General features: G+C 42.4%; 1 protein-coding gene and 2 long non-coding RNA genes across 9 annotated transcripts; 1 reads left to right on the top strand and 2 right to left on the bottom strand.

Moving 5' to 3' along the window:
- The first annotated feature begins 15,771 nt into the window (after positions 1 to 15,771).
- On the top strand, positions 15,772 to 52,537 carry GPR19 (G protein-coupled receptor 19). 7 transcript variants are annotated; one of them, XM_032347352.1, is made up of 5 exons: positions 15,825 to 16,096; positions 16,542 to 16,596; positions 29,873 to 30,029; positions 50,772 to 50,904; positions 51,206 to 52,537. In XM_032347352.1, the coding sequence occupies exon 5, from the start codon at positions 51,228 to 51,230 to the stop codon at positions 52,473 to 52,475; it is 1,248 nt and encodes a 415-aa protein (XP_032203243.1). In that variant the 5' UTR covers positions 15,825 to 16,096; positions 16,542 to 16,596; positions 29,873 to 30,029; positions 50,772 to 50,904; positions 51,206 to 51,227; the 3' UTR covers positions 52,476 to 52,537. The 7 variants fall into 7 exon arrangements, with proteins under 7 accessions (XP_032203242.1, XP_032203243.1, XP_032203240.1 ...); XM_032347351.1 differs by lacking the exons at positions 15,825 to 16,096; positions 50,772 to 50,904 and adding an exon at positions 15,772 to 15,789; XM_032347349.1 differs by lacking the exon at positions 50,772 to 50,904.
- LOC116593298 lies at positions 39,663 to 53,533 on the bottom strand. Its single transcript, XR_004286857.1, has 3 exons — positions 52,953 to 53,533; positions 48,488 to 48,581; positions 39,663 to 40,462 (listed from the first exon to the last, which is right to left on the bottom strand). It is a non-coding gene; the product is annotated as an uncharacterized LOC116593298 (long non-coding RNA).
- A 520-nt stretch (positions 53,534 to 54,053) lies between these two features.
- LOC116593297 lies at positions 54,054 to 56,556 on the bottom strand. Its single transcript, XR_004286856.1, has 3 exons — positions 55,824 to 56,556; positions 55,417 to 55,489; positions 54,054 to 54,388 (listed from the first exon to the last, which is right to left on the bottom strand). It is a non-coding gene; the product is annotated as an uncharacterized LOC116593297 (long non-coding RNA).
- Positions 56,557 to 59,390: the final 2,834 nt, after the last annotated feature.

Here is a 59,390-nt window from a genome sequence, read left to right as displayed (position 1 = left end):
GAAAGCGTTCGGCTGCGAATGAGTAAGCCACCGCGAAACGCTCAGAAAAACAGCACGAAGGCGGAGCTTGGGTAGAATGCAAAAAGTTCCACTCGCACTGCTCTAAAATGGGCTCTGCTTCCCCAGGACCCAGAATCTTGTCCTGAGCGGTGTTTTTGCAAGTCGTTTTCACTCCGGATAGTTTTCTCCTTAGAACGGAGCAGTGTCATGTAAGCCAGCCCAGATTTCCGTGTCCTTCACACACCGAGGGAGGCAGACCCCAAAATAACTTCAGACACCTGTGTGGTGGTTAAGTGTCCAAATGCGGAGGTAGGGCGAGCCCGCCTCCCAGATGCGGTCCTCTCAGTGAGGGGAAGGCCTGCAGCACCCCCATCCCCCGTATTTCTGAGAAGGTACTAGTTTCCTGGCCCAGCAGCCCCTCACACCACAAGTAACCCAGTTTTAATCCTTCCTCAAGGATGTTTATAATGAGGCAGCTTTTGCTCAATTTCGCTGTTCTCCGAAACCCACATACTTTCAGAGTTTGAGAAAATTTCACAGTCCACTGTTTCTGACATTTTCATTCAGTGGAACAAATATTTATTAGGCACCTTCTACTAATTTGCTTATCCTTTTTCTCTTTCGACAAATATTTACTGCCCGCCTTGGATATATCAGGCATTATCTTAGGCGCTGCGGATAGAGCAGTAAACAGATTTAGAGGAGGATGAAACTTACGTTCTAGGAGGAGGGGAGACAAAATAAACACAAAAATACAGGAGGGAAGGATAGACTATGTAAGGAAGTGATACGTGCTCTAGGGAAAGAATGAGCAGGGGCAAGGAAAAGAGAGGGCCGTGAGGTCCTAAAGGGACCAGAGTGGCCGGGAAAGGCCTCACCGAGGAAGTGGCCCTGGGGAGAAACCCTGAGGACTTGAGAAATCAAGCTGTGTGGATAGCTGGGGAAAGGGCTCCCAATAAAGGGAACAGCAAATGCAAACCCTCTGAAGTGAGATCTTGTATGATGTGTTCCAGGAATAGCCAGAGGAGTGATAGCAGGAACTCAGACCACACAAGACCATCTAGGCCTCTGTGGAGTTTTGTGTGTGTGTGTGTGTGTGTGTGTGGTTTTTGTTGTTGTTGTTGTTTGTTTTTGTATGGTTTTTGTTTTTTATTTTTTTGACACGGGTGGGGGGGTACTGGTAAAAGCTGGGGGAGCAGCAAGGTGAGGGAGAAGCAGGCTTCCTGCTGAGCAGAGAGCAGGAGGTGGGGCTCTATCCCAGGACTCTGGGACCATGACCTGAGCGGAAGACAGAGGCTTAACCTACGGAGCCACCCAGGTGCCCTGCCTCTCTGGAGTTTTTATCGTGGACTGAGTGATATGGGAAGCCACTGGGACATTAGGAGGTTTTAAGCAGCTGAATGATGTGCTCTTACCATATGTGAGGTATTCCCCACAGAGTTGTTCTCAGCAGCATGGGGCTTAAAAGGATGACTTAAGTCACGATCCCTGCCTTTAGGAAGTATACATAGGGTGTGTGGGAGGCCACCATGTGCACAAAAAATTGCAGAGGTCGAAAGCGGCACCTGCAAGAACAGGTTACAAAGATGAACTCCAAAGGAGGGAGGAGGAAGAAGCCTTCAAGGAAGTGATATATGAGTATGTCTTCGATCTTGAAGAAGGAGAATAATATCAAGATTCTCAGGATGTATTGGTAAGAGTGGTCATTGGGGGATGGGATCAGACAGTTGGCAGTCCATGGATTGTATACTAAAAAACGAACGAACAAACAAAAACCCCATCTTTACTCAGTAAGCAATGGGAACTCATGGAGCTTTTGGTGACGTGAATAACGTGATCACTGTGCAGGTTTGCCTCTTGAACAAGGGGAAGCCTGGGCTTTGAGAGACAGTGTCCAGGGACAGAGCTAAGTGGAAAGCTAGGTAGACAGTCCCATCACGGTGTTAATCCAAAGGAAGCTGAGGGTTAAGAGGCAAGAGGGTAGAAGCATGGGTCACAAGACCAGGATGAGAGGATTGGGAACAGAGGTTTGGAGGCCATCTGGCACGATCACCTGAGCGACAAAGGCATAGCTCAGATGCTATGGCCTCACCGTAGGAGAGGCTAACTGCTAAGCAGCCCAAACTGTCTTGGACAACCAGATCTTTGTGGTAGGAAGTGGCATCTGACAATAGATGGGTATGAGCCTGAAGAGGCTGACTCAGGGAGGCCATTCAGGTAACTTCAGAGGCTCAAGCAAGGGCTACAAGAGCATGAAGCAGTGCTGGGGAGGAGGGAATGAAAAGCTCAGAACAAACGTAGGATTGCTTAGGTAATTTGAAGAGCAAAGGGGATTGGGGAAAGACAGAGATATGAAGGCTGACTTGAAGGCCTCACTCTTAGGTATTTCAGAGTCATGCATTAACGAAGAGCAGTCACACGGAGGGAGGAGGTAACAGATTGCTAGCTGTCCCCCCAGATCTATTCTTGCTTTGTCCCTTTGTCTCAGAATTATACCTGGGCTTACAGTTGCCCAGCCACACTAAATTTCCCAGTGCGCAGATAGATATGGACTTATGATCGGGTATTTTCCACAGAATGTAAGGAAAAGTGGTATGTGGTCTCCCAAGTCCAGCGCATAAAACCTGTCACATCAGCTTCCTGCTTCTGCCTCTCTCTTTCCCCCTTCCCATGGGCTATAAGGGTGAATACTACTGCAACTTTGGAAGCAACATGTTTTTCATTTTGCTTTTGTTTTAAGTAAGCTTTACACCCAACATGGGGCTTGAACTCACAACCCCAAGACCAAGAGTGCCATGCTCTACTGATGGAGCCAGACAACCGGTGTCCTTGAAGCCACATGTTGAAGGTGATCAACCTCTGTCCCTGACTTGAAAGAAAACATAAAAATTTCTATTTCACTGAACCATTACATTTGGGGTCTATTTGCTCTAGCATCCTGCAGTCAATTCTAATTAGTATAGAGGGGGAAGCTGGAGAGATAAGAAATAGGGAAGATTAAGAATTTGATACAGTCAGCATATACATTGAAACTCAATCCTCAGGAAAAAAAAAGAGAGGCTATGTTTGTTAAGAGGGCTACAGAGATAATATTAGAAACATGAATCTGAAACATAATGTGAAAGGTTGTCTTGGCTGGTGGGGCTCTGTGAGACCTGTCCATATTTACAAATGTGCCATTAGTCATATGGCTACATCAGATACTTAGTAGATTAAAAGTTACAGAAGCATGGGAATGAGGATGTACGAGGTGTTCTCTATCTGTTTATGTTTGTATCACACTGGAGGTATGCAACATTCATTGTTTCTTCACTGTCCCATGCTCTTTTCTCAGAGAGTCTGTTCCCTTAGCCTCTTCTGCTGAGGGCCAGCTGATTACAAGACACTGTTCCCATTCCGTTCCTGAACCTGACCAGATGAGGAAAAAGGAGGCATCCTATCTGACCTAAACGTGGCCAACCAAATTCGCTCTCCTGAAAAGTCTCAGAAACTTCAGTTAATAAATTGTAAGTTAGGGATTATTAAAGTAATGAAGATTTGGAATTGCAAGAGCTGTTTTAAGGGCACCTGGGTGGCTCAGACCGTTAAGCATCTGCCTTCGGCTCAGGTCATGATCCCAGGATCCTGGGATTGAGACCCTGCATCAGACCCCCTGCTCAGCGGAGAACCTGCTTCTCCCTGTCCCTCTGCCTCCTCCTGCTTGTGCTCTCTCTCTGTGTCAAATAAATAAATAAAATCTTTAAAATTTTGTTTTAAAAATGAAAGAGCTGTTTTAAGAAAGGTATCTTTGACCCATATATGATGGATATGCAGATGAAGATCACCTGTAGAGTGTCAGAAGAAAGAAACAGACATGTAAAGAGGGGTAGAGAAGAGAGACCATGGGTTTTAGAAAGACAGACAACCCCTAGCCACCAAAGACTCCCCAGTTTCTGGATCCTGAAGCTCATGAGGTCCATCTCCCTGGACTTAAGTTTTGTGGACAGCCCTGTATTTATAAAACAGTCCCCACCCCCCTTTTTTTCCAAGCTAGTTTGTTAATGGGTTTCTATTAGCAGAACCTAAGATGTTCCTGATGAACACAACAGTTTACATATTTGAAAGCAGTTTTTCTGGTGTCATCACATTTGGCCCTCATAAGAGCACAGTTATGAGACAAATGCTATTATGCTCCTCACAGATGAAGGCCTGAGACAGAAGGCTGAGTGTTCCAAAGCCACGCAAGAGAGCAAAAAAGGCACAAAGACTAGCATGCCTGCTTTTGTGAAGCAGTCCAGAGTCCAAGGTGATGACACTTGTAGAAGATGCAATGACATGGTGGGTTTGTAAATTTTATGACTGAGGAATCATTGCCTAAACTGACCTACAATGCAGTATTCATAAAAGGAGTTTCGACGAAGGGGACACCTGGGTGGCTCAGTCAGTTAAGCCTCCACAACTTGGTTTCAGCTCAGGTCATGATCATGTGAGTCTTGGAATCCAGCCCCAGGCTGGTCCCTGTGTGTTCAGTGACTCAGCGAGGGATTGAGGGGGGCGGTCTGCTTGAAATGCTCTCCTTTTGCCCCTCCCTCACCACACGCGTGCACTCATTCTCTCAAATAAATAAATCTTAAAAAAAAAAAAAAAAGTTTCTGGGGGAAATGACAGTTAAATTCCTGCAAAGAAAAGTAGCAACTTTGAAAGGAACTGGATTCAAATTGATAAGTGGGGTCATGCTTTAAAGAAAAGAAATAACTCAAGCATCTCAACTTAGAGGCAAATTGTCATTTCCAAGTAAAATATAGTAAGCAAATGCAGATTTACTAGTATTGCTTGTTTCATAAGCATGGGAAATAAATAGAAAGAACTGGAATTGTGACTGCATACCTGATTTATGTGATTTATTTACCTAATTTATTCAGTTTCCAAGACTGAAATGTAAGTGGACAACTTCTGGACTAGAACATGGAATTTGAGATAATAAACATGTTCACTACCAATTCACTGTTTTCAGCCACATTCTATTCTTTAAACTGAGAAAACATGAAGGAGAAAACCTCCCTTGATTATGATCTCAGTCTTCAGTTTATGCAGTTACACTTAAAAAGAGAGAGAGAGAGAAGAGAAAGTGCTCATTTTCTACTCCTGACCACTCTCTGAATAACTGTTCACATGAATATTTGTTCATTCCTTCATTCATTAAATTTTTAATGAGCCCTTACCAGATGCCAGGCTTTCTGGGGACACAGTAGAAAACAAAGATAGCCAAAGTCCTGCTTTCATGCAATGGAGCTTATACTCAAGTGTGGAAGGCAGACAATACACAAACAAACAAGCATAGTGTGTCATGTTGTTACAAGTGCTAGAAAGAAAAATAAACTACTCCAGGGTAAGAGAGTAATGACGGCAGATGCTATATTAAAAGGAAAGAATTCATTGATAAAGTGACATTTGAATAGAGACCTCAATGAAATGAGGGCATTGACTATGTAATTTTCTATGTTCTAGGCAGAGGAAATAGCAAATCCCAGCGCCCTGAGGTAGGAATGTGCCTTGAATGGCTGAAGAACAGTAAGGGAACTAGTAAGCCAGAAATAAAGTAGGGATGGGGAGGTAGGAAATGAAATCAGACAGTAGGTAGGGGCCCAGATGAGGTATACTTTATAAGCCATGCTAAAGACTTTGGGTTTTATTCCATTTAAGATAAGCTGTCTTTGAGCAGAGAGTTTTGATGGGACTTTGGCTAACTTTGATCACTTTGCTGAGTGGGAAATACTTCAAAGAAGCAAGAGAGAAGCAGAAAGACCAGGTAGCAGACCACTGCAATAATCCAAAAGGAGGTCATGTTGCCTCAGACCAGGATGGTAGCAGTGTAAGTAGAAAAAGGATAGAATTGATAGAAGTGTTTTTAAAGCCATAGCCTATGGATTACCTGAAGGTTTGGAAATGTGTGTATCAGGGAGAGAAGTCCACAATGACTCCAAAGCTTTTTGGTCTAAGCAGCTGAAGGAAAGTTTGGTCATTTGCTGAAATGAGGTTGGCTGAGAGAGGGACAAATTTCACTGCGAATGCATTAAGCTTGAGATATCCATAAACATCCAAATTGAGATGGTGAGTAAAAGCAGATGTATATGTGAGTCTGGAATTCAGGGGAGAGAAGTTTGTGTTGGAGATACAGATTTGGAAATTTTCAGCATTTAGGTGATGGGAGTAAAAAGCCATGGGACCAGATGAGGTCACCAAGGAGGTAAATTTAGATTGAGAAGAAAAGAGGCCTGAGCAATATGCCTCACTGTATTACAACCTTTTGAAATCAAGAAGGTGAGAAGGATCTAGGCAAAGAAGACTGGAAAGGAGCCACAGACTGGAGTGGAAGAGAGCCTAGAGTGAGGTGACCCAGAGACCAAATTAAAGAATGTGTTTCAGGGAGAGAAAAATCAAATGGTTCAAGTGCTGCTCATAAGAAATACGAAGACTGAAGACCCACCATTGGATTCTGCCATGGAGGGCACTGGTGATCTTCCCCCCCGCCAAGATTTTATTTATTTATTTGACAGACAGAGATCACAAGTAGGCAGAGAGGTGGGGGGTGGGGGAGGGGGAAGCAGGCTCCCTGCTGAGCAGAGAGCCCAATTCGGAGCTCGATCCCAGGACCTGAGCCTAAGGCAGAGGCTTTAACCCACTGAGTTACCCAGGTGCCCTGTCACTGGTGATCTTGATAAGAGTAGTTTTGGTAGACTGGAAGATGTGAAATCTTGACTGCTATATACCCACAAGAATAAAATATGCACACATGTATACCTCATGTAGGCAGAGGGTAGCTAGGTTCTAATATTAGTCAACTAGTCTGGAAGCAGGCCAGGGGTGAGGTCTGAGCATTGGCAGATGGGGAGTAAACACATTATAAAGGTGTCTCCCATTGATTATCCTCTCTACTTGTTTCTTTGTATGGTTTCATGATGCTTCTTTCAATATCTTTTCTGAACCTTCCAAAAAGTTGTCATGTTGACAAACTTTCTTAAACCTCTTTGAAAGGAATCACTTTGGGAGAATGTGCTAAGAGAATTAGCACGGAATTAGCCTTGCTTGTGAGTCTCATATTTCAACTGGCTAATGTTCTGCTTAGAAATTCATTGTAGAACAGCATCTTCTGTTCCCACTATAATACACTGTCTTATTTACCAAAGAAACAGTGTAAGGGTCTATTATAAATTCTTAGTGTATTAAAAGGACAATGAGTTGCATTTTTATTTATTCTTGACAAAAAGCCCTTCCTTACTCTGTCATAATGGTACTCTTCTATAAATCTCAAAAATCTGCTTAGTATCTTCCTATATCAGTGGACCAATTAGATCTCCATTGTCAAATGCAATCTATTGCCTTTTTCCTTAACCCGTAGAATGTTTCAGAGTAGTTTTCCATCTCTCCCTTTACTGAAGAAAACAGGAACATCCAGAACAGTTAGGCCCTCGGTGGCCACAGGAGGACAGAAGAGGGTAAGTAATAAGATAGAATTCCCCCCCAAGAGCATTCATCAGGCAGGAATGCTGCTGACCTGCTGCACTGTTTAACAAGCACAGGAGGGCAGCACAAGGCCAGAGCCATCAGCCCTAATCCTGCAGCTATGGCAAAAGACAACGGTATTTCTAATCTACTTTTTAAAAAGCATACACAGTTTTAATCCCCACCAAATTTAACTGAACGCTGAATTTGCATATATTCCTCCTGTTAAACATTTTCAGATTGTCTTATACATTAATGATACGAACTTACTCATCCTACTGATCTGAATTTAACATTTATTTGATCATAGCGTAGTGTTTTAGTAACTGTGTAGTCAGTCAAGGTAAGTATTATAACCCTTAACAAGCGAGGAAGTAGAAATAAAGATAAAAGGTCACTTGTCTGTGGTCACACACAATGAGGTGTAAGGTCGAGGTAACAACTTAAACCTGATCCTTCTCTACTCAACTTAGCTTTTTCAGAAAGGCAGCCCCTTAACATACACAAACACATATACCCTCCGTGACATATTTGCCTTGACTTCAGATATAAATCTACAACATTTAATCTTTTTTGTATCTCCAACGAGGCCACTTCCAATCCTCTAAACATAATAAATGCAAAGTATGTAGCACCCAATAGTGGCCAATAACACACGTTCTTTATAGCTCAAAGAGATAACTCCCATTGCAGTCTTTTTTTTTTTTTTTAAAGATTTTATTTATTTATTTATTTGAGAGAGAAATAGTAAGAGAAAGCATGATCAGGGAAAGGGGCAGAGGGAGAAGCAGACTCCCTACCCAGCAAGGAGCCTGACATGGGTCTAGATCCCAGGACCATGACCTGAGCCAAAGGCAGATGCTTAACCGCTTAACCAACTGAGCCACCCAGGCACCTCTCTCCCACTGTATTCTATTAGGGGGTCTTAGAAATGGCAGTCATAGAACCCACCAAGTCTGTGGCCCCTCTCCAGAGAAAGTGCCCGATATACAGTCTATGGCATGGGCTCCTGACCAGGAGCTGTGGTTTATGATGGGGCCTGATATGCGATGATAATTAGCAATTCACTCTGACTAAAGATTTAGAACTGGGAAGCATAGTAAGAATCAGAAGGTCATGGTAAAAAGAGACAGACGCAGAGAGAAGACACGCAGGGACCCTGTAGTCACTATGTGTTGGAATGAGAGGCCATGGATTTCCATGGCAAAACATCTAGAACTCTATTATGAACTTTTGATTCCTGCTTACCTGGGACCCTTTCAAGGCCCCATGGCTTGGCTTACTATTTTCTAAGGATTTGGCAGTATGTCTAAGATTCCTATAATACACATGAACACATGTGCACACCTACCCCACACATTACTCAAGGTAACAAATGAGACTGTTCCTTAACAATCATCACCAGTATAAACACACACGAGTATAAACACACAAAACCAGTATAAACACACATTTAAACCCAACCAAGCTCACACAGAACCATATGCTTCTATGATCAAAGCTGTAGTTCTTTTACTCAGTATTTATTAATTACTTATCATATGTCAAGCATTACATGGGTGCTGGGGTTACAGAGACAAATGAGCAACAGTGGTGAATAAGACAAGCTCTCTCTGTACTTGAGGGGCTCCCAGCTCAGCAGGAAAGGCATAGGGAACATTATACAAGAAACAAATTGTACAAAGTTTAGAAAAACTGTATACTGGTTGGCAAATGGTAGATTCTCTTTTGCTTGTAAGTCATTCTGATAGAGTTCTAGTCAACATGAGATGTGTGTCAATATACTATATAACCAAAGTGGAAAGACGAGAGCAGAATTAAATCATCATTCTTGAGTGCCTTGATCACTGGGAGGTAGAATGCTATAATTAGATGGGCAGGGTTAATAATTACTAATTTTTTTTTTTTAAGATTTCATTTGACAGAGAGATCACAAGTAGGCAGAGAGGCAGGCAGAGAAAGAGGAGGAAGCAGGCTCCCCGATGAGCAGAGAGCCCCATGTGGGGCTCGATCCCAGGACCCCAAGATCATGACCTGAGCTGATGGCAGAGGCTTTAACCTACTGAGCCACCCAGGTGCCCCAGTAATTACTCACTTCATCAGGACTATTATTTAATATGAATGCTGTCTTCTCAGAATTTTAAATGTGGTTATGGTATTTTAGATTTAAGAGTTAGACAACCCTTGCTGGTTTCTTATTTTGAGTGATTATCAAATTAGATAAGTAAAGAAAACACAGGGAGTTTAAACAGGAGGAAGGGGAAAAGGCACTGAGGAAAGAGAGAAGAAGGGAGATGAGAAAAGTAGAATCTTTTAAAACATGAGTCATCACTCTATGGATGCGTCCAGATTTATCATAGGTCTATATTTACTGTGGTTTAGTCATATAATTATTTAAAATAATTTAAAAACCCATCAGTACATACTTCAACATGTTTAGTTGGATTTTCTAAAAAAAAAAAAATGCTATTATCCCTATCTAAAATATATACCATTCTATGCAGAGGGTTCTGTTGTACTTTTTCTTAGCACTAGAGATGTGAGTCAAATACCAATTCATACTTTAAGTTTTTAAAATATTCTATTATTTAAATAACCAGAGGATATGACATAATGAAATTCAACAAATACTTAAGGGTGCACAATTTGTATGAATCATAAGGCCAGTCACTAGACGAATTTCAAAAAGTGAATAAAATACAATCATTGTCTTCAAGGGAGAGTTTTATTCTATATCTAAAAATTAAACAAATAGACAATAATATTAATGCAAGGCCAAATATGTATGCTTTAAAAATATAGCACAAAGTGTTACGCAGTTTTTAGAGGGGAGATCAGGGAGGGCTTCAGAGGTTGTTTTTGAAATGGGTCTTAAGGGATGCCTGGGTGACTCCATAGGTTAAGCCACTGCTTTTGGCTCAGATTGTGATCTCAGGGTCCTGGGATGGAGTCCCACATCAGGCTCCTTGCTCATCATCAGGCTTACTGCTCAGCAGGGAGGCTTCTTCTCCCTCTCCTTCTGCCTATTTGTGCTCTCTGTGTGTCAAATGAATAAATAAAAACTTTTTAAAAAATAAAATGGGCCTTGGGGTACCTAGGTGGCTCAGTGGGTTAAAGCCTCTGCCTTCAGCTCAGGTCATGATCTCAGGGTCCTGGGATCGAGCCTCACGTGGGGCTCTCTGCTCAGTGGGGAGCCTGCTTCCTCCTCCTTCTCTGCCTGCCTCTCTGTCTACTTGTGGTCTCTGTCTGTCCAATAAATAAATAAATAAAAATCTCTTAAACAAAATGAAATGGGCCTTAAAAACTCAATGGATTTTTACTGGTTGGGGGGAGTGGTAATTGAGTTAATCGAATGGGACAAATAACTAAATGTTAACTTTGTAACCGGAAGAGTCATCTTGCGAGCACGTGAGTGACTTAGTCGGTTAGGCAGACGTCTGCCTTTGTCTCAGGTCATGATCTGATCTCTGGGTCTCAGGACTAAGCCAGGAGTAGGGCTCCCTGATCAGCAGAGAGTATGCTTCTCCCTCTGTCATTCCCTCTGCTTGTGCTTCCTCTGTCTGTTGGATAAATAAATAAAAACTTTTTTAAAAAGTCATTTATTCCCCTGTTATTATTATTCACTGGCACTGTTCAAGATAGCCCATAATCATATACCAATCCTTTAAAAATACAGGATTGAAATTCTCTCTCCCTTTGCCTACTGGCAGTTCTATTTCCCACCATAAAAGCTTTATGCCAGATATAGTCATTATTAGCACATATGCAATTGGTAAATGGGGGAAATAATGTCAACATAATGCAGAAATTATATTTGTTTGTTCATTATTTTTCCTGGCATACTTGCATTTTGAAGTGATCAGGGAACAAGCCTTTTCACAATTAAGTAAAAAACCTTAGCAATATAAAAACTTTAAGAAAAAAAGCAGACAATTCCTCAGGAACGCCTTTCTTCAGTGCAAGTAGAGGCTTGTTTGGATCTTTAAGAACTTTTAAGATTTTCACAACAATAGTTTATATGATGAAGCTGCACAGTGTAAATGAGTTTCTCCTATGTGTGTGTGTGTGGCGGGGTGGCCACAGATAGAGAAGGCTAAATTTTGGGTCAAATTTTTAATTTTGATGAAACTGCTTCTAATTGGAAGCAAATGCCCTCCAGGACCCATGTGTGTAAGAAGGAAGCCTGTGTTCCAGGGTTAAATGTTCTAAAGCAGTGCTATTCAATAGAAATATGAGACATGTAATACAATTTTAAGTTTTTGAGTAGTCACATTTAAAAAAAAAGATTTTATTTATTTATTTGAGAGAGAGATAGTGAGAGCAGGAACACAAGCAGGGGAAGAGGGGGAGGGATAAGTAGGCTTCTGGAGGAGCAGGGAGCCTTATACAGGGCTCCATCTCAGGACTCTGGGATCACGACCTGAGCCAAAGGCAACCGGTTAAGGACTGAAGTACCCAGGCACCCCTAGTAGCCACATTTTTAAAGAGTAAAAAGAAACAAGTGAAATATTTCAACACGTAACCAATATAAAAACTATTAATGAGCTATTTTACATTCTTTTTTCCTTAATAAATCTTAGAAATCTGTTGTATATTTTACATTTATAGCACATCTCAATTTGGATTAGCATATTTAAATGCCCAAGAGGCACACATGGCTAATGGATACCATATTGAGCGGCATAGATCTAAAGGATAACCGAGAAGTTGAACACAAATGCCAGTGGAGATTTAATTGGTATTATTTTTTATTAGCATAGTAATTTTTATTGTCCTCAAGTAACAATGTTGCATAGGTTTTGAGGGTCTGCTCCTAAGCCTATACGTTTTCTGTAAGTCCTGTTATTTATAGTGCACAATTTTAAAGAATACTTGTTTTTTCCTGTACATGCATTCCTGGCCTTCCTCTCAGCCATGGGTAGTCATATGATATGGTTATGAGCAATGTAAAGGGAAGTCTGTGAAGTCATATGGGAAAATTTTTCACCCTGATAAGAAGAGAAAGGCCACAAGGAAAGAGCTGAGCACCACCCTCCCCCTACCACATCTCTTTCTTTCTGTTTGAAACATTTGATATGAGAACATGATGTTTAGGGGTGTGTGGGTGACTCAGTCAGTTAAGCATCTGTCTTCAGCTCAGGTCGTGATCTCAGGGTCCTGGGATCAAGTCCCACATTGGGCTCCCTGCTCGGTGAGGAGTCTGCTTTTCCCTCTCCCTGTGCTCCTCCCTGTTCCCACTCATGCTCGTTCTCTCTCTCATTCTCTCAAATGAATAATTAAAATATGAGAAAAAGAGAACATACTGTTTGAAGTTATGGCAGCCATCTTGTGACTAGGATAGAAGATTCATTAATATGTTGAGGATGGCAGAATAGAAAGGCATCTTTGCTGATCAGAGATGAAAATGCAATGAGGCAGCTAGCCATGCAAATATGGGGGTGGGAGGGAGGCTGAGACAGAGTTCTCTAGCACAAGGAAGGGTGCTTCAGCAGAGAAGATGTCCTCAATGGGCTTTGCATAATATTCGCAAATGAGGTTCACCCTTTTCTCTCCCCTCCTCCTCCCCCTTGCTAACCGATGACAACATTCTTTCTTTAAGTATGACAGGAGTGCTGGAATTACTCCCAACACTTAAAAGACTGCAGAATTAGAAGCAGCAGCAAAATTTCCTTGAAGTTCCTTATCATTAAGGTTCCATGCACAAACATGCACTTTGGCTGTTATACATGTATTTAATACTTGAAAAAATGTTTGAAGTTATCTATCCTGAAAAATATTTCCACGACTCAGTTAATAAGATTATATTGTGTTGATTCAACCAATTTTGAATAATTGTTAATGCATATTAGATTCATTGTTCAGCAATTTCTTACTTGTCTAGAGGTCACAGTAATTCAGGAACCCAGATTCACATAAATATGTGGATAACAATGGCAGCAGTTTTTGCTTTTTTTTTTTTTTTTTTTTTTACTTCTTTTTAGTGTCAGGGTAATAACAGGACAGTGTGCCCAGAATGCTGCTAAAAAAAATGGTATGGGTCACTTTTTCAGCTACTGATTGTGGAAATTTTGGTAAGTATATTTCCTGCTGAGTCATATGACAGACTAAATGGGTAACCAATCCATTTATGAATTTCTTTTATTCATCAAAGGATTTCTTTTCAGTGAACAAAGATGAAGTTTTATTTGACCACTTACCAGTCTTACACTAACATTTTTATCACATGTAAACAAACCAGGCGGCTCAAAGGATTCACAGTTCTTTATCAACTCTTCATCCGATTCCCATACTTAATTTTCATTAGAGTCATCTCTTCCAATGCAATAAAAGTATTCAGTTTGTTTTACAGTTGTTGATTGTGTTGACGAAGTAAGCCAGCCGTCTTTATGAGTCAGTCTTAATCATTAAGGTGAACAAAGAATCAATTCACCTTATCTACATTTCTTTTCCTTCATGAAGAAAATGTCAATGCAATCCTGGCTTAGAAAACTGGTTATCACCTTCCTCAACCAAATGACTGTACTTCTAGATAGAGCAGGATTTTAAAGTTACTTCTGACTTTGGTACAACTATGTCTTAAAAGGTAAGTAAGTATCCAAACTACCAGATTTACTAAATTTTACTATCATATTGAACATAATAAAAAGCATTCCAGCACCTAATTTATTTATTTGAGAGAGAGTCTGAGATCACACGCACCCATGTGAGCAGGGCCTATGGGGAAGGGAACAGAGGGAGAAGGAGAGAGAGAATCCCAAGCAGACTCCAGTGCCCAGTGCGCAGACCTTCCCTGCCAGACCCCATGATCCCAAGATCACCACCCCAGTCATGCTCAGCCAACTGAGCCATCCAGGTGTCCCTGGGGCTAATTTTTTAAGGTGAAGGCTCCATGTGAACCACACTGCAGATGTCCAAAGCCTTCAAAATTTGGCCCCACCTGCATACGTCCATACATTTTTTTCTACCGAATTTCATGCTACCTAAAAAAAATCTCACCTTCTTCTGTAGAAATTTTCTTCTATCCCAAGTCCAAGTCTTCGCTTAAAACTTAATAAATAGAGTGCAATAAAATTGCCAAATTGCTAACTTCTATGCTTTTATCCAATTCTAAGATAAAGATTCAGGTTTGGCTGAATTTACCAGTTTCGTGTTTATTTCTGAGCACATTAAAGTACATCAGTAGAAACGCCTCCATAAAGACACTTAAAAATCAGCCTTCCTGCCTTTGTGTGTGTTCTCAGATTCATAAATCTACACCACTAAGTTCTACCAGATATTCTCATTTTCCAAGTATCATGGACTTCTAAACCATCTGAAACGGACTCGTAAGGCATCTTAAAACCATCTCTTAAAATTTGCTTGTGCTTTTAATGGCGATTGCTTCTAGAGTTACCTCCCTTTTTAGTTTCAAAATTTGCATGGCTGCGTTTTTGAGTTTGTTTCAAGAGTCAGTCTTAATCATGCAGGTACTGCTAGGGATTTCATCGACTCAGATGGCTTTCCGGCTAGGCTTTTTTGCATCTTTTCCATAACAGGTACCTAAATACTACCTGCGCTTTTAGGTTTACCGTCGCTGCTTGCCACTTCTTACTAATGGTTACAGTGGTGCCCCCTCCTTCGTCACGTACACTATAAAGCCCTCCCATGGCAGGTCTGATAAGGCAAGGATTTCTGAATATTCAGGGTTTTCATTCCCGTTCGTATTTTCACTAGCTTCGGACTTAAGACTTCACACGTCCCGTTCTCAACTTCCAGAAAAGCACGACTTTCACTGTGAATTAACATACACAGCAAGACGCTCGAGTAAGCGCCGGCGCCGGAGCAGCAGGACCAGCGGGCGCCCGAGCTGGTAAACAAACGCCGCGCAGGCGCAGTGGCAGCAGGAGGGTCAACCGCTGGCTTGGCAACCCCTGGAGCATTTTTCGTCAAGTTTAAAGTGAAAAAGCAAAACAAAACGCCGCTTAGGGTGACAAAGTGCTTAGCCTTTTCTATTTTTACTAATTTCTGGCTCCCCCCCCCCGCCACCGAGGAACAGGCGCGGCTTTCGGGGCCTTGCAGAGAAGTCTGCAGAATTCCTCGTCCCCGAACACTTGCCGCTAGCCTGGTGGCTGGTTGTACCAGCCTCGCTTGCTCTCGCCGCCGAGTCTCATTCTCCTTTATTTGTTTACGGCACAAATCCACCCAGCTTGGGGGTGGGGGATGGGGGGAAGATGGGGAAAGGGCGCACCGCGCCCCACAACACTTCCTAGTCTCGGGGCTTCCTCAAACCGCGCGAGATCTCCCGAGCGCACAGAGGCACGTCCGCGGGTACGTGTGCGCATGCGCCCTGAGTAATCCTTGGGAGCGCGAAAAAGTTTTGAAACTTTCCGCGACGTCAATAGTAAACTAAATCTGGCCCTCCAGAAAGCTGTGGCGGGGGTGGGAGGGGGCGGTGTTCAGGCGCACGACACTACGTTCTTTTGAGACTTTGCCGTCACAACTCTGCACTACTGCGTGGTCGTCCCTTCTTTTCGTTATTATATATTGGCCGTGAATTCTGTGTCAGAGCCAGTTTCAGCCAAGCCAGCAGTAAAGGAGTCGGGGTCGAGGAGCGGATCCCAGTCTTAAAATGAGGGTGATGACTTTGATGTGTTTGGAAAGATAACTCGGGGAGCCACTTAAAGGAATAAATCTGAGGGTGCCAAGATTTTTTTTTCCCCTTACTGGAGACTCAGGGAGACTGGCCTGAACTAAGGTAATGCAGTGGGAAGGAGATGATAAATGAAGGCAGTAGCTATACAGCACAAGGGAGAGGTGAGACTAGAAAAGACAACTGTTGTCAGTAGAGAACGTTCCTTAAAGTAGTCATGTTCGTAAACAGAAAGGAATAAAGGATTAGGCCATGATTTTTAATATGAAAATTAGGAAGTCCCTGAGTGAGTAGAACAAGGGGAACTTAAAAGCCATAGTCCTGAACAAGGGCTGAGGTTAGGGTTAGAAAGAACAGTTTAAGGTCACAGGACCGGGGATTTGGGAACTGCCTTGAGTTATCTGCCTGACTAATGTTACCTCTTTTGCAGGATACACGGGACACCTGCACACAAACGTTGGATTTTGTCCTGCATCGTCCGAAAGGTACCACCCAGATACCTGAAGTACTCTCTCCCAGTAACTCCCCTTGTTCCTACCACCTCCCACCCACCCTATCCCTCAGCCAGAATGAAATGTGAATTTTGTGAAATGGTGGAATTTCGTCCCTTAGATATACCACTGGTGCATTACAAAAATACATACTTCTAGTTCCAGCTTTCCAATTCGCTAGGTATTGGAGTCCATTTTGATACTGGCAGCAATGTTAGGCAGCTTAGCCACTCTATGTTGATTTTTTTGTGTCTTGTATGGTGTACAGGGCAGAGGAGGGACAGAGTACATAATTTTACTAGCCCACCAAAGCAGTGGTGTGTAGGTAGGTAGTATAGCTTCATCTGTAATAGAGAAAGCTTCAGGATTTAAGTCAGCAATGATGGACAAAGGATCCAGGTATGAATTTTAAAATGGAAGTACTTCAATAAAGACCCAGTAACTACCCTACATGGTAGTTCCCTAAAAAGTTTTCCCTTGGAGCACTTCATTCCATTTTAGCAGCCTAAAGTACAACCTGGTAGCAGGGCTCTATGTGTGCCATTCGTGGGGAAATGTTCCAGGAAAAAAATTCATGGATGCAGTAGAATAGGATTTCTGGGATAAAGGTTAGGTGTCTTGTTTTAGGAAGCGGGATCATCTAGCTGTAGGAGGCATGACATTTCAGTGTGGTGTCACAGAAAGTGTGTAAAATTGGAAATCAGATCTGGGGGTTGCCTTGGTTGATTATGCCAGTTACTCTGTGTGACTTGCCTGTGCCTCAGTTTTCTTCTTTGTAAAATAAGGATAACAGTGCCTACCTCATAGGATGATTGTAAAGATGAAATGAGGTACTATTTAGAAGGCTGCCTGAGTTACTACATAGAACTTGATATATAATTCATGATCAACAAATGAAAGTGTCTTCCCCTGAGCCTCCCACATTTATGCATGCTATCTGCCCCTCAAATATGGAAGCTCTATGTAGCATAAAGCCATCTGTATTTAAGACAGGTTCTCTACCTTGCCTTCACATTAGAATTACCTGGGGAGGTTTAAAAAATGCCCAAGCTGCCCCCTCAATCAATTAAATAGAATCTCTGGTAGTGGAGTTTGGACATGAGTAATTTTTTAAAGCTCATTTGCTACTAAAGTTAGAACCACTGCTTTAAGAGCTCCCTCTGGGGGCGCCTGGGTGGCTCAGTGGGTTAAGCCGCTGCCTTCGGCTCAGGTCATGATCTCAGGGTCCTGGGATCGAGTCCCTCGTCGGGCTCTCTGCTCAGTGGGGAGCCTGCTTCCTCCTCTCTCTCTCTCTGCCTGCCTCTCTGCCTACTTGTGATCTCTGTCTGTCAAATAAATAAATAAAATCTTTAAAAAAAAAAAAAAAAAGAGCTCCCTCTAGGGCGCCTGGATGGCCCAGTCGATTAAGTATCTGCCTTCTGCTCAAGTCCTGTTCCTGGGGTCCTGGCAGCAACCTCTGCATGGGGCTCCCTGCTCAGTGGGGAGCTTGTTTCTCCCTCTCCCTCTCCCCACCCTCCACCCCAGCTTGCTCTAGCTATCTTTCTCTCTCTTAAATAAATAACTAAAATCTTTAAAAAAAAAAAAAAAAGAAAAAGAGGAGTTCCATCCAGAAGAAGGAGAAGAAAATTAGACCTGTGGTTTAGGTCTATCTGTATGGCTATATATTTGAAAAATTTGTAGAGGAATAAAGGCTAGTGCTTAAGATGGGCAGATGACTAGGGCATAGTGGGCTATATTCAGGAAAAGAGGCCACTATGACAAGAATGTGGTAAACATCCGGATTTGGGAAAGGCAGGTGATGATGTCATTAATACAGACCTCAGGAGTACATGGGCCTTGCTGTAGAGATGGAGGACTTTGAGTCTCCCAAGTTGATCCTTTGAGCTAGCACAGGCAACACAGATGATGATGTCTTTATTGCTTTACCATGTGGTGAATGTTGGACTGATATCCATAGTGGGGTGAGGCGACCTCTTATAAGCTGGATCTACCCTGTTGCAGGGGCATCATGACATCACTGCAGTGTGTATATGTGGGTGTTCTCTGGTGGAAAGGTGCTTGTGGGAAAGCACGTGCAGCAGGCCATTGACAATGAGACCTATCAGGGTTGTTGTGGCTGTTCTCACGACACAGTTTTGTTCGTACTAACAAATAAGAAAGGGGAAATGCAAGCCTGTTTTTGTAACCTTTTTAGTGAATAAAGAATTTCTTGAAACAGAAGGAATGGCATGTCTGGTTCAGGGATTTGAGCTTCTAAGAGACAAGTGACTTTCTAGTAGGACGACTTTAGTTTCTAGGGATATAAGTGGTTCAGAAGTTGAAACCAACATATTCCTTCAGTCTTTGGGTGCCTAGACCCAACTGTAGCAGTACTGGCCAGGAATTTCTTCTGCCACACAGGGTAGCCTGTCTTTGATTGGGTCCCTTTTTTTGAGAAGCGCATTAGTTTGTCTAGTCCCTAGCGAGAGCACTGGGGAAATGAGTAAACATTATTGTCTAGATAAGGAGACAAGGGATTCAGACTGCAGGGGTCAGTAGTGAAAGCTTATAAAGTGGGAGAATAGCAGAATATGCCGAAGTGAGGAGTGGAATGGAGTAGGAGGATAGGAGACTTGGCGTAAGGAGGGAAGCATGTTGAAAGTTAGAAATAGGAAAATCTCAAGCAGTGACAGTTTAGTCCAGCTTTTGTAAAAAATATGTTAAAATAGGAGGGCTGCCAAGGCTCTTTGACAAGAAATACCACAGACTGCTCTATAGGTCTTTTGTAATTTATAGGAGGGTGAGAACTGACGAGGCTATTCTTTTTTTTTTTTTTTTAAGATTTTATTTATTTATTTGACAGAGAGAAATCACAAGTAGACAGGCAGGCAGAGAGAGAGAGAGGGAAGCAGGCTCCCTGCTGAGCAGAGAGCCCGATGCGGGACTCGATCCCAGAACCCTGAGATCATGACCCAAGCCGAAGGCAGTGGCTTAACCCACTGAGCCACTCAGGCGCCCCTGACGAGGCTATTCTTGAACTCTCACCCCTATCAAAGGCATAAAAAGTCAAGATGAAGACTGATAAAGGGGTTTCGAAGAGAATATTTGAATGGAGTTACTGGAGTGTTGTTAGACAAGTCAGGGAGGGAGAAGTGGCCACACTCTTTTCCTAAATGTAAGCTTCCCTCTGTAGCAGGCACAAACTGGGAGGAGGGAGAAAGCCTTGAAGTCAGGTGGCAAAGTTTGATTATGACACAGGACTGGATATATATAACTCTTTTAAAGATTTTGTTTGTTCATTTGACGAAGAGAGAACACAATCAGGGGGAGTGGCAGGCACAGGGAGAGGGAGAAGCAGACTCCCTGCTGAGCAGGGAGCCGGATGTAGGCTGATCCCAGGATCCTGGAATCATGACCTGAGCGGAAGGCAGATGCTTAACCAACTAAGCCACCCAGGCGCCCTGGACTGGATATTTTAGTTACTAACTTTTCTTAACTAAAAGTTACCAGAAAAAGGAATGGGACTGCCTAAGTTTTTATTCAGGGATGGGAGAAAAAACCAACCCTTACAGAGTATTTTCACAGGGTCAGTGGAAAATAAGAATTAAGTTGCTTTCAGTTAGTCCCCCAAATTAAGTTTGTTCAATGCGCTGGAACATTATTGTTGAGTACCTTCTTTGTTTTTTTAATTCTGGAGGTATTAGGATGAACCGGATGACATTCCTCCCTATAAGAATTTATGAACACAGTGCAATATAATATATACGACGACAGAAGTAATATGTGTGAGGATTAAAGAAGTACTATAGTAAAAAGGAAGATACGAGTAACTTATTTTGGAGGGAGTAGGGGTAAAGGGACATAGAACCACACCCAGGATGAAACCCAGCAGGATTTGAGAGAGGACTACATGTTCCCAAGGTGGACAGGGCAGAGGACACCATGTGTCAAGTCTCAGCTGTGGAAAGAGCATAGTGTGTGTGTGTGGGAGAGCTACAAGCAGAGTGAAGGGTGTGCATAGCCAGGTGGGTGATTACAATAGAGGGGGGCTGGAGGCCACAGGTGTTGTGAGTTCAGAGTTGGACTGTTGGCAGGTTCACCCCTGGAGAGTTAATGGGATTGTAAAAACACATACATGCATACTGAGATGCCAGTCATTTCCTCTGTCATTCATTTCCTCCCTCTCCTTGCCCTGCACTTTTATAAAATTTGCCAATTATGGAGTGCTGAGACGGTAGTATGAGAACTCCTCTCCATCCTGCTGCCTACAACTGATGGGATCTAGCTGTGTATCTGACTTAGGCTGAGTCCAACAGACTCTGCCTCCTAAGAATATAGATCAGAACATTGAGAGACTGGGTCATGTATTTGTCCCCAGCTTTACTGAAATTACTGAAATTTACTGACAAAAATTGTATATATTTAAGATGTACTGTGTGATTTTTTTTTTTAAAGATTTTTTTTTTTTTTGACAGAGAGAAATCACAAGTAGGCAGAGAGGCAGGCAGAGAGAGAGAGAGAGAGGAGGAAGCAGGCTCCCTGCTGAGCAGAGAGCCCGATGTGGGACTCGATCCCAGGACCCTGAGATCATGACCTGAGCCGAAGGCAGCGGCTTAACCCACTGAGCCACCCAGGCCCCCCCTGTGTGATGTTTTGATATGCATATATGTTATGAGATTATTACCAGTCAAGCTAATTAGTTTATCTGTATCACATAGTTATTATTTGTATGTGTGTGGTAAGGAAATGTGAAGTCTATCTTAGCAAATTTCAAATATATGATACATTATTGTTAACTCTAGTCACCCTGCTGTATATTAGGTCTCCAGTTTATCTTATAACTTATAACAGTTTATCTTATAACTGAAAGTTTGTACCCTTTGACCAGAATCTCCCTATATTCCCCAGCTCCCAGTCTCAGTAACCACTGTTTTATTCACTGTTACTAGGAATTTGACTTCTTTAGATTTGACATATAAGTGAGATCATGCAGTATTTGTCTTTCTGTCTGACTTCACTTAGTATGATGTCCTCCAGGTTCATCCATGTTGTCACAAATGACAGCAGTTCCTTCCTTTTTTTTTTTTTTTTTAAGATTTAATTTATTTATTTGACAGAGATCACAAGTAGGCAGAGAGGCAGGCAGAGAGAGGGAGAGAGAGAGAGAGAAGCAGACTCCCTGCTGAGCAGAGAGCCTGATGCGGGGGGTCGATCCCAGGACCCCGATATCATGACTTGAACCGAAGGCAGCGGCCCAACCCACTGAGCCACCCAGGTGCCCCAGGAGTTCCTTCTTTTTAAAGGCTGAAAAATACTTCTCTGTGTGTATTGTATTTCCTTTATCCATTCCTCTTTTGACAGACACTTAGACTGTTTCCGTATCTTGGCTATTATAAATGATGCTTTGATGAATATGGGATGCAGATATCTCTTTAAGATACTGATCTTATTTCCTTTTGAGATATTCTGAGAAATGGGATTGCTGGATCATATGGTAGTTCAGTTTTTAATTGAGATTGGGTTACTTTGATAGGAGCATTGAGCTTGTAAGGTCATGCATGTTTCAGAGACATCTTGACCTGTTGGGCCCAGCCTTTGGGGGCCAGTAATGCAGGGTGAGCTGATATCAAAAGAGAAACAGGTGAATGTAGCCAATGAAAAGGGAATAGGAGACAATAGGCATTGTAGCCTCATAGAGAAAGACGGAGAGTCAGTGGCTGTCTTGGCTCTGACAGCTTTCTGGTCCCTTATTTCAGTCCCATCTAAGGTCCATCTTCCTGTTCTAGAGTTCTGTACAGCTCTACTGAATCTTTATAATCTTCTTTTTTCCTCCCAAATAACACTGTAAGTAGCTAATTGTGTTCTCCTCTTCCTAATGTCTTGGCGTCATGAAACCACATACCTTCCATGTAAGGAACACATATATGTAGCAGGGATACTTATTCCACTTATTACTCCTCAGCTATGCCTAGAAAGAGTGGGTATCTTGTTTTTTATTCCAGAGTTTTCACCTGTGTATTATTTATTACTGTAAAACAAAATAACCTCAAACTGGGGTGCCTGGGTGGCTCTGGGGTGCCTGGGTGGCTCAGTCTGTTGAGTGTCTGCCATCGGCTTGGGTCACAATCCCCGGGGTCTTGGAATCGGGCACCACGGTGAGCTCTCTGCTCAGCAGGGAGCCTGCTTCTTCCTTTCCCTTTGCCCCACCCCTGCTCTTGCTCTCTCTCAGAAAAATAAATAAAATCTATTTTAAAAACCCCCTAAATACCCTAAATATTACTAGTTTAAAACATTAATAAACATTATCTCCTAATTTTGTGGGTCAGGAATTTGGGAGCAGCTTAGCTGGGCAGTTCTGGCTTGGGGTCTGGCAACATAGCTGCAGTCCTGATGTTGACAAGGATCTGCTGCCATGGCGACTGACTCAGCTGGTTGCTCCTTGGTGCTGGTCGTGAGAGGCCTGTTTTCCATATGTGGGCCCCTTCATAAGATGGTTGAATGTCCTGACATGGTGGCTGACTTCCCCCAGAATGAGTAATCTGAGATGTTAGAGAGCCAGACAGAAACTATCCTTATTACAGTCTGGCTTCAGAAGTTACATAGAACCCCTTCTGCCACATTTTTTCCACTGGAAATAGGCTACTAAGGAAGGCCCACATTTGAGGAGAGTGGTATTAGATACCACTGTTTGAAGGGAGAAATATCAAAGAATTTGTGGAGATGTTTTAAAACCACACACACATAGGCCCCCCCCCCGATTAGGTTACAGGAAGAAAAAATCCTAAGTGTCTAATTAGTTTCTAATATAGTTCAATTTCATTATTTAAATAATTCCTTTAAGTAGTTTAAGTCTCCTTTGGATAAAAATGTTTCATGTTTCATAATGCCTACCAAGGATGTCCTACATCTTCTCTAATGGTAACATCCATTTATACAGGGTGGTAGGGTGGAGAGCAGTAACATTACATCCTTGTGGAATTGGTGAGAGTGATGGTACTCACTGGCTTCATTTTGGACCTAGAGTATGTACTGGCAGTTTTTGACAAGATACCCCGTGTTGGCCCGATTGCTGGGGAACTTTCTGGTCTGTGATGCTGAAGCCTGCAGTTGGTGAATTCATGACCTGGTTTTGGCTTTAGGCAGATCTCCCAGGGAGTACTGGCTACTTCCCCTTGTGGACTCAGCTTCCTCTTGGCCCCTGCTGTGGAGTCACCTCACCTAGCCATGGCAGACCCTCTGGCTGTTAGTTCAGACTCCATGCTTCAGTGGAACAGGACAGCTTAGGATAGTTGACTCCTCTCTCTCTCTCCTGGAGGCAGAGATCCTCTCAACACAGAGGTAACTCACTGGTATGCAGAATAAGGGCTCCGTAGTGACATGCATGTCCCAGTCCCTGGAACCCATGAATATATTACCTTACAAGATAAAAGGGACTTTGTAGATATGATTAAATTAAGGGCCTTGAGAGGGAAAATTATACTGGATTATCTGGGTGGGCCCAATCTAATGACATGGGTCCTTGAAAGAAACTTTCCAGTCTGAGACCAGAGTCAAACGCAGATGTGACTATGGTGTAATGGTTAGAAAGGTACAAAGTTGTTGGTTTTAAAGACAGAGTAAGAGGGCTTTGAGCCAGGGAATGTGGGTGGCTGGAAAAGCAAGGAAATAGATTCTCTCTGTATCTTCCAGAAAGGAATGCAGCCCTGCCATAACCATGATTTTAGTCCAGTAAAACCCATGTTGGATTTCTAACCTACAGAACTGTAAGATGATACATTTGTATTGTTTTAAGCCACTAAGTTTGTGGTAATTTGTTATAGCTGCAGTAGAAAATGAATACACTCAAATCCAACTTTGGCCTAGAAAGAACTCAGGCCTGGTTTCCTGACAGCTTTATTTTCCTTGATCTCTCTTTCTTTCTCACTAAACCTGAGCTGGAAAGGGCCAGACTCTATGTGGCACGTACTTGTTCTACCATAGGGCAGTGTTTATTTTTTCATTCAGCTGCCAAAGTTTAAAGATAAGTAGAGTAAACACCCATATGCTCTTCACCTAGATTCACCAATTGTTAATGTTTTGCTATATTTACTTGCCCCTTTTGTTTATGTACATACATATATTTTATTGTTGAACGATTTGAGGGTAACTTGTATTTGTCTTGATACTTTATTCTGAATATGTCAGCATTTCCTAAGAATCAGAAAATTCTCCCATAAACTACAATTTCTTTCTCCCACCTAATACAGAAAACAATTCCATGATATCACCTAATGTCCATTTCTCAATGCAAATTTCCCAGATTATCCCCAAAATATTTTATAGCTACTTTATATCCACTCTCTCTCCATTCCCAGTCTGCATTTCAGCAAATCCTTTGTTGTGGTCTTTAGTCTCTGAATCTCTAACAGCACAACTTTTTAATTCTTATTTCATGACATTGACTTAATATTATTTTTTATTTTATTTTAAATATTTTATTTATTTATTTGAAAGACAGAGATCACAAGTAGGCAGAGAGGCAGGCAGAGAGAGAGGGGGAAGGAGGACTCAATCCCAGGACCCTGAAATCATGACCTGAGCCCAAGGCTAACCCACTGAGCCACCCAGGTGCCCCTATTTTATTTTTTTTAAAGAGAGCATATGAGCCGTGGGGTAGGGGGACAGAGGGAGAAGGAAAGAGAATCTTTTTTTTTTTTTTTTAATTTTAAATTTTTTATTTTTTATAAACATATATTTTTATCCCCAGGGGTACAGGTCTGTGAATCACCAGGTTTACACACTTCACAGCACTCACCAAAGCAAGGGAAAGAGAATCTTAAGCAGGCTCCATGTTGACACAGGGCTCAATCTCACGACGCTGAGATCATGACCTGAGCTAAAGTCAAGAGTCAGACACTTAACCAGCTGAGCCACCCAGGTGCCCCATGACACTGACTTTTTGATAAGTCCAGTCGAGTCCCCTTGTAGAATATTCTGTATTCTGTTTGGCTAATTATTTCCTCATAATGTTTTATAACTTGTTCTCTCAATCCTGGCCTTTAAAAAAAACTAGACATTGTGAACAGAGGTTTGATTAGACTCAGGTTAAACATTTTTTAGAAAGAATACTTGATTAGTAATGTTGGGTAGGTCATATTGCTTCATTGTTAGGCACATAATTTCATGTTGTCTCACTATTAGTGATACTAAAAATTTGGTCACCTGGTTAAAATGGTGACCTTCCAGTCTCAGCATGGAAAAAGATACATTTCCCTTTGCAGTTTGCAAATAATCTACAACCTTTTCTCAAAAACTTTTCATCTGATGGTTTCAATACCCATTTTAGTCCTTGCCTGAATAAGTTATTTCACTGGGCGCTGCAAAAATGCTGCCCTAGCTATTATACTCTACATTCATTAGCTGGCATTCTTCTATAAAAAGAACTTTCTTTTAAGAAAACTATTTTAATGAATCTCTCTTTGGCCGGTTGGATAGTGGTTTGCTTTCAGTTTTGTTGAAAGCCATTAGAAAACTCACGATTTTTAATAGGGTTTGTCACTCAATTATTGGGGCTGGTCACTGGTATCTCAAGAGCATCCCCAGTATTTCCAGGTGTTCCTTTGATTCCCAGGAGCTTTTTAAATTCAGGCTGTGTACCACTGTAGGATAAAGGTGAGTGAGAGTTCACCTTCTATGGTAGAACAGAAGGAAAACTAGTAGTAGGTGGGAACCAAGAATCAGTATGGCATCCTGACTGCACAGGTTTTCAGGAAAATCAGCTTTAGAAAACGTACTTGTGGGGTGCCTGGGTGGTTTGGTGCGTTAAGCCTCTGCCTTTGGCTCAGATCATGGTCTCGGGTCCTGGGATTGAGCCCACATCAGCCTCTGCTCAGCAGGGAGCCTGCTTCCCCCTCACTCTCTGCCTGTCTCTCTCCCTACTTGTGATCTCTCTCTCTCTCTGTCAAATTAAATTTAAAATGATCTTTAAAAAAAAAATAATACTTGTGGAAGTTGAGGATCTAGAAATTAGTTCCCATTAAACTGTGTGCTTTGGGACCTCTTGGAAAGTTTTTGTCTGCCCCAGTCTGAAGACCTCTCTAGAGTGCCGAACACTCTAAGCAAATTCTCTCATGTTTGGTTGATGACAAGTAAAGGCATAAATAAAGGAATTTCAAGAATGACTTTCAAAAGAACGGCCTGGATTTCAAGGCTTTTGTTTTTCTGCACACTCCTGTTTTGAATTTCAGAAGCTGAATATATTAATTCCTTCTTTCTTTCCATTCTTTTTGCAACTTGAAATAGTGCCACACTCCCTATTTCCAAGGCAAATTGATTCCCAGGCAAAGGAGAAAAAAAAAAATCACATAAATCATTTTCAAAATATTACCCCAAGTACAGGTATTGTGGAGTTTTAGGAGTTTGGATGGAGGACACTGTCTTTTTATTTTCTTCCAAATGGCCAGGAATAAGATTGGTGATTACAAATTTAAGATTTTTTAAAGCAGAGTTAGTATATTATACCACATGTTTTATAAAAATCCTTAATAATATTCTAGATTATGATTCTTTGAAAAATTATTGTTATTTATCATTAAGCTGTGATGTACACATTCAGTCATCCTAAAAGGAATGAATAATTTGGTCTTTTTTTTTTTTTGTCTCAAGTAATTTGAAACAATCTTTTTGACTTCTCCTATCAGAAGCCCTTAGTAGTGAACCACATCACATTACACTGACAAGTTATTTTAGTCTAGTCCATTTAGTCTAGTCTAGTCCATTATTAGTCTAGTCCATTATTAACGATGCAGAATAGTATTGTATAGTGTGCCTGCTCTTCAGTCAGGTTAAATAGTTCCAAAGTCTTGTTCCACACTAACTAGCTGTGCAGTTCAGAGTATATTCCTTATCCTCTGGAAGCTTCAGTCTCATTTATAAAACAGGAGAGCTCCTTATAATATCTGTCTCACAGTTTGGTAGGAGGACTGACTGACATGTGCTAAACACCTGGGACATGTTACATATTAGCTGTTTGTGTTGTTCTTGTCATTACTACTGGCAAAGAAAAGGGAAATGATATTGAAGTCACCATCCTGCTGGCTCTCTAAGAATTTCTTCAGACACCTCTCCATCTTTCCTGATAAATGAATTTTCTGAAAGCACCAAGCATCAGAATTAGCAGAGTTGAAATCTTCTATGAGTCTTATATAGAAAAACTGGAATTAACCTGACTTTTCTTCTAAAATAAAAGAAATAAATATGTCTTAAGATGTGAATGTTGAGCAAGGAAGGAACTTTGATTTCTTGAAATTATACTCCAGCTCCCTGTGAAATCTCTCTCTCTCTCTCTCTTTTTTTTTTTAACAGAATTTTCATTCCTGCATATTGAAAGTGTTTTTGCCCGCCAAAAATAATATTTAGAATTGCCATGCTAAGGACTCTGAGTTAAAACAATCGGTTTTATGCCAGCCTAATGAGACAAACGTAAAGCTAGCTTAAATTCCTGATTTGGGGTAGTCCAAAATCTATCCAAAGGATTGACCTTGAACTAATCAAGTTTATTTTTATTCAAAATAAATCAGCAGCTCACATTAAAAAATATTTGTCATTTCTCCCATAACATTGTAAAGCATTCGCAAATTGTTCCTTGTGTCAGCAGTCAGGTGTGGTTCTTTTTTTTTTTTAAGATTTTATTTATTTATCCGACCGACAGAGACCACAAGCAGGCTGAGAGGCAGGCAGAGAGAGAGAGAGAAGGAGGAAGCAGGCTCCCCGCTGAGCAGAGAGCCCGATGCAGGGCTCGATCCCAGGACCCTGGGATCACGACCTGGGCCGAAGGCAGAGGCTTTAACCCACTGAGCCACCCAGGTGCCCAGGTGTGGTTCTAAAGCATCTCCCAATTAAGGCTGTTGGGACTCCGGTAAATGGTGTCATAAAAGTCAGAAGCCCCAACGTGAGGGGAAATTGGTTCCTATGTCCTTTCCTCCTACTCTGGGATGGCACTCCACAGTCGTTCTGTGAAGCTGGCATTTTCATTCAGTTGCACCTAAATAGACCTTTAGGGGAAAGAAGCAGTGGAATATGGGGGAGTGACCATCACAGTGTCCATACTAATTTCCAGAATGCTTTTGAGATTTAGGGTCAGCAGCAATTCAGTAAGGAAAGAGCTTACTGAATTTTAGGTAAATTTGGCTCTGAAAATGCTAATTGAAAGCCCTCCTCAGCAATTCAGTCTTTTTCCCACTCCCTTTCTTTAGTCAGCAGGGTCCCATGGTGACCGGTTCTGAAAGAAATCATCCCCTTCAGCAGTTACCTAGCACCATGGCAACAGGGACGTCAGCAAAGCAGGATAGACCCTGCACAAAACAGCTTCCACCAGACTCCCTCCCAGCCTCTCTAATTCAGCTCTGCCTGAGGCCTAGGAATGGGGCTAAGGACGTCTTGACATATATACTAAAAAAAAAAAATCTTATGTGTTTCTGTGTTTTGTTTTGTACATAAGCATAGATATATGGGCATATAGTAAACTGTGTTATGAGAATTTCCCCTTCCCCCAAAACATGGAGTGTATCTAAGGGGTGGGGATGGGTGGTAGAATGGGGACTGGGAGGTAGATATAGGCATGGGATTTGGGGGTTTAATGATATGTAAAAATTGTATTTATAAGGTAGCAATAAGTTGATAGTAGGGGCAGTCAGAGCCCTAATTATACAGCCTGATTTATAGTTGGACATAAGACCTCAGAGAAATATTTTTAAAATATCTTTATTTACGTGAGGATGAAATAGACAAATGGTTTTAATGAATGCTGAAAGGGGTGTAATGCTGTCCTTGGTGCTGAACACTCAGTTGTCTCAGATGTGCTAAGGGGGCTCCAGAGGGAAGTGAGGGAACACCTTGTCGTGTTAGGGTGTTGATGATAAGAAAGAAAGAAAGAGGCTGGGAGGAAAGTAACATTTCACTCCCTACCAAGCATCCCTGAATGTCCAGAATAAAATGTTCAGATGAAAAATAAAACAAAAAAGAAAGTGGAGAAGCCTTGAGGTTTGGTGAATTTTCTCCTTTTCATATGGAGATTTTTGGTCAGAGCCAATCAGGTCAGAGATTTCTGCTGCTTTTGCTCCTGAAAGGAAAAGTGGGGGAAGGGAGATAGAAGATGGCCACATTCTCCCCTTGAGCCACATGATCCATTTCCCATGTGACACATTCCAGAGCCTTGGAAAGGAGAAGGGAGGGGCACCAAGAGAGTGGGGCTGGGGGCGGGAAGATGGTTTAACAGTCAACCCAGCACAGCGTCATCTTGTCTTCCTACCAGGAAGCAGGCTATGAGCCAAGGGGAAGGCAGAGGACAGAAATGAATGTGCTCCCAAGCTTTCCCGGTGGTGTATGGCATTCTCCAAACTCCTATGCGAGGGTTGTTCCTGACCGAGAAGACCCAAGGAGACCGTCTCTGAAATCAAGTCCAGATGAAGGTATGTGCCAGGGATCCCGTGGTATCGCGGCTGAAATTTGGCTTACAGGACATGATACCTTCTTTTTTCCAGGCAATTCGGAGATTTTTTTCCTGGCTTAGATTTGGTTAGGGGGCTTTAGATTTGTTACAGGTCTAGAAAAGATGCTTAGGTAGTTCTGTAAAATGAATTGATTCACCAGAGTAAGTGCCCCTGAAGAAAAATTGATGGAAATTATGTATAGTGATAATTAATAAAACAAAGCACTAATTGATGAAAATGATTTTTTTCTTTGAGTCCTGGAAAGAGGAAACAAATAATATTACTGAAATCAACTAAATTTCTTTGTCCCTGCCATAAAATCTTGTTTTCTCCATTTTTAGTTGCTTATTCTGTGCCCGTGTTCCCAAAGGTGATTGGCAGTGGCTTAGGGAGCCTGAGTGGGCAGGCATGCTGTTTCTTTGTGCTGTGCAATTGTCTGCCTTCTGATGTTCCTGATACCAGAAGAGCTTATGATTTTTTCCGTCTCTGGTTTGGGATAGTAGAGTACCACTGACTTCCAAATCTTACAGAGTAGCTCTCAAGAAGGCTCCCAGGAAGTTCTCAAAAGAATCTTCCAAAGTTACAGGTTAAAATAATCTGTCATGTACTCAAATCTTGGTATCTTTGACCGTTTCTACCCAGCACTATGAGGGAAGCTAGCAAATTTAAATTTTATTTCATCTTTGACAAATACTTAACAAAGTTCTTGCTGTGTGTGAGACGTCATTATAAGCACAAATAATCTGTAATTTAATCCTTATAGTAACCCTCTGGGGGAGGTATTAGTACTCACATTTTGGTAATGAAAAAACTAAGGCACAGAGAAGTTAGGGAATATTCCCAAGATCACACAGCTAGCAAATACTAGAAACAGTATTTGGACCCAAGAAACTTGACCTCAGAGTTCATGAGTTTAACTCCTAACCTAACCTATGCTTCTTCCCTGTTTGTGTTATTTCAAATGATGTCAACAGTTGATTTGGCTACAAATTTTGTCAGCTGACGCTACTAGAAGATCAAATCAGCTTGCCTGGCTGAGACAGATCTCCAGTGGAATCTATATTTATATATTAAATTATCCCAATAGTCATCTTCTGTACCCCTAAATACCCCAGTAAGTAATTGCCTGTTCTTCTCTTCCCTTTGAGCTGTATAGATATCTGGTAGTAAAATACTGTGTTACTATGGTGACCAGATGATGTCCAAAGGCAAAAAAGAAATCTAGAATTACATCATGGTTGATTTTTTTTTAAATTGAACTTAACATTCTTTTATCCGCTGAACCTAGTAACAATACCAGCCTAAACATACTATCTTTAAAAAGCACTTACTTGGTTTTCACAGTAAAATAAATAGATTAACAACTTCTAAAAATTATGAATACAAACTGTGGTATTGAATGGACTGGATTTGTTGCTTTAAAATAATATTACCATATTTCAAGGGAATAGATTTACTCTCTTTGCAAATTATTTTAGGTTTTAAGGGAAAAAGGAAGCTTTTTTTTTCTTAACTTCTAGAAATTTCTGAAATATAGATATTTCTTCCATGGTCTGTATAGTTTCCCTTCTTGACAATAAACGATGACTGATCTCATTCTTATATGCTATAGGAAAACTAAGGGAAGTTACTAGGTTAAAGGTATAAGGAGAAAAAAAAAGGGATAGAAATATAAAATTTGTGAAATTCTTTACTAAATGAGGTATTTCCCTTCAGGGTTTCATTGAAGAATACTTTGAAGAGTGGTTAGGTCCCCCACAATACTGAACTTTGGTCCTTTATATTAAACCCTGCATCCCTGCTGAAATCTGTTTCCCTGGGACAAGTACCACATTTACACTATTATAGTCTCCTGAAGTGAGCTTCTTGAGCAAAGGGACCATAGCTTCTATCGTCAGGTTTCTAGCACTTAGCACTAGGCCTGGTTTATGGTAAGCTTTCAATACCCATTTGTGGAAGTTCTGTAAAGCATTCGGCCGGGGCCTGTATAGGGGCCCATGCCTGTTTTGTTCTGCATGTGCTCATAGGGAGGACAATGGAGTAGGAGAGACCGGGGTAACAACCAGAATTATGTCTGAAATTTATATATGCTAGTCTGACTGACTCTGAAGCAGTGGCACACTAGAGTTCAAGAAGTATCCATAAATTCTTTCCTGGGGATTATGAATCCCCCTGACATTTTATATTATCTTTAGAATGAAGTTCTCTTGGTATTTGTATTTATATCTGGATATAGAGGCACCCTAACAATCTCATTTTCTTGTGGCGTTTGCCTGGCACCATCTCCCAACACTTGAAATAGTTCACCTTGGGTTGAGATTGAACATGTTGAAGTCAATTCTTGCCCCAGGCAGGCCTCTCCTAATCAGCTGTGGCTCCCAGTCCTCAGAATGCTGAACCAAGAGCTCACAGGACTGTAGACTCCTCCCCAGAGAACCCTGGGATCCTTAGTATTAGAGTAGATTGGAGCCAGGCTGCCTTTCCCAAACCATGGCAGCTAGGACTCTAGTGTTAAAGATTGTCTCAAGGTATCTGGAAATGTTGCTTAGGATTTGAATTCAAGTTAGCAGGCTAACTGGGGTTAGAATAGTCCTCTCTCTTGGAGCTCCTGTGTAACTCTTGATCTTGGGCTCATGAATCCGAGCCCCACACTGGGTGTAGAGATTATGTTAAAAAATATTTGAAAAAAAAAAAAAAGTCACTTCTCTTGATAATCACAAATATACCTGTTATATTATTCCTGTCTAATTAAGTCACTAAGGAGAGGAAGAATAGGGTTTGTAGATAAGGTATGGGTCCTTAAATTCTATCCACTCATCCTCCTTACCTCCAGTGTTACCTGCTGAGTGAGTTGTGCAGAAGAAACAGCTCTGCAGGCAACCCAGTAGGAGCACAAGCTGCATGCCCACCACGCTCCTGCAGGGCTGCCCAAAGAAGCCGGCCTGGTGTCCTCTACAGGCTGAGGTCTGGAAGCCTTGCTGGGCTTCCTACTCTTCTCTCTCAAATCTCCCAGCTCTGCTCAACTAGCCTAACAGGAGAAGATCCAACAGAGAGAGAAAGTAGAGAGGTGTCCCTTTATGGAGAGGCCTTGCCAAGTGTGCTTTCCACTTGGAGACTTGGAATGAAAGACGAGATAGAAAGGGTGCGGCAGTGAGCATGGGGAGTAGATATGAGAAAGTGAGGCCTGGGTCCTGCCTTTCAGGCACAGTCACTTGCCCACTGCCAGTAAACCCTGCCACCCGAGTCAGGCCTTGCCAGCCCACTGACTGGATCATTTCCTAGCATATGTGAAGGGAAGGAGGAGGGGATAGACAGAAGAACCAGAGTATGGATACAACTTCTCCTTTATGAACCAAGGCAAAAAAATGGCACGAGCTGAGAGGTGGTCTCTCCAAGAGGACAGTTTCAAAAGTAAAATAGGGGTGCCATAATAAATATATTTTCCTGTTTATGGGGGCATATTCCCTCAGCTAAACTTTTGAAGCCATCATCTCATGGAGCCTCTCATTTGACATACTTTCCTAGGCACTGGATGTCTGCATGTGAAATCCTGGTAGAGATTCTGCGATATAGGTTATTAGCCCCAATTTCTGATCAGAAAACTGAAGCTCAGAGACATTTAACCAACCTGCCTGAAGTCCCACACAACATAGAGCCAGGATCTGAATTCTGTGCTCTTTCCGCTCTGTGACAAGTAAAGTTCTTTCCTCTGCATTCTTTAAAAATATATACGTTTTTGGATATTAGGTTAATATAAATACAGTTGTAGAAAATTTGGGAAATGAAGAGAAATGGAGAGGTGTAATGAAAATAGGGGCACCTGGATGGCTCAGTCAGTTAAGTGTCAGGCGCCTGCTTTCAGCTCAGGTCATAATCTCATGGTTGTGGGATTGAGCTGCACGTGTTCTGTGCTCAGTGTGGAATCTGTTTCAGATTCTTTCTTCCTTCCTCTTCTGCCCTTCCCCATTCGAGTTCTGTCTCGCTCTCAAATAAATGAAAATCCTAAACACACACACACACACACACACACACACACACAAGGACCCAGTTGGTTGTGCGACTGCTTCGGCCCAGGTCATGATCCCAGGGTCCTGGGATCGAGCCCCATGTTAGGCTCCTTACTCAGTGCGGAGTTTGCTTCTCCCCTGCCTGCTGCTCCCCCTGCTTGTGCTCAGTCTCTCTCTCTCTCTCTCTCTTTGTGTCAAACAAACAAATAAAATATTAAAAAAACAAAACAAAAACAAGAAGTGAAATAAAAATCAGTCATGATCTTGCCACCTAGAAACCACCACTGTTAAAATTTTTGTATATTTCTTTCTCAGTCTTTCTCAGTGCATTCAGTGATAAGGAAAGTAAACATTTGTTGAGCACTCCTTTTATTTCAGACATTGTTCTTAGCTTCTTTCTTGCATCATTTATTTTATTCTCACAACAAATCAATGAGATGGGTACCATTATTATCCTAATTTCATTGGTAAAGACAATAAGGACAAAGATGTTAAGTAACTTGGTAGAGGTTACAAAGTATTAAGTGACCTGAAACCCAGGCAGGCTGCTTTACAGGAGGGTTTCTCAACATCAGCACTGTTAGTATTGGGGCCAGCTTACATCTGTGTTACGGGAGGCTATCTGACTTCACTCTAGAATGGTTAGCAGCGTCCCTGCCCTCTACCTACTGGATGTCAGTAACACCCTCCTTCCCCAGGTGTGACATCGAGAATGTCTTCAGACATTGCCAGATGTCCCCTGGGAGGCAGAACGATCTGTGAACCACAGCTCTAAGAGCCCATACTCCTAATCACTGCATTATATAACCTCTTCATATTTAAGATCTGCAAAAATTGGGCTGCCTGGGTGGCTCAGTGGGTTAAACCTCTGCCTTCAGCTCAGGTCGTGATCTCAGGGTCCTGGAATCGAGTCCCACATCGGGCTCTCTGCTAGGCGGGGAGCCTGCTTCCTCCTCCCTCTCTCTCTCTCTCTCTCTCTGCTTGCCTCTCTGCCTACTTGTGATCTCTCTCTGTCAAATAAAATCTTTAAAAAAAAATCTGCAAAAAGTTATTTTCTTCCACATCTAAAGAAGGAAGCATGCCTTCAAGTTTGGGTGCAGCCTATGAAACCTTCTGGAATATCAGTGGCTTTATAGATCATAGGTAGGAGATTAGTTACTTCCAGAAAAATGCTCCTTAATAGACTTTTATAATAGGTTTATAGTATCCCATCATTGCCCAGTTTGAAAAATAACCATATTTCTGTCTCTTACAGTCTTTTTCCTCCATTCTCTGTGATAGGTACCCTTAGCCTTCAAGAATTCAGATTTCAGGGACACTAGGGTGGTTCAGTCAGTTTAGTGTCTGACTCTTGATTTCGGCTCAAGTCATGATCTCAGGGTTCTGAGATTGAGCCCTGCTTCAGCCTCCATACACAGTGGGGAGTCTGCTTAAGATTCTCCCTCTCCTGTTGCCCCTCCCCTAGCTTGTGCTCTCTCTCAAGTTCTTTCTCTCAAATAAATAAATAAATCTTTAAAAAAAAAGAATTCAGACTTCACGTGTACACTGTACACTTACGGTATAGTGGACTGTGCTTATCAACCATGGTGTCAAAATATGTCCCAAACAAAGGATGTCTGTTGCAAATAATTGCTTGCTAATAAATCAAATACCAAGATTTGCTAGTGATTTTTTTTTAATTAATTAGGACAAAGTTAAGGATATTTACATAATAATGTTCTTTTCCACATGCTTTCTTAGGTTGAGGACCTGGTGTTAGAGGTACAGGTCAAGCTCCTAGAGTTGCACATAATTTCTGGGTATTTCTCTAGGAGTGTGTTGCATATATGAACACATTTGTCACATCTGTCTCTGAGGAAGAAAGGCTAAAAATGCCTGGTGTTGATGATTTGGGTCAACAATGACTGATGCGCAGAGCGGATTAAAGTAAGAAGCACTGAGAGAAGAGAGCAATGTCATTTTAGCTGAACAGATGTCTAAAAATATATAGTACTAAAATATATATTAACCATGTGAAACATGCAAATACACATTCAACATTTTTTTAAAAAGATTCTTATTTATTTATTTGAGAGAGAAAAAAAGAGTGAGAGACAGCATGAGAAGGGAAGAAGGTCAGAGGGAGAAGCAGACTTGCGGCAGAGCCGGGAGCCTGATGCGGGACTTGATCCCGGAACCCCGGAATCATGACCTGAGCCTAAGGCAATGGCTTAACCAACTGAGCCACCCAGGCACCCCACATTCAACATATTTTCAGTGACAACTGACTACATACAGTTGCATAATTTGTCCATGAAAAATGCACATTCAAAGCAAATTCAAATCTAACTTCTGCTCTATGAACTTAAAGGTTTGCTTTCTCAGGACACCCTGACTGACAATAGTGGTGTGGATCAAAATTTACCCTGTGTGTTGCTGTGAGACAGAATATACTTCTGAAAATCAGAGTTCTTAGTAACTCTCTGTGTAGAGTTTGTACTCCGTGCTTAACAACAACTTCACCTTCTTTTCAAATTCCTGTAAATTGCATCTCTGTAGTTCTTTGCTTTGAGTGTGATGTGTCTGGTCTTTGTCTCCTTGCTTCTTTCTTATTTAAGTTGCGCAACTAGAGATGTTGATACTGAAATCCGAGCTTGAAAAATGAAACTAAATGCTTACCTCCAAAACAGCTGTTTCCCTCTACTTTAGACTCAGCGAGCACACAGCTACTATTTAAAAAAAAATGTCTGTGGTAATGAATTAAATTGAATTTGGGGAGGTGCATATGCCTTGGCCAAACTGTCTACTTCTGAATTCGAAAGACTCCATACTGGAAAGAGAGGTGTGGGAAGTTGGTAGAGGATAGCCAGGGGTTCTAGTAAGTGTCTCTCCCCTCTGAGAAGCTTGGTAGTAGATAGAAAGGCAGACAGACACAGCTGACCAGACCCCTTCTTGCAGGGAATCTTCAGTCAGAGATTGTTGGCACTTCCAGAATAATTACCAGAGTTGTTGGGGAGGGTTGCTTAGCTGGCCTCTAGGGAAAATTCATCCCTCCTTTGGAGACCCAAAGGATATCAGATCTTGGATATCAGAAGCTCACAGAAGCCCCAGCAGCCCTAACTAGCATCCCTCTCCTCCCACCGAAATGCACTCTTGGGGTGAGCTCTCTGCCAGGTGAAGGTAGTGAGTTATAAATTAAACAAATGTGTGTTGCTCATCACAATGTCTACCTATCAGTTTTAGTTCATAACGCTAAAAGGACTTCAGAAATCATCTCGACCAACTCACATATGTTATAGCCATGGAAATGGAGATTTTGAGAGGTTGATTTACTTAAGGTCCTTACTGTGATATAGAAGTAAGACCTGTGTCTCTTGTCTTGCTGTTCAGTGCTTATATTCAGTATTAGAGCCCAGGTTTCTTAGCCCCCAGTCCCATGTTTAAGGTAAACCAGAAAGCGCTATACTGTTTGAGCTTCTCAAGGTTTCTGATATTCTCGATGCTGGGGGGTAGTGGAAGGTAGTGGTAGGATGGCTGGTATGAATTTTAATGTTCACACTGAATTATCAAAGAAATGGCTATATTGAATTAGTTTTTATTACTGCAGAACAAAGTAGCACAAATTTAATGGCTTAAAATAACAGTTATTTCTTATATTGCAGTTCTGCAGGTCAGAAGTCTGGGTGGGTTGGCTGGTTTCTCTGCTTTGAGTCTCATAGGCTGAAATCAAGGTGTTGGCAGGACTGTGTTACTTAGAGGATGACTCCTCCTGGAGGCTCTTTGCAGTGGTTGGCAAAATCCAGTGCCTTGTGGTTGTAGGACTAAGGTCGCATTTTCTGGATGGCTGTTAGTTGAGGCCATCTGTAACAACTAGTGGCCTCTCCCTGGTTATCGCATCGGAGCTCCTGGATCTCAGAGCCAGCATGTCTGCTCTTTCTCATGCTTGAAATCATTCTCTGACTTCTTTTGCCTCATCTCTCTGCTTCTAACCAGAGAGGATCCTCTTTTTTAAGGGCTCGTTAGTTTGTGGCCACCTGGATAGTCCAGGATAATCTTCCCATTTTAAGTTTCATAACCTTAATTATATATGCAGAGTCCCTTTTGCTGTGTGGCATGGACATCTTTAGGAGGCCAGTCTGCCTACTACATACATTACTTCCTTTAAATAACAGCAGGGTTCTATCCTTTCAGGCTAATGGGAAAGTCAGTGACAAGCATTTCTGGGATTCTCTTCCTCTTCCTAGGTCCTGGGGCTTGCAAACCCAGCAAAATATATGGGTGGTCCCTCTAACCTTGGATCCCCTCTGATCATGGCAGAGGTATAATTATGGTCTGAGGTGGCGTGTATGCTTGAAAGCTGGGAGATCGCGGCTTTGGTACCCGCCTTGGGGCAGTGGACTCTACTTTCTGCCAGGAAGTCTTTGGATCCAGCCCCTCTGCTGCACTCCTCCATTACCACTTGTCACTTACCTGGAGTGCAGTGGGGAAGTGAGGCAAGGGTCCCAGGCCCACTCTATTTGTATAGCATAACACCCACTCATAATAGTGTACAAGGCAGTGATTTTTGTTATATTTACAGAGTTGCACAACCATAATCGAATTTCAGAACCTTTTCATCATCCCCAAAAAGATCTCTTGTGACCATCCAGGCCTGCCTTTTGCATGACTCCAGGGGCCACAGCCACATCCTGGTTCCGACATCCTTGTTTCTTCCTCCTACACTCTGTAGAAATCCCCCTCAGAGAACTCAGCCTCCAGGAATTGAAAGCCAAGGACACGGTTGTCTTGGGCCCAGTGATACGACTCTCCTCCAAGACAAGGCAGCATTTAGGGTCTGGGTTCATTCTCAGAAGGGAATAGGAAAGAATCTCAACAAGAAGCACAGCACAGATCAATACCCCCAGTGACTTATCTTGCCTCTGTACGATGTGCGGGAGTCATCCAGTTGCAGTTATTATTGGACAGCCCTGACTCCGTGGAGCAGTGACCTGCAGGGGAGTGAGTCAGACCTCCTCCTTTCCCCTCCTCCGCCCGCTTCCTTCCTCCCCTAAGCAGAAACGAAGGCATTCTTTGCTTCCTGCTTAAATGACCCAATGATGATGCAGTGTGGAGTGGGATGGGAGAATAGAGGAACACATCTTGTACAAGAGTGCAAGGAAGTTTCCAGAGGCGCTTTGTCCCTCCAGGGCCCACTTGCCCCTTTTTTTCTCTTCCCCACCCCATCCCCCACCATGTGATAGGTTCTTTGGACTGCAGAGAAGTCTGAGTTTCCTCAAGGGAAGCAGCCTATAACAAGCCCTAAGGCCAGGCCTCAAGGAGTCTGAAACTTTGCTCAGGATCTGAAAACTGGCTGGGGATCCAAGGCAGCTTGGTGACTTGGTTTCCATGTCCTGTCATCTGTCTACAGGAGGAATCTTAGAGAGGCTACCATAGATGGCCCTGTTCTTCTCTGTTTTGGCTTCTACTGCTTCCATTGCTTCCTTGACCATCCAGCCCCAAAGCAGGCCCTCCTGCCATGCTCTGCTCTTTAGCTCTTTTCTGCTCATTACAACTTACTGTCTTTATTTATACTTATTTATTACTCTTCTCCACATCCCTCCACAATAGTAGTAATCAGACTGTGATCTTCATGAAGGGAGGGGCACAGTTTTATTGGCCTTTGTATACATGGTTCTTAGCACAGTACATTCTGGCACAGGGTAGGATCTTAAAATGTTTTTATGGAATGATGAATGAATTAATGAAAATGAGCAAATAATCTGAATAGACATTTTTCCAAACTTTGGTATTCATCTGCCAACTGGATAGCTCTACTTGGGTATCTAATAAGAATGCAACTCACCCAAAATGGAATTATTGATTTCCAGCTCCCCAAACTTTCCCCCCATCTCAGAACCTCAAGCCCAGGGAGTCATCCCTGCCCCCAAACCCTGTCACACATCAGCCAATCTTGTTGGCTGTCCCCAAAATATTTTCAGTATTGATCTACTTTTCTCCACCTACATCACTACTAGGTCTAAGCTATCATTATCACTTACTTAGGTTATTGTAATAGCCTCTTAACTGATGCCCCCCACTTCTCTTAGCCACCTACACAGCAATTAAAGTTGTATTTTTAAAACATAAATCAGGTCATACTCCTATCACGCCTTTGCATAAAACCTGCAGTGGATTTCACTGCAGTAGGAATACCTGTGCCCGACAATGCTGTGTGATCTGATTCCCTTCCCGCCTTTCTGATGATTACCAGGAACCATTTCCTTCCATATTCATGTGCTCCAGCTTATAGCTTATTCCTGCCCCAGGGTCTTTGCACACATTGCTCTGCACAGAATGCTCTTCCAATTTTCACATGGCTGACTTCTCATCACTGGGGTTTCAGCTCTAGTATCACTTCTTCAGAGAACCTTTCTCTGGCCACTCCATCTGAAATAAGACCCTGCATCAGTCTGGATGATTTTAGAGGCAAATAACAGAAAACTCAGAGGGGCTTAAAGCCATAACATATTGCTTATTTAATGAGTCTAGTGATGGATGCACCACAGTGTCAAGACACTGGGTAGTATCTTTGTGAGTCCCAGGACTTCCTTGACCTTCTAAGATACGACCCAGTGCCCTGACATCATCACATGGCAAGTTTACATAGGTGAGAAGCAAGGGGCAGCCAGGCCCACAAGAGAGAACACTCTGCATGCCTCTTTCCTCTTACCAAGAAAGAGACATTTTTCCAAGAGCTTCCCAACACCCTCCTAGAGATTTCCTCTTGTCTTGCCAGAAGCAGAGGATGTTGACGTGACCATCCCTAGCTGCAAGAGATGGTGGAAAGTGGTTATGTTGCCTTTTCAGCCACTTGACAGAGGAAGGTAAGGGAGAAGTTGGGAATGGCCATTAGGTGACCAACCAGTCACCTATCATTCCATTTCCCATGGACCCCTGGTACCTCATCCTGCTTTATTTTCCTCCATAGCACCAACCATTTCTTTACTATGCACTTATGTGTTTGTTTTGCTGTTATTTCTCTCCCCGCCCTTCCCCAGAGATAAGCTCCATAAAAGCAGGAACCTTGTCTATCTCGTTAACTTCTGTACTTCCAGTAGTTAGCACAATCCTGTTCATACTATGTATGAAAAGAATATTGGGGGGCACCTGGGTGGCTCAGTGGGTTAAAGCCTCTGCCTTCAGCTCGGGTCATGATCTCAGGGTCCTGGGATCGAGCCCCATAGCGGGCTCTCTGCTCAGCGGGGAGCCTGCTTTCCCTCCTCTCTCTCTGCCTACTCTCTGCCTACTTGTGATCTCTGTCTGTCAAATAAACAAATAAAATATTAAAAAGAATATTGGGTAAATGTGAAATAGAAGATGATTTTACATATACCATCGTAACAACATAGTCATTTCTTAGGGTGAAGTTTCTTAATGTTTATTTCTCTTTTTTCCCCACCTTATTTGACTTTACAGATTTTGTGGGAACAGTAGAGAGAGGGACAAGTTTAGTATTTTTAGGTCTGGAGCTGCATCCCTCCTATGCATGACTCTACTAAGTGGCAGTAGGGTAAGAAATACTGGCCACTGTCCTTTATAAATACCCATGTTGGGGTGCCAGTATGACCTAACATTTTCTCCTGCAACACTGTTTGTAAAGAATTTGGAGAGGCCTGCACTTGCAGCCAGCAGAAACCTTGTGGAGTAAAGCTTGGACTCCCAAGCATTACATTTTACATAGGAATTACGTACATATTACATTTTAATTGGGACCTTGACCTTAAAAGAGTGATATTCTAATGGTAAGAGGAGTTGGGATAGAAGCCTTCCTTGTTTCCAGAAATCACTCCTATGATGCTGACTTTTTATTTCTGATACTTTAAAATTCACGTGAAGGACAAAGAAAGGTAAATGTGGTAGAAGAGTAAATGTAGTTCCTTAGACAACCAGTCTCCAAACACAAAGATGGTGTACCCAGTCTGATCTCAGGAAACTGAGCTTAATCCCAGTTGGGAAACAGATTGAAAGGCACAGAGCTGGAAATACTATGGAGGAATATTTATATATATTTCATAATCTATAATAGGAAAGGGGAAAAGGGCATTCAAGAAAATTCTAGGCTTATTAGCCTGTGATACTAAGAGTCTCAAATGGTGGAGGGGAAGTTCTTTTCATTGGAAATACGAGGTTTTTGGCAAGTATTCAAAATTACCTAATGGAAGTAATTTAGCAGAGTAGATTTTAGATGCTTTTGAGAAATATTCAACTCATTGTATTACATGTTTTGGTTTAGGGTATAGAAAAAAGTTTTATGGGCTAATATGTCACTAAAAGGAATCATGTCCAACTTGGGGAAAGGTTGTGTTGATTTATTTGGACCTTAGTGATTTTCCCCTTAAAACCAACAATGTGAATGATGATTAAGTACTAGGCTCCTCCCCCAAAGCCACTGGCTCTTAATATAGTTAAATTATGTGACTTGTGTTAGTATTATCACTATAGTACGTGATGTGTGATGTGGTTACTAAAATTTGCTTGTCATAGGGCTTTTAAGACTTTTATGGGCTAACAATAGTAAGAGCGCTAAGTTTAAAAAATTTTTAATAAGTTTTAATTTAAATTCCAGTTAGTTAACATAGAGTATAATGTTAGTTTCAGGGGTACAGTGCAGTGATTCAGCACTTCCATACATCACCCCGTGCTCCTCACAAGTGCATGCCCTAATCCCCACCACACATTTCACCCATCCCCTATTCCCCTCCCCTCTGGTAGCCGTTAGTTTGTTCTCTATAGTTAAGGTCTCTTTCTTGGTTTGTCTCTCTCTTTTTTTCCTGTGCTTATATGTTTCTTAAATTTTACATATATGTAAAATCATATGGTATTTGTCTTTCTCTGACTGACTTATTTTGCTTAACATAACACTCTCTAGCTCCATCCATGTCATTGTAAATGGCAAAATTCCCTTCTTTTTTATGGCTGCTGTTCCATTACACACACATGCACACACACACACACACACACCCATCTTTTTTATCCATTCATCAGTCGATCGACTTGGGCTGTTTCCATGATTTGGCCATTGTTGATAATGCTGCTGTAAATATTGGGATGCATGTTTCCCTTTGAATCAGTATTTTTGTATTCTTTGGGTAAATACCTAGAAGTGCAATTGCTGGATCATGAGGTAGTTCTATTTTTAACTTTCTGAGGACCCTCCATAAGAGTGCTAATTTTTTTTTTTAAAGATTTTGCAAGCTAGAGAGAGCGTGTGTGCATGCGCGAGCACGAGTGGGGCCAGGGGTGGGAGGAGAGGGAGAAGCAGACTCCTTGTTGAGCAGGGACACCTATGTGGGACTGGATCCCAGGACCCTAAGATCATGACCTGAACCAAAGTCAGACTTGTCTAACTAAGCCACCCAGGTGCCCCAAGAGTGCTAATTGTTTAAGCACGTGCTATGTGCTTATAAATTATCTAACACTGTGTTATCTAACACAATAAGTATTATCCCTATACAGGGATATAATTATCTATAATTTATCTAACACTGTGTTAGGTAATTTATAGAACTGTACAGGGATAACACTTATTGAGTATTTCCTTGTACCAGACAGACTGACTTGTGTTAACTCATTTAACTCCTGTGCATATATTATCTCATGTAAACTTCACAATAATCAAGTGAGATAGGGACTAATCATCCTCGTTTGACAGATAAGAAAACTGCTGCTCAAGAGGGTTAGAAAATGTGTCCTGGGTGACACAAATAGTTAGTGTGTGACCCTAGTGTGTCACACTTCAGCTGTCTGACTTCAAAGCCTGTGTACATATCCACTTCACAATATCCCTGTGTTGTAAGATGAAGAATAGATTTTTTTTAGCACAGGATTACGTTCTGGGTATAAGTTTGCTAGATTTAGCTAATAAAAATAGAAGACACCAGTTGAATATTGTGTGGTCCATATCTATGCTAAGACAATGTCATTGATCTGGAATTTACCTTGAACCAGGCATCCTGTATTTCATCTGGCAGCTGTACCTGGGCGGTCCATTGTGAGAATGTGTCTTATCCTCCCTGGTTTTCCTGTGCCACCACCAAAGTCATGAAGCACTTGGCTCAATGTACACCCTAGAGCCACAGCTCAGGGCCAGAGAGCAAGAGAGCCACTCGGGAAGCTTCTGATGCCTTCTGTGGCCTCCTTTGATGTTTGTAAATTCAGGGCTCTGGGAGATGTTGCCCTGTAAATCGTATCCTACTGGAAGTGGTAGGTTGGTAAATGTGGGATAGCTGGGTGCACAGGGGGCAAAAAACCTCATTTGTGGTATTTGTCCATTTCCATGGTGTGACTGTTCCAACCGTGGCTGATTTATGCCAACATGATGTCATTGGAGTTGGGAAGAAATGCACACAGCTGGTTGTGGGGAGCTCAGGCAAGCCAGTCACCCACCCCTGTTCTGGGCATTTCTTCTTTTCACATCTACGCAGAGCCTCCATCATCATGAAATGTTTAAGAGAAAATCTCTACCACCGTGGTATTCTCTAAGTTATAACAATTAAAATTTAAAGGAGGCAGTTTCTGACCTGGGCCAGTACCACTGATCAAACTTCTCCTACCTCCAGTTCACACTGGTTTAGAGTTCAGCTTTCATCCTGCATTTAAAGGCTACAAGAGTTCATCTGTCATAATGAATTTCCTGTAGTCTCAGGGGCTATTCTGAAGAAAGGCTGTATTTCCAGACCAACATGTCTACTGCACTTTTGATGCCAAGCCTCTGTGCAGTATGTGGTGGGAGTGATTTTTTTCCCCAAATGTTCACTATGTCACATATTTCTGAGCTAGCATATTGAACAGATGTATCTGTGGGTAGGCAAAAGGCTGTGGCAGAATAATTTTACATTCCTTTGTTTGACTGAGGAGTCAAGAAAGACCTATCCCCGTACAACCGTTTGACCCTCTGAATTCAGATCCTGCCTTTTGTGGCCTCCTCACGCATGAAGCCCCAGGGGTGGTTAAGTGCATGGACTTTGGAGTGAGGCAGTCTGGGGTGACTCCTTTATAACTGCATGATCTTGGGGAGGAACTTAGTTTATTCCATCTGTGAAACAGAGCTAATAATATTACCTACCTTAAAGATACCTGACATAAGATAAGCACAAAATATCTATCAACTCTCCATAGTATTAATGTTAAACTGCTGTCCTTATAATTAATCTTATTGGTCATTAGTAAAACAGCCTTATAGTAGGTGTTGGCTTCGGTCCAGCAGATGCTTACTATTCTACAGAAAATGCTGCAGGTTTTCTTTTTTCCAACCAAATCATATAAAAATTCAACATTATAAAAATTCTAGTTTGACATTAAATTTTTGAACAAATGTCAGAAATAAAAATGGTCTTCCTATGTTGTGAGAATGTCTGTGAATCTTTATAATTTCATGAGGGAAAACACATTCGTTGTTAGGATTCTTGGACTCAAGAACAAGCCTAGGGACGCCTGCGTGGCTCAGTTAGTTAAGCAGCTGCCTTCGGCTCAGGTCATGATCCCAGCATCCTGGGATCGAGTCCCGCATCGGGCTCCTTGCTCCGCAGGGAGCCTGCTTCTCCCTCTATCACTCTGCCTGCCTGTGCTCACTCTCTCTCTCTCCCAAATAAATAAATAAAATTAAAAAAAAAAAAAAAGAATAAGCCTAAACACCAGTTGATATGCTTGGCCAAGAATCACCTCAGGCAGAACTGTGATGTACACAGAGTCTGTCAGCCGAGCCCCTCTGTACCTCCTTGTGGTCCTTTCATGTGCGTCTCATCATTCATACATTCATCCACCTCTCAGGGTGATTTTCAGAAAGCTAGGGTCATACTGCTGGGGTGCTTGCATGGCTGAGCTGATTAAGTATCTGACTCTTGATTTCAGCTCTGTTCACAATTTCAGGGTCATAGAGTCAACTCTGCAGTGGGCATGGAGTCTGCTTAAGATTCACTCTCTCTCCTTCTGTCCCCCCATAAGGGAATGAGTGAATGAATGAATAAATGAATGAATGAATAATAAAATAATGGGTCTTATACAAATAGAGGATGAATGCATGCCAGAGATTTGTCAACTTACTCCTGAAGGAATCGGTGACATCAATTGGCTGGTTCTGAGAGCATTCAAATAAATAGGTATTTATAGGGTTTTGTTATTGTCTTTTTTTAATTATTATTATTAAAGAAGGTGGACATAAGATTGCTAGGTAGACACAAAGCCAGTTAATGTCCTACAGAGCAATAGGTTCATAAATTTGGGGGTTATTTTTTCTGCTGGACAGAAATCTGCACGTTAACACGTACCTTCACATGTCTGGGCTCTCGTCATATAGTAAATAGCAAAGTCAAGCATGGATGCTTTCTCCCAGAGAATTAAATAATTCTTGGGGGAAGCCAATTTAACAATCTCTTAGCATGACATTAGGAAGATCTGCTATACTCTCTTTGCCTTATTTTCAAGTATTAGATACTTAAAAAGAATTTTTTTGAAAGAGAAAAAGTTGGGGAAGGGGTTGGGGGAAGGGAAAGAGAGAATCTTAGGCAGGTTCCATGCCTGTGCAGAGCCTGCTGTGGGGTTCAATCTCATGATACTAAGATCACGACCTGAGCCAAAACCAAGAGTTGGACACTTAACCAATTGAGCCACCTGTATAGAGATATATTTTAATAAAGGCCTTCAGTCAGTGGGGTGTGTCATGTGGCAGTCACAGAACTGGATAGGAAAGCATAGGTTGAGCAGGAAACAAGTCTTTCCTGTTGCTGTTAAAATTCCTGCATATGGACGACTCAGACATAAAAATCAGTTACGCAGCCCTTGTATTTCAGAAACACTGCTCTGAAGAGGGATTTATTTCCAAGTCAATGAAGCAGGGAAACCTTTCTGAAATTTTACTTTGGGACCCTAGAACTTACTTATAATATGGCATACTGTTTTTTTCTGGAGTGGGGATTGCAGAAACCTGTCTGAGGACCCCCTCAGCTACCTTCACTCTCCTTCAATGGGAATTCTAATGCAGGTAACAGTTGTCCAAGGGGACTTCAGTTTTGCCTGCCCTGCTCTGCTCAGGATTCGTTTTCCCTGTCTCTATGGTCATCAGTGTTTCAGCTCCAGAGAAGACGCAGTCACTCTATCTCTGGTTTAATTCTCCTAGCAGAGCCCCCTAGAGCAGGAGTCACACATGTCATGGATTTTTTTCAGTAAATACTTAATAAAAAATTATTAATGTAAAGAAAAAGAATAACATTCTTCCTCTGGGAGCCCCCAGCTTGGTGGGGGAATGACAGAAACATGGGAATGGTTCTAAAGCAGGAATTCCTTATCTTGGCTGCACGTGACGGTCACCTGGGGAACCCTGAAATTTCTTGCTGCCCAGGCTGCTCTCTGGACCAGTTCAGTTCACTCTCTGGGGGTAGGACTAGAGCAGGGGTATTTTTTTAAAGCTCTCTCGGGGCATCTGGGGTGGCTCAGTGGGTTAAGCCTCTGTCTTCATTCAGCTCAGGTCATGATCCCAGGGTCCTGGGATCGAGCCCTGCATCGGACTCTCTGCTCAGCAGGGAGCCTGCTTCCCTCTCTCTCTCTCTGCCTGCCTCTCTGCCTACTTGTAATCTCTGTCAAATAAATAAATAAAATCTTAAAAAAAAAAAAAGATAAAAGGGTCAACTGCATTGCTTAGCTAGAGAACCATTGTTGTAAAGCAAAACACACTTGGAAAATACTGAAGTGCTGTGTGAACAAGGATACCACAACTGTTCTGGATATGTTAATATTCTCATCCACTGTCTGATCACATCGCAGCCCGTGAATACAGAAAATATAACCTCTCATTGTAACCTTGGGGGAAAGTTAGGCCAGTCTGATTATCAGGCATTTAAAAATGATAAACTCTGGAAGGTATGATTGGCAGAAAAATGAGGTCTCTAAAGGGAAAAGGGCCCAAAAAAGATCAACTCAGAAAGATGACCCCCTCCAACACCCAAACCATTCCATGTTCTTTCTCTCTCCCTTGGAATGTTTTTTCATTCCCTTGTCTTCCTGAAGAAGACCTGGTCTCCTTGTCCCCAACTCGGACCTCACCTCCTTTGTGAAATCTTTCCTTCTCCTATCCCGTGCAAAATCGGGTCCTTGTTTTCCTCTGCCACTTAGTTCCTTGTCTTGTGTCAGTTTTAATTATTTTAGGATGTAGTTATAATATGATCAAACAGCTTGTGTATACATTTGCCTTCTTCTTGGCCTTAGTTACCTTTGTTTCCCTAGTACCTAGCATAGTGTCTTGATTTCTGGAATGAATAAACAGAGCTGCAGTGATTTTGCGTAGAGTCAGAACAGCTGTGCCATCATCAGGGGGAGACGTGGACTCAGGAGCTCCTCAAGGCTCCCTTGTCCAGTTTCTGAGGAGCGGGACCCTCTGCTCCCAGTGGTGGGGCTAGAAGAGTGGGCAGACACACTCACTGGTGACATGCAGCTGAAGGAAGTGATGGCAGATGGGAGGCCTCACGGTGCCCAAGTTGTGGTGGTAAACTTGAGTTTCATCTTCAAGGTTTTGCTATGGGAGGAAGAGAGAAACAAGTCAGTTCACAGGTTTCAAAATAATGGGTATTATACAGCAGAGTGCCTGTGGCACCAACTCCTGTTTTTTGGTTTTTTTTTAAAGATTTTATTTATTTATTTGACAGAGAGAAATCACAAGTAGTTGGAGAGGCAGGCAGAGAGAGAGAGAGGAGGAAGCAGGCTCCTCACCGAGCAGAGAGCCTGATGCGGGACTCGATCCCAGGACCCTGAGATCATGACCTGAGCCGAAGGCAGCGGCTTAACCCACTGAGCCACCCAGGCGCCCCCAACTCCTGTTTTATTTAGGCCGCAGATATCCAAAATACTTACAACAGCCCTTTTTGCCTGGGAGACTTGTTTGTCTCCTTTAAACTTTAAATCTTTATTTTATTTTAAGATTTAATTTGTAAGTAAATCTCTACACCCAATGTGGGGCTTGAACTCCTAACCCTGCGATCAGGTTGCATTGAGCCAGCCATGTACCCCTAAATTTTAAATCTTTAAAAAAAAATTGGGGGACATTTTGTAGGCTTTACCAAATGAAGGTGAAGAGATTACTTCAATTTTATAAGTAAAAGGGTCATGCATTCCAGATTTTCTAGGACAGTGCTAATTTTAGATCTCATGTTCTGTGTTCAGACTGCATATCCTGATTTTTTAAAAAATATTTTTATTTATTTATTTGATAGACAGAGAGAGATCACAAGTAGGCAGAGAGGCAGGCAGAGAGAGAGGGGGAAGCAGGCTCCCTGCTGAGCAGAGAGCCCGATGTGGGGCTCGATCCCAGGACCCTGAGATCATGACCTGAGCTGAAGGCAGAGGCTTAAACCACTGAGCCACCCAGGTGCCCCATATCCTGATTTTTTTAATAAGGAAAGTATGGTTGCTATTCTTACAACTGACTCTCAACCAGCCAGCCATGCTTAAAGGACTTCTAATAGTCAAATGTCTAATTATCTTACATTTCTTTTGAGAAATCAAGTGGGGCTGCCTCATGGACAATACAAACAAACAAAACCCTGAAGATAATATGGGACTGCCCTGAGCTCCAGATTTTTGTTGAATGTGGTTTCTTGGTGAGGACAGTATATATTAACACTCCTCTCCCTGCTACAAATAAGCGCAAAAGTCCTTCGAGGGAAAGCAGGCCAGTAAGAACTGTTCATTCATTAAGAACTGTCCTCAGAAGGAGGACCATTGGCGCAATGGATAACGCGTCTGACTACGGATCCGAAGAACTGTCCTCAGGGTACCTGGCTGGCTCAGTGGGTGGAGCATGCAACTCTTGATCTTGGGGTTGTGAGTTTGAGCCCCACATTGGGTGTAGAGATTACTTAAAAAAAAAATGAAATCTTAAAAAAAAACCCCAAAAACGTGTGCCTTAATCCCACCTCTAAAACTTCAGAAATGTTTCTTTGTGAGGCTAGTCACGGGAACCCACTGTGGGGAACCCTGGGCCCTGATGCTGGATGCTGTCCTCTTATCTACAGCCCCCATGGAATTGCTCTGGTTATTTTGGATTTAGGGGCTGTGCTTTCTCTTTTCTGCTTAAGAGATTCAGACCAAGTTAGACCTTAATAATCCAACTGTGACCCAAGTCACCCCAGTTTTAACTGAAAAGCTCACAAGTATATAATCATTTTACCTATGTAAAAGGATAATTTTTTCCCTCACCAAGTAGCTCCCCCCAAAATTAAAATAAAGGCTAGGCTTTATAATATTCTTCTATATCTAAGGATCATAAGCTTTTGAAAAGCTAACAGTTAATAGTTGGTTGCTTTTAGTCATCTAGAGACCATAAGCTTCCCAGTAACCTGGTTACATTCTTTAGAGGACACCTTGTATGTTCTCCTGTCAATATGTCCTCTTATGAAACAGTAACAAGCAGACAGGCCTCAAGGTATGTCATGGATAAGTGGCAAGGCTATTAGAACATGAAGCACATCCTCTTTGGGAAAAAAGTGAGCCATTTTCAGAGGTCATTAAATTAGGCGCTATTCTGGCTCCTGTAAGGGTTACATACGGTGGCTCTGTGTACTTGCCTCGTGCTTCTGTACTGGAAGCTCTGCAGAAGGAAGAATGGGCCCCTTCCAGGAGCCAGCCAGTCTGTATGCACAGATTGCCGGAAGCCATTTCCAGAGCTGACATCTGTGTGTTTCCATCTCCTCATGTTTTCTGCTCACAGCCACATTGCTTCAGTGTCACAACCTTTAAAAACTTCTCATCTACTGACCCCCCCATTCCAGCAGCTCTTCCTTTGGGGGGTGGTGCCCTCGTCATGAGCCAGATCCAAGCACCTTCACCCTTCGTGGTCCCTGGTGAGTGAGGGCGACATTGGTATGTTCAGGGGTGGGGCTTGGCACGAGTTCTACCCCATTTGACGAAGGGTCAAAAGAGGGGGAGTCCAGAGAGAGCCTGAGCTGGGATCCGCTAAAACAGCTCCTGAAACGAAAGAGAGACGGAGCCCAAGCTGTGTCTGGATAGTAGTCCCGTTTTCCTGCCAAGGCACAAGTCCTCCCTGGCGAATGACAAGCCAGTGTCAGTAAGATCGGTAGGCTTGGGGGTCGCTCTGCATGACACCATTTTAACAAGAGGCCTCCTTCTTCTTTTCTTACCCAGAACTGAGAGGAAGCAAGTGAGTATGGTTTTTGCTCCCAGAATGGAGAACAGCAAGCCACCCTTGGTTATTCCCACACTGCTGGTGCCCCTGCAAAACCACAGCTGCACAGAGGTCGCCTCCTCCCTGCCACGCCGTGACCTGACGGAATTCCATGAGGTGCGTGGCTGGATGAGCAACAGAACAGACGTGGAGCCGGGGCTGAAACCTGGCGAGGTGGCCACGGCCAGCATTTTCTTTGGGGCCCTGTGGTTGTTTTCTGTCTTCGGCAATTCCCTGGTTTGTCTGGTCATCCACCGGAGCAGGAGGACTCAGTCCACCACCAACTACTTTGTGGTCTCCATGGCATGCGCGGACCTCCTCGTCAGCGTGGCCAGCACGCCTTTCGTCTTGCTGCAGTTTGCCACCGGCAGGTGGACGCTCGGCAGCGTCATGTGCAAGGTCGTGCGGTATTTCCAGTACCTCACCCCAGGCGTCCAGATCTATGTTCTCCTCTCCATCTGCATAGACCGGTTCTACACCATTGTCTACCCCCTGAGCTTCAAGGTGTCCAGAGAGAAGGCCAAGAAAATGATCGTGGCCTCGTGGGTCTTCGATGCTGCCTTTGTGACCCCCGTGTTCTTTTTCTTTGGCTCGAGCTGGGACAATCACTGCAACTATTTCTTCCCTTCCTCCTGGGAAGGAGCTGCCTATAGCGTCATCCATTTCTTGGTGAGCTTTGTGATCCCGTCTGTCCTCATCATCTTGTTTTACCAGAAGGTTGTGAAGTACATTTGGAGAATAGGCACTGATGGCCGAACAGTGAGGAGGACCATGAACATTGTCCCAAGGACCAAAGTGAAAACGATCAAGATGTTCCTCATTTTAAATCTGTTGTTTTTGCTCTCCTGGTTGCCTTTCCATGTGGCTCAGCTGTGGCACCCCCACGAACGAGACTTGAAGAAAAGTTCCCTTGTTTTCACAGCTATCACGTGGATATCCTTTAGTTCTTCAGCCTCTAAACCTACGCTGTATTCCATCTATAATGCCAACTTTAGGAGAGGAATGAAAGAGACTTTTTGCATGTCTTCGATGAAATGTTACCGAAGCAATGCCTATACTATCACAACCAGTTCAAGGATGGCCAAAAAAAACTACGTTGGCATTTCAGAAATTCCTCCCACGGCCAAAACTATAACCAAAGACTCGATATATGATTCATTTGACAGAGAAGCCAAGGAAAAAAAGCTCGCTTGGCCCATTAATTCAAATCCGCCAAATACTTTTGTGTAATTTCGCAAAATTCTTTCAATTATTGTTATGTGCCAGAGATTAAAAAGCTTTAACTCTAAAAACAGGAGCTTTTTATATGTTTTTTTTTTTTCCCCCAGTCAGCTTTCTGAGGGAAATGTTTTATTTTGTAAACTGTGGTTTTATTTTGGCTGCTTTTTGTTTTAGAGAAAGCTTTCACCTTGAGCTATGGTCAGTAGTCCCTTTACTGTATTAGTTACATTCATTTAAAAAAAAAGGTAATGCTTTCCTACTTTTTACTTACCCTTATTAGGTCCCAAAAGCATAAACCATACACACAGGCTTTGATTCATGACTCAACTTAGTTTTATTCGGTCTGCTTTTTCTCCTCCCTTCTGAAACTTTTTAACTGTGGGCTTCTGGTTCCGAATGCAATTTTCTGTGTCTCACATTTCAGAGACTTGCATTACTCTAAGTAACACTGAGGTAGTGTTAATATTATATATGTTTTTACATTACCTTCTTCCGAGAAACCACTGTCCAGATCTCCTATAGAATGCACTCCATAGGATGAAATAGGCTGGAACTTGCTGGGAAGTTTGTGATTGAATTTCAGTCAGGATTCTTAGGGAAAGAAAATTGATAATCAAGTTGCCTAATTTCTCTCTTTCTTTCTCTCTCTCTCTCTTTTTTCCATTCCCCCTTAACCTAAGCAACTAATGATGCCCTGAAAATTCTGAAGTCATAATGTATTTTTCTCACATCTGTATCCCATCTAGGCTGTGTCTGGGATGTTTACTTCTCTTCTTTGAGTTAAACTCAAGCCAATGAGTAGGTGTCCTTGCTAGACAAGCCAGAAAATGCCAACAGGAGAAACAACAGGTGGTAATTCTCTGGGCTCTGCAGTTCAGGCAGAGGTCTTTGAGTGCCCAGCTCTACCCTACACTAAAGACAGCAAGAACAAGGAGCACTTTCTTCACTGTCCTAGAGACTCAGACATGAGGCCATTTCCCCAGCCATCACCTCTTTCCCCACATCTCTCTCCAGGTTACATCATCACACCCTTGCCAAGCCCAGACTTTTCTTTGCCTGTGGTTATCTCGAGGTTTTCTTCTCTGCTTGTCGGGTTTTGGTTATTTCAAATGTAGGGCTAGCACATTATTAAAACGTTCTTATTTAAACAATAGGAGGCTTATAGACAAGACTCGTATGCATTTTCACATCCCAGTTAAGAGCTGCAAATAATAATTCCAGTTGTTCAGTGATTTTACCAACACTATCTAATTTTATCCTCTCAGAAGAATTCTGTGACACACTTGGCATCTCTGCTTCACAGATGAGGAACCTGGGATGCCATGTTGTGTGAGTTGCCCGCATTAGAATGTGACAGGGCTGGTTGTCACACACACACACACTCGGGTCCTCTAACTGCCAGTATGTCACTCTTCCCATGACATTACAGAAGTCTCTCTAAGGAGCATGTGAATGACCAACCCCAGCCAGGCCTCACCAGGCCTCCTGGGTGCCACCTTGGTGGAAATCTAAAGAAGGTCTAAGAAAATCTGGCCAGTTTAAAAGGAGAGTCTAGGCAAAATTTGACAAGCTGGTCCTCACCTTTTCTTTGGCCATGGATAAGTTGATAGGTTCTTGGACTTGTGGTGTTGAGCGTCAGAGATACAATCACAGAGAAATGAGACAAGACTGGATTTGGTATTCAGGGCCAGGACCAACCTCCATGAAAGAGCTCATGTACAAAACGTCTGCAGAGCCGATGTTTTTAAGTGGAGGTGCTTCCTTCAGTCAACAGATTCAAAGATAAAAAGAACATCTCAAATTTTTCTTCCTTCTCTTTTTCCTCCTCATCTTCTCACTTACCACATCAGCAGATGGCACTCTAAAATGACAGACTGAGCTAGACAGTTATTTCATTGGCTCTTGGATTCTGAGGTTCAGACCTGTTAAAAAAGAAGACCCTTGTATTTTTGTCCATTTTGGGGTGCATACTTTTATTTTGGTCCCTTTAGATGGCATATTTTTTGAAGTTAGATTGTAAAAAGTTAAATATAATTCATCTCAATTTTATTTTGATATATATTTTTAGGTCTCAAGTTAAACTAAAAGATGAGTACTATGGTTCATTCTGTCTTGAATGTTCTGTGAGTTTACCCCAGTAGGTGGAAATTCAGTGACACAGTCTCATAAGACCTCTTATTATAGAAAGTAGTTTTTTTTTAATAGAATCCCCCAAATAATGACAAAAGTGTCAACCAAATCATATTCAGCTGCACTCTTTTAGCATGTTGGTAATTCGCTATATTTTGGTTCAGGCTGGCTTAATATTCAGGATTCCTGTTGTCTCACTTGATCCTGAAATCAGAGGAACCTGGATATCGTGTACAGATTGATGAAGATCTGCAGAAGTCCCAGCAGGACAGCACAACATTCACAATAACTCATACCTGCCTGGCAAGAAAGAGTTAAAGCCACAAGGAGGCAGGTTGTTGGAGAGAATGATAAAGGACCCAGTCTCCCTGCTCGATGAATCTGGATTCGTGGGGCCTCCAAACAGCTATAGAAAGGTAGTGGGGGGCAGGGTGCAGAGTAGAGCCAGTCCTCCTATCTGGCTCCCAGAGACTGTCAGAGGAGGGGACGGGGGTGCATCCTTTGAGGTGGAATGACTCTGAGCCGGACTCCGAGTCCAGCCAGCCTGCTGCTCTGAGTCTGTGAGCACATCCCGCTCAGAACGGCTTTCCCATTGACCTTATATCACAGGATTTTACCCAAGACTCCTGGAGCGGCTTCCCTGGGCCAGAATTCCTTGCTTAGGAAGGACAGGTTTACCCAGGGGGACTCCCATCAAACATGTGCAAGCAGAGTCATTTGCCAGAGAAGTTTGTGGTTTTGGCTTCTGGTGGTGGACACGGTCCTTCCCTTCCCGCCCCCGCCACCCCTGCCACCCTTACTGCCACCTGCTCAAACTCACCGTGAAGCCACAGCACCAAGGTCTGTGGGAGCTCCTTGACCAGGATCAGCCACAAGGATAAGCTCTGGAACAACTGCATGTAAAAGCAGCAAAGAATTAGGGATTTGGGGATAGAAAGGACATTGAGAGACCTTGTCTATGCCCTTCCTTGTTTAGGGGAAGAAATTACAACCAAGAGAGGTCAGAGTAAGGATGAACTAAAATGCTGTCTATCAACCCATCCAACATTCTTTTAACTTCACCCTCCTGCTTGCTGTGGCATCATTCATTTATGGAAGGAAAAAACCCCTCACTGCGTGAGAAGAGGATGGAGAGAATACACCATTCCCTGAGGTTCAGCTAACCGGCTAATTCATCTGGAACAGAGACAACCTGAGTGGTCTAATGAGAGAACAGGGGACACAAACCCACTCCGTCGAACCGTTTTGCAGAGTGACCACTTGATGGCACTGTGGCTCGTCGGCAGAACCCACCACCTCTTCACGGTGCCTGTCACACAGGCCGGTTTGGAGCTGTCTTGATCTCCTAGCAACAAGACGGGGACAGTTGCCAAGCACCAGGAGCAGCTGTAGATTAACTAATCAATCAGTGTGTTCCAAAGACGGAGCATCTAAACATTGGAGGTAGTCCCAAAATAATTAATACTCTTTACGGACATGCAATCACCAGTCAAAATAGTATTTGAAACCCTTTTTACAAATGGTGTCATTTTAGAAATTCAGGCCCCACCCCAAAGTGGTGATTGTGCTGCCCACACTTACCCAGGCCTTTCTCTCATTTCTGCTTCTTGTACCATTCTGCTCCAAGAATTCATGGCCCTTTTCATACAGTGCAATCCAGACTTGCCCTAAAAGTAAAGGTTCCTATGCTCCTGGTACGGAGGCAGTTAAATTGACATTGGGTTAAACTTATTTGAGGCCTCTCTCATTTCCCTCGGACCGTCTCTAATTTCTTGGTTTCCTACAATCTGGACCATTCTGAACTTTTTTGTTTAGCTGAACACTTGTGTTCAAAAGTTCTATATTCTTTTGTAGAAGAAGTCTCTTTCAAAGATTGCTTTTAAAAACTGCCCATCAGGGGCACCTGGGTGGCTCAGTGAGTTAAACCACTGCCTTCGGCTCAGGTCATGATCTCGGGGTCCTGGGATCGAGCCCCACGTCGGGCTCTCTGCTCAGTGGGGAGCCTGCTTCCCTCCCTCTCTCTCTCTGCCTACTTGTGATCTCTACCTGTCAAATAAAAAAAAAAAAAATCTTAAAAAAATAAAAACTGCCCATCAATCCTGAGTTAGGGGCTCTATGACTAGGAATCACCTATAATTTGAAGAATGTATGATTTTAGTTCTGCAGGAAAAGACTGCCAACAGTCTCTGGGCTCTGCAGTGATGGGTGTATCTGGCTTCAGGATCGGGAGAACATCATCTGGTTTTCAGCAGGAAGTCTATAGAGTAGTTCCGGCTATTTGCCCACAGCAGCTAGATATAGATTAAAACTCCTCTAAGGGAATTTTGAATGCATCCCCTCTAGGCTGCTTCCCTGTTGTGTCTTCCAAAGCAGAGTCTCTTAAAGAATAAAGACTGGATTCTACTAGTGGGACCCTGAGGTTGCTAAGATGAGGACATGCCAAAGAGCGGGGCAGCAGAGTAGGTGTGAGGAGCTGTATGGGAGAGAGACGGGCTGTACCATAGCTGAGAAGAATAGTTGTATATTCTGTACATCTGTCTAGATTCATTTACACTGCTGGGCTCTCTGATATTCTGGGCAGATGCAATCTCCTTGAGTGACTCTTTAAACACGAGTGAAAATTATGGGGCGCCTGGATGACTCAGTCAGTTAAGCACCCAACTCTTGATTTTGGCTCAGGTCGTGATCTCAGGGTCCTGGGATTGAGTCCCGTGTGGGTTCCACACTCAGCAGGGAGTCTGCTGGAGATTCTCTGTCCCTCTGTCTCTACCCCCTCCCCACTCCTGTTCTCTTTCTAAAATAAAGAGATAAAAGTCTTTAAAAAATAAACATTAGTGAAAATTAGTCACAACCTTCCAGTGTATATCCAGACAGCAAAATTTTCCTTAGTCACAAATAGTATGATGGTCACTTTCAAAGTTTCCGAAGTCAACTTCTGTGTTGAAGTTTAGGTTCTGCTTAACCCTGTTTAACCCAGCAAATTATTCTCAAACCACAGCTTCCCCATTTTTAAGATGGGGAACATGGCAGTGCCCACCTGTATGAGGGATCACTGGAACCCTAATAATGGGATGATGATAATATTTGGAGGAGGAGGTGGCTTAGGCCATTGAAGGGACTGACAAGCCTGAAATGTATAGGGCAGGCAGGCTGGAAACTCGGGTATTGGTGTTGTCGTTTATGAAATCTATAGGATGGGCCAGCAGGCAGGCTTTGAAGCTGTAGTCTTTTTTTTTTTTTTTTAAAGATTTTATTTATTTATTTGACAGAGAGAAATCACAAGTAGATGGAGAGGCAGGCAGAGAGAGAGAGAGGGAAGCAGGCTCCCTGCTGAGCAGAGAGCCCGATGCGGGCCTTGATCCCAGGACCCTGAGATCATGACCTGAGCCGAAGGCAGCGGCTTAACCCACTGAGCCACCCAGGCGCCCTGAAGCTGTAGTCTTAAAGCAGGATTTCTTCTCTAGGAAGCCTCATTTTTTTGTTCTTAACACCTTTAACTGATTGGATGAGGCCCACCGATACTATCAAGGATACTCTTTATTTAAAATCAGTTGATCGTAGATGTTAATCACATCCACAAAGTACCTTCACAAAAACATCTACATTAGTGTTTGAGAAATAACTAGTACAAAGTACCTTCACAACAACATCTAGATTAGTGTTTGAGAAATAACTAGGTACTACAACTAGCTAAGTTGACACGTAAGACTAACATGTCTAACATGTCTAATCCTAACATCTAGAATTGTTTGTAGTACTAAAATGAGCCCAAATTCATGTAAATCATTCAGTGGGTTTCTGAATACATGAGAAACCCTTAACAAAGGTTTTCTATGGTTATTTTACTTTAGCCATTGCTAACCCGATGAATTTTTCCATTTTTCAAGTTACTTGGCAGCTATTGCCATGTGTTAACAGTAGAAACAGGTTTTTAATCCTACTCTCAAATTGTGGCATTGTTTTCCTCCTTTAGCTTTTTTTTTTTTTTTTTTTTTTTAATTCTGCTAAGATCTTACAGACTCAAGGGAGAAGGAACAATTGGAAGCAGAGACTTGAATGGAAGGGACATAGGTGGTAGAGCTACTTCTCTACTCACCCCAAAGGGAAATATTCGCCCTTCAAATATTTCTTAGGAAGGAATGGTCTAAAAACAGGAGACACGAAATACTTCAGAACGTAGACTTTTATCATCACTCTTCTGTTGGGGTTTCCACTTACCTGGAAAAGAAAACTGATGGTGGAAAAATCAGTTTGTTAATTTAAGTATTCATTCTAGCAGAATATGAAAAATCAATGAAATGGGACCTAAGTCATGTGGGCCATGATTAGTCAGAAGCAACTGTGTAGCTAAGCCATGTAACAACTGTCTGTTTTCAGTTAAACCATAAATGAACTATTACTATGACTACACATGAATCTCAGTGAAATCAAGTGAAACAGAAGTGAAGGTATTAAAAAAAAAAAAAAAAAACAGCTACTTGGTAATTGGAGTCGAAGGCGAAAGAAACATATGAAAAGCCAAAGACTCACACTTGGGAACACAAATAATATAAGGTACATTTAAGTTTATTTTGAAGAAAAATTTAACAGAATGGTTTGTGGCTTTTTAAATTTTTTTTTTTTTTTTCAAAGAAAAGACAAACGAGTTTACTGTTTGGGATGTTTATGAGAGGATAAGCCAAGGGCAAAACCCAACCTACTGAGAATGGTAGAGCAGAAGGAAGGAAGCATTCTGTCTTCAATGACTTTAAATGTCTTTAATGACATTGTCAAGCCCCTATAGCTTTCTCCCTC

The sequence above is a fragment of the Mustela erminea genome, chromosome 6, assembly GCF_009829155.1.
Source record: "Mustela erminea isolate mMusErm1 chromosome 6, mMusErm1.Pri, whole genome shotgun sequence".
NCBI classification, from domain to species: domain Eukaryota; kingdom Metazoa; phylum Chordata; class Mammalia; order Carnivora; family Mustelidae; genus Mustela; species Mustela erminea.
Note: the sequence above shows the minus strand (reverse complement) of the source record. Positions and strands in the feature narration are given on the sequence as shown.

Excerpts from the sequence above, each read along its gene's own strand:
- GPR19 (XM_032347351.1), top strand. The coding sequence starts at position 51,228 with ATGGTTTTTGCTCCCAGAATGGAGAACAGCAAGCCACCCTTGGTTATT.